The 72,089-nt window shown below is 39.9% G+C and overlaps 3 protein-coding genes across 4 annotated transcripts; 2 read left to right on the top strand and 1 right to left on the bottom strand.

Moving 5' to 3' along the window:
* The first annotated feature begins 19,117 nt into the window (after positions 1-19,117).
* On the top strand, positions 19,118-21,109 carry LOC141590936 (uncharacterized). Its single transcript, XM_074411440.1, has 2 exons — positions 19,118-19,381; positions 19,676-21,109. The coding sequence occupies exon 2, from the start codon at positions 19,681-19,683 to the stop codon at positions 20,743-20,745; it is 1,065 nt and encodes a 354-aa protein (XP_074267541.1). The 5' UTR covers positions 19,118-19,381; positions 19,676-19,680; the 3' UTR covers positions 20,746-21,109.
* A 2,790-nt stretch (positions 21,110-23,899) lies between these two features.
* LOC141590937 (protein XRI1-like) lies at positions 23,900-26,970 on the bottom strand. Of its 2 annotated transcripts, none has more exons than XM_074411443.1 (8): positions 26,656-26,970; positions 25,897-25,952; positions 25,598-25,797; positions 25,327-25,381; positions 25,141-25,237; positions 25,005-25,045; positions 24,830-24,910; positions 23,900-24,697 (listed from the first exon to the last, which is right to left on the bottom strand). In XM_074411443.1, the coding sequence occupies exons 1-8, from the start codon at positions 26,679-26,681 to the stop codon at positions 24,684-24,686; spliced, it is 570 nt and encodes a 189-aa protein (XP_074267544.1). In that variant the 5' UTR covers positions 26,682-26,970; the 3' UTR covers positions 23,900-24,683. The 2 variants fall into 2 exon arrangements, with proteins under 2 accessions (XP_074267544.1, XP_074267543.1); XM_074411442.1 differs by having other exon boundaries at positions 24,265-24,701.
* A 17,444-nt stretch (positions 26,971-44,414) lies between these two features.
* LOC141589831 (uncharacterized) lies at positions 44,415-46,266 on the top strand. The gene is made up of 4 exons (XM_074410454.1): positions 44,415-44,564; positions 44,679-45,167; positions 45,228-45,287; positions 45,784-46,266. Exons 1-4 carry the CDS (start codon positions 44,415-44,417, stop codon positions 46,264-46,266), a joined length of 1,182 nt encoding a protein of 393 aa, XP_074266555.1.
* The last annotated feature ends 25,823 nt before the right edge of the window (positions 46,267-72,089 follow it).

Below are 72,089 nucleotides of genomic sequence, written 5' to 3' on the forward strand. Positions count from 1 at the left end.
GGCCAAGTTTTTGTACCTTGTTTTATTCTTTGGGAGGGATTTTGCAATTCAAGCTAAACATATGATTGAAAAAGATATAATATAAACACTTCAAAGATAAAGGTATAAATAATTGATAGTATTGTAAATCCACTTTATACTTATTTAATAATACCAAATAAAATATAATTATCCTAATTAAATATAAATCGAATATGAGATGGTTAGCTAAAAATCCAAAATAATAATGATTGATAACAAGTGAATGACGTTGAAAAATCTGAGGAAAATTCTTTGTACGGTACTTTGATTGTTGATCTAACAAATAATCCTAGTATCTAGATTTACAAAACTGACCCGAACCAGATAACTCGAGCCAATAAAATTGACTTCAGACTGGAAACTGACTTGAAATTGTGTGACCTGAATATGAGACAAAACCAAATTAACCCGACTCGACTTATACACGACCCGAATCTTTATTGACCCAATGTTTACCCGGCCCTAAGTAACCTAACTTGTAGTTGACCCGATTCGAAATGATCTGAAGTGTTAAAGAATAACTCGAAATTACTAGTATTCAGTCATATGGATATTATATACATCAAAATAGAGATGGTTTGTTTCAATGCTTCATTATAAATAATTATTTTGTAAAATACTTTTTTTTAGAGAAATTAGTACTAATAAGAAGTGATATAACCACTAATTCAAAATGACTCGACCTAAAATTGCTCGTATTCGAAAATAGTCAGAGTCAAAATGCACATCCGAAATAACCCCACAACATTGTGACCAAATCCAAGCCATCTATCTCTTTTAGATCCAACACTTAAGAGACTTAGGGGTAACTCACCAAAATTGGCAGCCACGACTAAACTCACGTATATATGATCTGGAATTACTAAGCCTTGATTCACACAACTAATCTTTTAGGGTGTTCAGAACGCACAGTAAACCACCAACTTCGATTAACCCTTTGGAAACGTCCTCTATCTTTCGCATAACAGTCTCAGGAATGCAACTTAAACATGGGTAACTTATGACGGCACGACAAGGTCAAAACATCTGGAAAATACCACCAAAATGTTATCATACAAAAACTAAGTTGTCCTACGAAAATCTTACCTTAACTAAGCCCATACAAAGCACATAACCTTAATGAATGTCATAGAAACCGTACCAAAACACAACACACACTGCCTTCTCATAGCTGAAAAAATATACCCAAACCCGACCAAAAACAATCCAAAATTAACAGTGAGTCCACTAGGTTAGACTATGAGCGCTCAGCACATGCACATGCACATGCACACACGCGCACGCACACGTACACGCACACACACACACACACACACACACACACACACACACACACACACACACACACACACAAACACATAATGGCGGGATCCTTTATGAACTAAATTACGGTGCGAAACGTACGAGCTACTCTAATTTACATATTAGCACCCCATATACAAAAATTAGTACTTCATATACACATCGATTTGTATATTTGGAGTACTCATTAATGTACCTGGAGTCATATATTACATATCTACCACCTAACTTGAAGAGCTATCACCACCCACCACCACCACCGCCGCCACCACCAATAACACATCAATATCCCTACAACCCACAAAATCAGCAGCTCCACTGGCCGACAAACTCTATGTAATACCCCTATTTATTTAAGAGTCTTAGATAAATGAACATGTTACCATCTTAGTTTCCTTAGGTAGTGATTACAAAGATAAGTACTTTAAATAAATATACGTTAAATGGCCTTATTACATTATTGTTCCAAATTAAATATCTGTAAAGTAATCAAAATATAACTGTAGCGGAAACTAAATAAAATGAATAATAAATAATGAATGTACGTTAAAGGTGATCTAGACTACTAAGTAACCGTAAATGCCTCACGCCCTTCTGCTCCCATCTAAGTCAGCTCTATTACCTATCAATCAATCTGCTCCACAATAATTGGTTCATCACAGGTGTTTTAACGAATAAACTGTCAACCAAACGGTTGCGTCAGAATAACAATCTCAAGACAATAACAAAGATAACAACAAAGTAATGTATGTCATGCAATGCTAATGCAACCATGCTCATCACCCTCAACCTCAAGTTAATTACACCACCACGGAGGTAAATAAACAGTGTATGCCGGATTCAATCCAAATTAAATACGTCACCCGAAGGCTTTACCGTGACGTCTGCCAGTAAGCTTATTATACATCACCCGAAGACCCAGACCATGATGTCTGCCAGTAAGTTTGTAATACATCACCCGAAGGCTCTTACTATGATGTATTCCAGTAAGTTTATAATACACCACCCGAAGGCCCTTACCATGGTGTCTGCCGGTAACTCAAATGACGAATGTTTATGCCAATGAATGCAACAATGATAATAGTCAGTAACCAATCATACCAATAATAATCCATCCATCATCCAATTGATCAATTATGCTTAAGTTCATATAATCAAATAGAACAAATAAAACACTCAAGTAGAATTGTTATCCTACCTTTTTAGCAATCCAATAAAGCAAGCAATCCAAAATGATCAACAAAAAGTACTCTTCTGTAAATTCGTCACCTAATTGAATTCATTTAAATAATTCAACGTATTATAATTTAGTTAGGTTAATGACCCCAAAACAACAATTCCAATCAACAATATAATCTCAATCAATCTCAATCCAAATGATACAAGTTACACAATTAACCATAATCAATCTTAAATCAATTATACAATCAATTGAGTAAGGAAACCCTAGCTTATCGCAAATCTAAATCAAGCACAACAATCACGCTAGAAAGCCTTCTCTATTAAGTCCTCACCTATTATAATATCATAAAATCAATATACTACACATACAAGGACTAATCCCCCAAAACCCCTAAATTAGGGTTTGTGAATAATAACCAAAATATGTCAAAGACAAAGGTAGAACACTTACCGATTGAAAAGAAGCGAAGAAGGAATGAAAACCCCGACATCTATGAACCATAGCCTTGGAAATGATTAAAATGATTGGAGAACAACGTTACGTCGCTAAGAATTTAGAAAAGTGATTAAGAAACTGATTATAAAATGATTAAGCCGATAACACGACTTATATATACTTCTCCAATTATTTTAATCAAACCCGCTGAAACTAACCCGTCAGACCGGGTACTCGGCCGAGTACCTAGGGTACTCGTCCGAGTAGGACCTAGGATAAGTCCATTATATATATACTTTAACCCCCTATTTTAGCTCGGTTTATTTGACTATTGCACTTTTATTAGTATATTTGTGAGCTAATTCCGTGTTCTAGGTGTTTTTGCTCGTGTTCATTGTATTTTGTAGGAAATGAAGTCGTTGATAGCTTTTTCCCGTTAAATTAGCTATTACCCCAGTTCATGAGGCTAATGAGAGCAAGTCTTGACCATGCAAAGGTGTTTCGGGAAGCATAGGGGAATTTTGAGAAGAAGTTGAAAAACCCGAGCAAAAGGAAACCAATCTTAGTTGGTTGATATGTAAACAAATGAAATCCAAATAAAATCCCAAGCCACATGTATGCATTGGATGCCAAAGGATGCCTAAGATACCTTAGACGGACGCATTAAGAAACAAGCATCGGATTCCGTATCATTAAGTGCAAAGTTAAGACGAATTTAAGAGAAAAATGAGAAGAGCCACGACCCCCATCAGGATGGGGTGGCCCCAATTGGGCCTGCCTTTCCTTGAGTTGTTTACATTATGTCCCCTTATTCCTATATAAGGGGGTTGATCCAACATTTCTTAAACACTTTCTACACCACTTTTATACTCTCATTTCAGTTCTTAGTTTAGGTTAGATTAGATTTCCCCTAAGCATTTCTTTATTGTAATTTCCTTTAAACATTTCAAGTTCATTTGCAATTTCCATTTCAAGTATTTGTTCTTTTATATTCAAGTTGTATTTCCATTATAAAGGTAATCTCATTTCTAGTACTACTTTGTTATTCCTTCGTCATTTCCATTTACTAATTATGATCACTTTATCATTTGTCATTAGTCTAATTTACATTATGCAAGAGTAATTAAAATTGTCTATGGAATAAGGGAAACCATGCATAAATAGTTCTTGCACTTGTATAATATCGTTTCATTGTTTCTTTCACATGTTTACATTGTATTGTTAGTCTTTGATAAATTATCACTATCTTAGATTAAATCTGTTAATTCACTTTTATAAGTCGAGAGGCACGAAATTGAATTAGACAAAGTATGTTTTAGTAGACGACCTAGTCATAACGAGAGTTCGCTAGGACCTGATCTATGGTTGACAATAAGACCAAGAGGTGGTTGTCTTTAAGCCTAAACAATCAACGATATTATCAATTCCTATATTTAACTTGAGCATTTACATAATTTGCATGTGTAACCCGACCTCCCTAGACTACACCTTTATTATTGTTTTATCACAATTTTACCAACGAAACCAAGCAATCATACGATAACTGACCTTAACAGAATTCACCCCATAACAACTAATAACAACTCCCGCCTCCTTGTGTTATACCCATATTACTACATTCATTTGTGTCTAGGGTATTTATCTTTGATTAGGTTGCGATATCCTATCAACCTACTCAGCCGAGTTCCTCACAACTCGACCGAGTGCACCCAAAACAGTAGCCTATTTAAAAACACTCGACAACTTAGTCGGCCGAGTATGGACTACTCGACCAAGTAAGCTAGGACCAGAAAACCGTAGTATTACAAAATCGACATTACATGCTAAAACAATTCGAGCCATTAAAACGGCGTAGTAACAAACTCACGTGTTAGGATGAAAACAATTAGTTGCATTTCAGGACGTCAAAGCTACGCCTCTATTTGGAAAGGAATGATTTATTAGTAGTGTTCGTCATATGTGCGGGCGGGGTTAGGTGTCCGACTAAAGGACTTTATAACACGTGCCTTCACCCCGAACTCAAAATCGATGGTTTTCGGATATCTTAATCCATAGGTTGCGAGAGTTATTCAATCGAGTAATAAAAGACGAGTTGTAAGAGCTTTAATCACTCGACAATCGATTTTGCTTTGTGTTTTTTTGATCTAGATTATGAGAATCCGGTGGACTCCTATAAATTTCAATTCGATTCATTCTTAGCCTCGAGTCGGTTAGCACTCAAAATCGTGAGAATCCAAAGCGACGTGGTCGGGTCCACAATTTGGCAACTCTGCTGGGGAGAGAGGACTAAGTGGCACGCCACTTCTAGTAACCTCCTTAGAGGTGAGACTTAGGCGTTTAAGAGCATACATGTTTAATATGTGAATGACTATATGCAATGTGAAGTTTTCGATTCAGGTCTTTCAAAACATCCGCGTCTTTTTAAAAACCTGGCTATTGAACTTGTTACTTTCAAAAAACATTCATTTATAAAGCGGAACACTGCCGAAATCATTGCAAAATTTTGGCCAAAACCATCCTTTTCTAGCTGACATGCTGCCCTTTTCAAATCTCGATTTCTGTTAAAACCTCAAGTGCTAAAAACTTATAATTGATTTCCAAGGCAATAAACCTCGTCCAAGGTTAAAGTCTGTGTCGTAGTAAAATCACTCTTTCCTTTCGTCCTAAGGACGTATGTCACGGACCCCTATGGGTCCACATGCCCAAGCTCGGGTTCTTTTATGGTTTAGCAAATGTTATTTAAGTCCAAATCACGTCACACATGAAATTCAAACCCACCCCATCCACTAGATCTAGGACGAGTAAAGCGCCAACTCAATTGGGCCTAACTACCGCCCCAAAGCACGGTCATATGTTTCACCACTTAGCACATTGAGTCGATCTCAAGTCGGGTCTAAGACCTAAACCTAGCACCATTTCCGTTAATGATGACCTGCCATGTAATACTCCGTAATTTTAATATAATAATTTATAATTTATAAGATGTCAAATAAATAATAATTGTTGTCGTGAAAGAAAAAGAAATAAAAACGGTTGCTTGATAACCACTGTTGACCGACCGAATGGTAGAGGAAAGGGGGTGTATTTGGTTTGGGTGTTATCTATACTACCTATATATTTAGATTATTTAAATAATTAAAACAATTACCTAGAACCTTCCTACCATCTACCAAGTTTATATATAAATCAACTCATGTCTCACCATCACTTTTTATTCCACATTAAAAACTCAACTTATATCTTGTGAGGGAAATTAATTTTGAGAGACAACTTTCAGACGGAGTTTTCACCTCGCACTAAATTAATTGTGGTAAATTATCTAATCACCTTACATCAATTGTTTACGTTTGACCAAAGACCGACCTTGTGTAACACACCCTCATACCAAGGTACCTTACCAGGACTACCCTAGCATGAAAGGCTGTTACCATCTCCGTTGCCCGAGGTTAGTACATATCAAAAGCAACTGTCCCAAATACATTTATTAAAACACTGTAAATGTAAAAAGGTTACAATGTTCCAAAATCCAATAATAAAAATCCAAATACTGACAACTACAAAACAAATACTAAGACTCGTAAAGGTGATGCTAAATCTAGCGTGACGACTCTCCCATGATCGTCCCAAGCTCACCAAAAGCACTACCTGTCACAGCCTGCTCACCATCCCCGAATGGATCACAGCAGATATCACAAAACAACATCGGGGTCAGTACTGCTCAATCAATACAAGACAAATGCACAAGTAACCAGCTGATCATCGTCCAACCCCAGTCTCCCGATCTCACACAATAACCGACTACATACCGTAGTGTGTAGCCCTGCCAGATTACCCATCGCAACAGGTAATCCTCGCCGCCAGTGGGGGGACCTCAACCAATCCCCACCTAAATCTCGCTCATCAACGAGCGATATCCATGTCCCTTAGTGTGCACATCCCCTCCCGTGGCGGGTTCCATGGAGGGCGAACTAGGGTGTGAAGCCACTCCCACAAGTGACTCCACTACAATCATCACAACCACCACCACAACACCAACACTCCGATGATCAGCAGATAATAGTAAACACAACACAATCACATCTTAATTCAATTAACAGAAACTGAGTAGGGAAACCCTATCTTAGTAACAATCAGCAGTGATGGAAATCAAGCACTAGAATGGCTCCTCTACGAAGTCCTCGTCTAAACAATAATCATATAACACAATTGCAATTTGCAAAACCCCATTCCCCCAATTCATAAATAAACACAACCCTATAATTAACCATCAACAGCATAGGGATAAAGACTTACCGGCGAATGGATGAAGGATTGAATACAATTGTTAAGGTGTCCACACACACAGAGGAGAGATTTGGGAGTGATTAGAGCGTCGTAGATTTGATTAGGTTTTGTAAATGATGTTTTAGAAACTGATTATTGAATTATATAACTTCTAATTACTCCCGAATTATACCGCTGAAATAATACACGGCAGACCGGATACTCGGTCGAGTATAGAGTATACTCGGCCGAGTATCCTCTACTCGGTCGAGTATTCATCATACTCGGCCGAGTGTTCCTCGGCAGTAGCCAAACAGACTACACAATCCACACTACTCGACCGAGTAGGCCATACTCGGTCGAGTACTAGCCTATAAAATCCGTAGTATTACAGTCTTCCTCCCCTTAAAAAGAACTTCGTCCCCGAAGTTCACACTCTACCAAAAAAAACCCAACAAAACGACTTCCCGACACACATATCAACACTACACAAACACAAAACATCACAAAACTCGACTAACCCGACTCAAACTAAGACAAAAACACACGTGCGACCATCTCCTACCCCCCTAATAGACAACGGTTACATCCCCGTAACCAACCATACCTGATCAAAAAGGTTAGGAAAACGCTCTCGCATAGCCTCCTCTGGTTCCCATGTGGCCTCTTCCACATTGTGATTGGACCAAAGTACCTTGAGTAAGACGGTCTCACCATTCCTTGTCTTGCGTACTTTGCGGTCTAGGATCTCCTTAGAACCTCAGCATAGGACAAGGACTCATCAAGCTCGATATTCTCAACCTCAAGTACATGTGACGGGTCACTCACATACTTCCGGAGCTGTGAAACATGAAAGACATTGTGGACTCTATCCAAAGCTGGTGGCAAATTAACCTGTAGGCTACCTCGCTTATGCGATCCAAAATCTCATAAGGACCTATAAACTTCTGGTTTAGCTTGTCTTTCTTTCCGAATCTCATCACTTCTCGCATAGGTGACACTTTCAAAAGGACCTTGTCACCTACTGCGAACTCTATGTCTCTGCGGTGCAAGTCGGCATAACTCTTCTGGCGATCTTGAGCTGCTCTCATCTTTTGACGAATTACCCGAACTTGCTCAACCATATCATGTACCATCTGTGGTCCTAATACTACTGCCTCTGAACTGTCATCCCAACAAACTGGACTTCGGCACTTCCGACCATACAAAGCCTCAAAAGGTGCCATCCCGATACTGGTATGGTAACTGTTGTTATACGAAAACTCGATCAGATCAAGCCTGTCCTCCAAGCTCCCCCCAAACTCCATGGCACATGCTCTCAACATGTCCTCCAAGGTCTTGATAGTCCTCTCAGTCTGGCCATCAGTTGCAGGATAAAAAGCTGTGCTCATTTTCAAGGTAGTACCCATCAAATCCTGAAGTTCTTGCCAAAACTTGGATATAAACCTCGCATCACGATCAGACACTATATCGTTAGGTATACCATGTAACCGAACCACATGTCTCCTATAACCCAAGGCTAGTTGCATCTTGGACCAGGTATCCTTCATAGGAACAAAGTGGGCTGACTTTGTCAACCGATCAACAATTACCCAGATCATGTTATTACCCTGCTGTGACCTAGGTAACCTAACCATGAAGTCCATAGAGATTTACTCCCACTTCCACTCAGTTACCTCCAAAGATTGAATCTTACCTTGTGGTCTCCGCTGCTCACCCTTGACCCTCTGACAAGTCAAACACCTAGCCACGAACTCAGCTACGTCCCTCTTCATGTTTGGCCACCATAAAGTTTTCTTAAGGTCTTTATAAAGCTTATCACCACCTGGGTGAACCGAGTAAGAAGTGCAATGACCTCTGTCAGGATCACTCTCCTCAAATATGCATCCTCAGGGACACACCATCTCCCATCTGTGTGGATAGAAAACCTTGAAATTATGCCACTCTCCACTCTAGACTTAAACTCTTGGATCTTAGGATCAAGATCTTGCTTACTCTTGATGTTCTCATACAAATCCGGCTCGATCATCAAATCCCCGATGGCATCCCTTTTCCTTATCATAAAGATTCCCATCTTGGACATCTCATTCCTCATCTTCAGCAAAGACATGGTTGTACATAGTGAATGAACGATCTTCCTACTCAGAGCATCTGCAACAACATTAGCCTTACCCTCATGATAGATGATCTCCATATCATAATACCCGATCAGCTCCATCTATCGTCTCTGTCGCATATTGCGCTCCTTCTGAGTGTAGATATATTTCAGACTCTTATGATATGAAAACACCTTAAAGGTTGCCCCATAAAGGTAGTGCCTCCAAATCTTAAGAGCAAAAACAACTGCACCCAGTTCTAGATCGTGAGTAGGGTAGTTCTCCTCATATGGCTTCAGCTGTCTCAAAGCATAACCTATAACCTTCCCTTCCTGCATCAACACACAACCCAGACCATTCTTTGAAGCATCGGTATATACCTCAAAGTTCTCACATCCCTCTGGCAAAGCTAGAATAGGAATTGTGGTCAAACGTTCCTTTAAGATCTGAAACGCCGTCTCACAACTCTCATCCCAAAAAAATCTGCTCTCTTTCCTCATCAAAGCAGTCATAGGCCGTGCTATGGTGGAAAAGTCTTTCACGAACCTCATGTAATAGCCAGCAAGGCCCAAGAAACACCGAACCTCGGCAACACTCTTAGGTGACTCCCACTTGGTCACAACCTCAATCTTTCTAGGATCCACGGACACTCCTTTCTTAGATATGACATGCCCCAAAAAAGCCACTTCTTCTAACTAGAACTCACACTTTGATAACTTGGCATAAAGTTGGTTCTCTCTCAGAGTCTGCAAAATTATTCTTAGGTGCTCCTCATGTTCTTCCTTAGTCTTAGAGTAGACTAAGATGTCATCTATGAAGAAAACCACAAACTTATCCAAAAACGGATTGAAAATACGGTTCATCAAATCCATGAAAGTTGCTGGTGCATTGGTCAAACCAAAAGGCATTACCACATACTCATAATGACCATAACGGGACCGGAAGGCTGTCTTTGGAATATCCTCATCAGTTATCCTCAATTGGTGGTAACCTGACCTCAAATCAATCTTGGAGAACACGCCAGCTCCACTCAGCTGATCAAACAAGTCATCAAGCCTAGGCAAAGGATACTTGTTCTTCACTGTGACACGGTTAAACTCTCTGTAGTCGATACATAGCCTCATGCTTCCATCTTTCTTTTTCACAAACAACACTGGAGCTCCCCAAGGTGACACTCTTGGCCGGATATAACCCTTGTCTAACAGCTCATGCAACTGTTTCTTCAACTCAGGTAACTCTTTAGGTGCCATACGATATGGTGCTTTAGATATAGGGCTTGTTCCTGGTTTAAGCTCCACATTGAAGTCAACATCTCTCTTTGGTGGCAACTCCGGTATCTCTTCAGGAAAAACCTCATCAAACTCTCCCACCACAGGTATATCTGCAGCTGTCTGCGGCTTTACTCGACGGTCTCTTACTTGACAAAGAATCAAAGGAGACTTCTTCCTCAAGCATGACTTTAAGGTCATCACGGCTATGAACTTATACTTAGGTCTCACAACAAACCCTTTATAAGACACCCTTATACCCTTTGGGCCCCTTAAAGACACTTTCTGTTGCCGACAATCTATCTTGGCATCATACTTACCCAACCAATCCATCCCGACAATCACCTCAAATCCATCCATAGGAAACTCTAGCAGGTCTACCGGTAAATCTACCCCTCCAACTAGCATAGACACTCCCTTGTACAACTTAACACATGACACTGACTCCCCAGAAGGTATAAACACATCATCCTTTACCAACTCAAACTCCCCCAAGCCCATGGACAAAGCATGACTCCTAGACACAAAAGAATGTGTTGCCCCCGAGTCAAACAAAACAAAAGACGGTACATTATGAACAAGAAAGATATCGGTAACTACATGTGCATCATTCTGCGCTTCCTGCTTATCCATCATGAAGAGCTTCCCGCTGCTTTTCTGACCTCCCCCTTGAACCAAAGCATTAGAAGTACTCGGCTTGGCTGCCGAATCCTGGGTGACACTGTTGTTCGGGTGCTGATAAGATCCTCCACTGTTGCGGTTAAAACCGCCATTGTTGCTATGACCACCCTGATTGCCCCATGATCCACCCTGTCGGTTGCTAGCAAATCTCTGAATCGGAACCTGTGAAAAGTTCCCCTGAAAATCTCCCGAGCCTACTCCAGTCCTGGCACACTCGTGCAGTCGCGTCTCTTGTGGCGTATGCCACCACAGTTGAAGCAAGAAAGGTTGGAGTTGTCACTTACACTCCGACCACCACCTCTACCCCAACCTCGAGATCCCCTAGAGAATCCAGCCCCGCCAGAAAAAGCCTTGGCATGATTGAAGTTACCCTTCTTGTTACCCGACTGATTGTTGTTTCCACTATCAGCCTTTCTCTTCTCAGCAGCAGTCCTCTCTGTAGCTTCCTTTGAGAGATCTACCAACCTCTCAGCTTGACCCTCGGGTACACGTCCTTAAGATTAGTGATGACTCCATCTGGCAAAAGGTTCATGATCTTAGATGACAAACCTCTCTCAAAGCGAAGAGCCAAACCCCTCTATCCTAGCTGCATGTCCTCAGCATAACGAGACAAATCAAGGAACCGGTGATAGTACTCGGTGACTGTCATATCATCGGTCATTGTGAAGGAATCGAACTTAGATCTCAACTTGTGACGGATATGCTCCAACACAAACTGCTCTCTCATAGCACTCTTCAAACCCGACCACGGTATAGCCCCTAAACCCTCAGCTTGGTAAAAGGCCATGGCGTCCTCTTTGACGTTTTGCCACCACACAGCGGCCTCACCTCTCAGGTAGTATACTACCTGTTCAACGATCATATCTTGCGGACACTTGACCACCTCCATGAGATTTTCCATCTCATGATGCCAATTCTCGAGCAACTTGGGTTCCCCGACGCCCTCATAGGTAGGTGGATTGAAGCGGGCAATGATGATGCTAAGTTGGGTAGCATCCACATGTTTCTCTTCCCCCTTTCCCACATTCTTGAGAGCCTCAAGAAGAGAATCTTGTTGCTCGATCATACGAGCAATCTCATCTATGGTCATCTCAGAAGCTTGAATTTGCGTGGCAGTTCTTTTAGGCGGCATTTTGAGCTGTTAAGAAGCAAGGAAACGTAAGCACAAAAGCCTACGGCTCAAAATGTAATGACCCTCCGCTAAAGAAGCACTCGGCCGAGTATGCAGCAATACTCGGTCGAGTAAGGACTACTCGGTCGAGTATCACTAATACTCGGTCGAGTAATCCACTCCAGTAGCCAACGTCAAATTCCCCAGAAACATACTCGGTCGAGTATAAACCGTACTCGGCCGAGTATGCTCTACTCAGTCGAGTATGCCTCTGTATACTCGGTCGAGTAGACACTCGAGTAGCGATTGCTACGAACCAACAAACAACACTCGATCGAGTGCTTGGTTACTACTCGGTCGAGTACCCGCCCTACTCGGCCGAGTCATGCCAAAAACGAGCTATAACCATTAAAGAATACATCCTATCATGCTTTCTACCCAAGAATCAAACATATTATGTTAAGAATATGAATGCCACATAATAAACACGTATCATGCCAATCATTTTAATGCTAAAACCGTTTCCAAAGATATCACATAACAATTTCTTTCGTCTTTCTACCAATTCTCAATATTCTTCTCGAATTTCACACAATACACCTCCTACCACATGTTCCAACCATTCAACTTTCACACATAACATACATGTATTAAACAAACTCTCAACACATTCCCCAGTGACCGACTTGAGTTAGTGAGGGCCATATTGCGACTCCGGGACGTCTCCCGAGTCCTTGCGGTAGCTCCAAACAACTCTCACCGGGTTCATTTTATTTAGACTCCCTAAGTTCATTGGGTTCATTTGTTTTAGGTGCCGTAATCGTCGGCTATGATACCACTTTGTAACACCCCCTTGATGCGTGTAATTTATACAAGGTTTTACCTCATTTTTGCACGCATTTCTGTACTATTTTACGTGGCATTTAGCTACACACACCCCTGAATAGTCTACTTTGGTTTGTCTTGTGTAAATTGCAGGTACGGACCGGAAAGAAGATAAATCGAGCCTAAACTTGTCCCATTTGCACGAATTTACGGAGAACAAGGAATTGGAGCTCGGAATCCATCACTTTGAAGACGCGTGAGCTGATTTCGGAAGGTGTCAAAGTGCCTTATGTGCTAATATAGCTCGATCAACCACTTTTCAGTCGATCGAATGCTTTATCCCTTGAAGTTTCACTCGATCGAGTAGTTTTCATACTCAATCGGGAAGGCCAAATGAAGAAGTCCTCGATCGAATGGTTTTTCCATTCGATCGAGAGGAATTGCTGCTTAGTTCCTCGATCGAGTGGTTTAATTCCACTCGATCGAGAGGTTTAATCCTGTAGCCGTGTTTTTGCCTTATTTCTTATGGGCTTTGTAATTAGGCTTATTTATTAGGTTTAGTAGTAATATTTTCGTGTGCAACTTTACTCTGAAGACTGCGCTACTTTCTTCTTCTCTTCTCTTCCCTTTTCTCTCGGCTCCTCTTTACTCTTACCCTTATTCTAGATTGCTATTCGGATTTGAATCTTGTAATCGGTATACTACTCTCTTTATTTTCTTAATCATAATCCTTTTATTTCTTTTTATTCCTTTTCTTCAATTTCTCTTATTGCATTATTATGATGTTTAATTTCTATTGTCTATGCATGATTGTTGTTTACTCAATGATAATGCGTAGCTAATTTCCTTTGCTAAGACTTAGGGAATCCGTGATTATGAAGGAATTGTAGTCGATATATTAGGTTTAATGCGTGTATAGTTTATGTTGTTAATCGCTACATTTAATTGTTTTCGTCTAATTGAATCGACGCAATTAGTCACTTAATCGTAGTAAACCTTGACCTGGACCGGAAGGTTGGAAAGCGTGAGACTCGTAGCGAACATTAGGGCACTGTAGTGAGGGCGGAAGCGAAGCTATTTGTGCTTTAGGGCGAATTGAGACCGGAAGGAGATATTCACTGCCCCATAGACCATACTTGCATTGACCTGAGACCTAGATTGCTTGACTGAATGATCATGGTGAACCGACTGTCTTAGCTATTTTCTCTCTACTTGCTTGATCCATATTATCTTGCCTTTTCTCTCTTCCTTAATCTCTTTAGTTTAGAACAAACAAACTCAAACCCCCAGAAATTGATTACCGTGACGGACTTAGTTAAATCTGACATTTCCCCATCTCCCTGTGGAGATCGACCCTACTTACTGCTAGCTTCTGTTAGTATATCTAGGTTTATTTTTGGTACTGAAACGACGGTATTACCCCTCATACCAAGGTACCTTACCAGGACTACCCTAGCATTAAAAGCTGTTACCATCTCGGTTGCCCGAGGTTAGTACATATAAAAAGCAACTGTCCCAAACACATTTATTAAAATACTGTAAATGTAAAAAGGTTACAATGTTCCAAAATCCAATAATAAAAATCCAAATACTGACAACTATAAAACAAATACTAAGACTCGTAAAGGTGATGCTAAATCTGGCGTGACGACTCTCACATGACGGTCTCAAGCTCACCAAAAGCACTACCTGTCACAGCCTGCTCACCATCCCCGAATGGATCACCGCAGATATCACAAAACAACATCGGGGTCAGTACTGCTCAATCAAAACAAGACAAATGCACAAGTAACCAGCTGATCATCCTCCAACCCCAGTCTCCCGATCTCACACAGTAACCGACTACACACCGAAGTGTGTAGCCCTACCAGATTACCCATCGCAACAGGTAATCCTCGCCGCCTGTGGGGGACCGCAGCCAATCCCCACCTAAATCTCGCTCATCAACGAGCGATATCCCTATCCCTTAATCTGCACATCCCCTCCCGTGGAGGGTTCCACGAAGGGCGAACTAGGGTGTGAAGCCACTCCCGCAAGTGACTCCACCACAATCATCACATCACGACCACATCACAACCACCACCACAACACCAACACTCTGATGATCAGCAGATAGCAGTAAACACAACACAATCACATATTAATTCAATTAACAGAAACCGAGTAGGGAAACCCTACCTTAGTAACAATCAGCAGTGATGAAAATCAAGCACTAGAATGGCTCCTCTACGAAATCATCGCCTAAACAATAATCAAATAACACAATTTCAATTTGCAAAACCCCATTCCCCCAATTCATAAATAAAGACAACCCTAGAATTAACCATCAACATCATAGGGATAAAGACTTACCGGCGAATGGACGAAGGATTGAATATAATTGCTAAGGTGTCCACACACATAGAGGAGAGATTTGGGAGTGATTAGAGCGTCGTAGGTTTGATTAGGTTTTGTAAATGATGTTTTAGAAACTGATTATCGAATTATATAACTTCTAATTACTCCCGAATCAAACCGTTGAAATAATACACGCTAGACCGGATACTCGGCCGAGTATCCTCTACTCGGCCGAGTGTTCCTCGGCAGTAGCCAAACAGACTACACAATCCACACTACTCGACCAAGAAGACCATACTCGGTCGAGTACTAGCCTATAAAATCCGTAGTATTACACCTTGACCGCTGCTTTGACCGGACCGTAGATCTGTCGTGGGGCTGTTGACCGACGGGTTGACCACCTTCGGGTTGGCCGTGCATGGGGGATGTGTTTGGGGAGTTTTTTGGGAGATTGTTTTTGGTAGTTTACATCTAATTTAATCAAAATAGTTTATAATTGTATACAGTATAATTGTTGTTTAGGTGGTGGATTTGTGGAAGAATCTTTCTAGTTTAATTGTTGATTTAATTGTGAAGATTTGCTAAAGGTAGGATATCTACTCAACCCTACTGGTTGTTAATTAATTGATTGATGAATTTATTATAAGATGGATTATTATTGCATTGCTGTATTAAGATGGTTTATTAAAGCATTGTTGGCATGGGACAAGATTTTATGGCATTGTTAGTATGATTATTATTCCACCTACCATTAAATTATGGTTACAATTGTTGTCTTATGAGCGTTTCATAATTATTCTATTATCACTGCTTGGTTGTTTCTCTATTGTTTAATGGCACCTTGGAAGAGGATTGGTATTGGTATTGTGATTATGATTATTGGTCGTCCAGGCACGGGGATGTTGAAGTGTTATGAACCTGCGCTATTGTGGTCGTCCAGGCACGGTGGTATTGGAGTGACCGTGGACATGAGCGGTGTTTGTGATGTGACAATGTTTGTGGCGTTGGGCGTGACGTGTATCACGGCTTGAGGCGCGTGATTTTGGTTCTTGTCTTTTGTTGCAGGTTTATTATATTTATTTAATTGTTGTTTAGTTATCCTACTCAACCTCGTGGTAGGCCGTGTATTCGTTAAACACCTGTGATGAACCAATTATTGGGGAGCAGATTGATTGACAGGTTAGCTTTTGAGATGTGTTTGATGCTTGGAGGGAGCTTGAGACGTATGACCTTCGTCAGAGTCTAGAGATTACCTAGTTTATTCAGACACTATTTATATTCTTTTCCGCTACAGTTGTAATAGACTGAATTATACTCCCTCCGTCTCAGTCAATTGTTATCTATTGCTTTTGAAACAAAGATTAAGAAAAGAAGTATGAATGAATTTGGACCACACAAATTACATAGCCCTACATGCAATGAAATGTGATCCACAAAAGGTTGCCAAAAAGAGAAATAGATAACAATTCAATGATACACCCAAAAATGGAAATAGATAACTATTGACCGGGACGGAGGGAGTATCATTTAATTATATCGTAGGAACTTTTGTAGTAAAACCGTTTGAGACAGCTTAATTATATCGTCTTAAAGTACTTTGGTAATTGTTTATCTTTTATACTTACTACCTCAGGCAACTGAGATGGTATCACCTTTATTTATCTGGGAATGTCTTGCTAAAGGCTCTTAAATAAATGAGGGTGTTACAAAGTGGTATCAGAGAGAACGTTTTTAAGGCCTAAACAAATGAATCTAATGAATTTAGGATGCGTCTAATAAAATGAACCCGGGGTAGAAATTGTTTAGGAATCCTTTTCTTAGGTTAGGGAGACGTCCTTGATCTTGCCCTTTTCAGTTTTGATCTGGCCCTTTCAGTTTTGATCTGGCCCTTTTCAGGTAACCTTAGTAATCGTTAATCATTTACTCATCAATATGATCTCAATTCCTTTCATATCATTTCTTTCGTCGTATAAGAGTAGTATTTCTTTCCTCACGGTTAATAACTATCCGATATAAATTTGTCCATCGAAAAATACAACGAATAACTATTAATTAACTAAGACGGTGAAATACAAACAACCCCTTAAACAAGACTTGGACACAAGTGCGAGCAGACTCGTCGCAACCTAATAAACGAGCCACTCTTAGCTCGGCACGTGTGTCAGCCCGCACTAGCCTGCCAAAAAAAGGCGGGCGTTGGTCTCGGTTCCACGACCCATCAACCCGGCCCATGAATCAGTCTGGGTGCGCTCTCGGCCGGCCTGGCTTAAACAACCCCAAACAAGTAAACAACCATTGTAGTACATTGTTTGGTCTCAAACACTTCACCAAAATATTCAATCGGTCACATATAAAATAAGAGTCGAGTCAAAGCGAGTATATAAATATAAAAATGAAAAAGGGTTTTTTTGTCAAAAATTACCTAAAATTTGTCTCACTTGCAAATACACTACCTATCATTTTCTTTTTTGTAAGACACTGCCTTTAATTTTTTAAGTTTTGTTGAAAACTACCAAAACCTATTTTCTGGCCAAATTTTGGTCAAACTCTGACATTGACCTTGTTTACTCCAATTCACACGTGGGAACTCTCTTATTTTCTCAGTTCTTTCCCCTCATTCCTCTTTTACTATAGTTCCCATGCCTATTTCCCTTTCTCCTCTTTTACTTTACTTGATTTACTTTCCCAACCATTATCATCCTTTACTCATTCATCCTTCACATAACAAACAATTTTGAAAACACCAATCCTATGAATATCTTAGCTTTCTTCTTCTATGACCTCAACATCTCCAACACAAATCTTTATTTCATCACATTTCACTTCAAGCTCTTTCAAATGCATCTTCTCCTTAACTCCTTGCTTAAGTTGATTAACTTTTCTCATCACACGAAACTTCAAGATGTTGTAAATGCAAAATGGATGCCACAGTTGCATACCTTTCTTCTAGTTCAGGTTTTCGTGGATCTTATTGAGATACTTGTCATTGGGCAAAACAAAAAATGGAGATGAAGGAGATAAGAAGAAAGATAAGGGGGTAGGAGAAGAAGATGGTTGTGAATGAGAAAAGAGAGAAAGAATGGGTTAAATGAGGACAAGAAAGAGGAGGGAGGAAGAACAAAATAAAAGGGTAAAAAAAGACAGTTCCCACGTGATAAAAGGAGTAAACAAAGTCAATGCCGGAGTTTGACCAAAATTTGGCCGTAAAATGGGTTTTGGTAGTTTTCAACAAAATTTTAAAAATTAACCAAATGTGTTTGGTGTGGTGGTTGCTCACCTCATCCCTTAACCATGAGGTCAGGGGTTCGATCCCTGCCAATGGGAATGGAGCAAGCTCTTTGGCCAGTCGTTTACTTCTTCGTGAGAGCACGCGCGGCGAGGGGATTATACACTATTGTCGACGGTGGACACCCCGGTTTAGACTAAAAAAAAAAATTAAAAATTAAAGGTAGTGTCTTACAAAAAATAAAATAATAGATGTATATTTGCAAGTAAGACAAATTTGAAGTAGTTTTTGAAAAAAAACCAAAATAAAAAATTTAAAAAGATGGTAGGCAGTCACTAAGCGGGAGACTCGTTCAACAAAGACATGGCTATCTCATTACAATCATCCCAACCTCGTCTTTATCTCTCCTCCCCAAATATTATTACACTCTCTCCTCAATGTCTCCCTATCATCAGTTCTCTTCCTTTTATTCTCATTTTTTCTTTCTTTCGTTACAAACCCAATTTCAACCTCAAATTTCCCTTTTTTGATTCAAGGAATTTTTAATTACTCTGTTTTTGTTGTGAATTTGGGATTTTCACATAGAAATTGATCTGGGTTCTGAATTCAATTCGTCATCACGGAAACCTTCAGGTATCCTGTAATTTATTATGTCACCGCCTTTTATTTTTTTATTTAGTAGCTACAAATTTGGAAAGGAATGTAATTTAATTGAATTGAATTGAACAATGAATTCAAATGGGTGTGATAGAATTACATTTTTGTTCGATTTATAGGAAATGTCAGTTAGCTTAATTGATATTAATTGATAATGAATGGTGGTTGCAGCTCGATTACAATTATGTGTTATTGATTGAATATTCATGACAATGTCGAAAACTTATGGTTTTGTTTGTTGCACTTTGTTTTTTGTTTTTGGAAAATTAGATTGAATGGAAAGTGAGGGTGGTGGCATTGTCGCTGCTGCTCCTACAAATCCGAGATTGTCCTCCCAACAATCAACACTTCGAGATTCTTTTAATGTGCGTGACCTTGCGAATGGCTTAAACACGATCACCATTGTTGACCATAGTAATAATACCGCAAGCCAACGACCTATTTCCAATCTTACCCTTGGTGCTGTCCTCAACGGGACCAAGAAACCGTCGTCTCCTAAAAACGTTGTTGTCCGAAACCTCCTTGAGATCATACGCAACGACGACACCATAAACAGTGGAGGGTCGCCTAATAGTAAAACCTCCTGGAAGTCTTTTAAAGAGAAGCTTACGCGTAAAAAGAGTCAGAATTCGAGTTCTGGTAGGTGGACTTCTTCAATGCCGGTCCCACAATCTGACGTGTTACCAAGTTCGAGATCAGGGAGAGACCTGATGTTGAACAGGAACTCCCTAAGGAATTCCCTTAGGAACAATTCAATAAGACGAATTGATGGTGTTCCAGCCGATGACATGACTTTGTTAGAGGTTGATAGTGGTGGGTCCCCTAGGAGTGGGGGTAGTTTCCGGCTGTCAGCTACTTTGGCAGCGGAGAGGGAGGAGACGCGTAAGAGACTATCTAGGGAGTTAGATGAGGACGGGAATAATGATGAGGCGAGCAAGGATAGTGAACATCAGGACGAGGATGAGGATGAGGAGGAAGACGATGAGGATGGGCCAAATTTTGGTGCTCCCTCAAATCAACCTATGAAGATGTCTTTGATGGATTTACTGGAAGAGACGGATAGGCAAGCCGGAATAGATGGGCCCACATATAGGTTGGATGACGAGGAAGAGGAGGATGACGAGGAAGAAGAGGAAGAGGCAGAAGAAGAAGAGGCGTTGGAGGAGGAGCTCGGGAAAGGGGAGTTTTCTTGTTGTGTTTGTCAAGTGAGGCATAAAGGAGCTGGTTTCATACCTTGTGGTCATACCTTTTGCAGGTTGTGTTCTAGGGAACTCTTTGTTCAAAAAGGGAATTGCCCGCTTTGTAATAATTTCATTTTGGAGATTCTTGATATCTTCTAAAGACGATGTACGGTCTTTCATCAACGTATTGGCTGCAACGACCTGACTTGTTCATGTTCGATACCACAGAGAAGTGAAGGGCATAATGACATCGGATTTTTCCCAGAAGAAGTATCGTGTTCATGTCAAGAGATTTCCAAATTAGATTTTTGTTGAGCCACTTATATTTGTCAACTTTTGGTTTAAATTTTGTAATGTATATTTTCCATATATTGTTTTCTAGTTGGTGAGTAATATGGACGAAGTTGTACGAGCACTTCCATTTTAACAGAACTGGAGATGTGCCATCACTTACATTAGATTTTGAAAAACTTCTTTTTGATCAAAAATGTGTCTGACTCTTGTATTGTTGCACTCTTTTGTATGATCAGTAATTTGGTATAAATCAGAAGATGATGTTAATATGCAAATTTACTTTTCGAATTTTCATCCTTTTTGGGGTTTCAGATGAACAGTCGAAATGTGGCTCATCAAGGGCAACACCGAGTTATGATAGTGCTTGGCTAATACAATGCTGCTGCCGTTGGAGGCATTTTAACTGTCCTGGTAGCCATTGATTTTAGACTACTTGTATGCTATTCACTGCTATGGTTTGCGCACAGCTATATAACTATGTTGTAAAACCCACCCACACTCTGACGCCATCAGCAGCACCGTATCAACCACAAGGCCTACAACTACCTTTCCTCTCATCAATGTCATTCAGTTACTTTTGCCAAAATGGGGTTGTGGGAAGACTACATAACATAACCGTGTCGCGCGACAACTGATCCAAAACATTTATCAGGTTACTTGGCTTCTTTTCTACGCTGCTTGGTATATACATTCCAACAGGCCAAGCATACCCCATTATCTCCTGGTCCACTGGGCCCCTATACGGTTGTACCCTGATTGGGGGCCGAGGCTAACACTCGACATATGCGCTTAGAAAATTCATAGCTCACCATTAATCATATGTCGAAAATGGCACACTCGGAATAATATATGGGAGCGTCTACTCCATATCTCTACACTCCCGTCCCAAACCCACAATATAGCATTCTTGAGTTCACACTTTTTGAACCAAACCTCTACATCAAAAAAAAAAAAAAAAAAACAATGATTTTATTTAAAAAGGTCTCAGGTTCAAATCACAGTACGAGCAATCTTGTGGGGTTATATTATATATGGCCTTAGGGTATGCTTTCTAGATTTCGAGTCGGTCACCTTATAAAAAGGGTGATTAACCAAGTCACGTATACTCAGGAGTTTTTCCAGTATACACGAGAAATAGTGTATCGGATTCCATCCTTATCCAAGGAGGGAAAAAAAAATCCAAGTGCAAACATGGCTTAGATCTTTAACAAGTAAACTAAAAGAAAAGCCATAAAAGGGTTGTAGACAATCAAAGATGGAGGCACAAGAGGAAAAGAGTAGGTAGTACTAGCCAGATTAAGAATCATTCTTATTTAAGAAATGTTGATTCCACAACTTTAGGCAAGCATGCCCACTAACTTTTTCACTAATTCCAATATGATTTGTTCTTTAACTTGAGTTAGTGGACCATAACCCGTGTCGGAGCACACATTTTGGGTAATGGGCAATTGATTGTGTACTTGTGTTACCATGGGCTAGACAAGCTTAACTATTGGTCATTTTTTTAATTAAAAAATAAAAAACAACTTTTCTATATGACTGTTCTATAATAGATTGATCTCAAAGAAGAAAAGTTCAATTATAAAATTTAATTTAATTTATATTTTAATTTTATAAAATTTAATTTAATTTATATTTTAATTTTATTTTAAGAACTCGTCATTTTAGGATGAAAAGTAACATATATATACAAGTTATCAATCTAAAATTTTAGGTTATCAAAATAAAATATTTTTTTTTACAAATTTATTGAGAAATTTATTTGGGCTTTTGATTAATGGACTCTTATGAGTAAAATGGTAAAACCAAATATTCAAAGCAAACGCAAAATGAACCATATATAACCACTCAATGCAATATAAAAAATTTAGTTTATCGTTAAAATCTCGGGTTCTTGACAATTAATTTAGATAAAAATTCAAATAAGAGAACTTTGTATTGTGACTAGAGGTGGCAATCGGATTAATTAGGTCGGGTTTGGGTCAGATCATATCGGGTTCGGGTCATATAGGGTCAGCATACCCTTTCGGGTCGAGTCGGGTTCGGGTCAACTGATATATCGAGTCTGGTCGGGTTTGGGTCGGGTCATTATCGGGTTCGGTAACTTAATCGCATTACTATAATTTTTTACCATTAAATTTAGTTTTTAACCTATTATTTGGTTTAATTTCTTCATTACTAAGTCAAACATATCAATCTAAACACAAAATCACTTTCATTTTGATCAAGATTAAGCTTAATAATTGTCGGGTCATCAATTTAATCAGGCCAGCATCAAGTCGGGTCAATATCGGATTGGGTCGGGTTCGGGTTACTGATAATCGGGTCGTATCGATTTCGGGTCACAAAATTTTCGAGTCCTATCATATCGGATTTATTCGGATTGGGTCAGACTTGTCAGCTCTAATTATGACATCAGTACCAACATAAAATGTTAGAACTTATAACCCATACTAGCATAATTTTATTCATTAAAAATATTCTTTTGTTCTGTAGAATTTGATAACTTATTATATACCTCGGGTAATGATAAATATAATACTCGTAACTACATTGTATCCTACAATTATTTAACGCAACAAAAATACTCAAAACATGGGCCTTGTCATTAATTTTTGTGGGGGAAAAGATGTACGGAGTATATAATAAACAGTGCGTTTTTCTTCAAACGACTGTTTCTCGTCTGAAATAAGACGGCCAACATGTCATCATTTTACAATAAAATATTGTTATTTTCTGATACCATTATTTTTCACATCATTTTCAAGGTAAAAAGTGACACCCCTAATCATAACAGTTTGTGGATTAAATGGTTACATTTTCTTAAAAAAATGACAACATTTTATCCGACTTATTTCAAACGGGAAAACAGCCCGCTTGAAATAAGAATTTGCGTATAACAAAATCATCAACCCTATTATCAATTTATCAATACTATATAGTCTGGGACAAGTTCATCAATTTGGGTGTCCACAATACTAAAATAGTCTGTCGGGTGAAGACCACCAACATTTGTAGTTCAACTCCAACCAATATTGTCAAATTCCAACTTATAACATTTTCAACCAAGTAGATATATAATTAAATAAAAATCGAATTAATGAGAATTTTATTGTGCTAACAAAGGGTGACTTTTTAGCATAATAAAATTCTCAACCTCCGAAACCGTACATCCCAAGTAGGGGCACTTCAAGTAAATATATATTTGAGTCCGAAATAAAGAGCTACATAAATACATTTACATTTCCATCCAACTGCCTAAATATTAATTAAGTAAAAGAACTAAAGCTAAGACAATGCTTTCGAAACACTACCCCCCAAAAAACAAGGTGTTTTGCGCAAAATATCATATATGAGTATCAGAATCCCAGTCTGGTTCAATTCTAATTAACCTTCGATGTGGAATTGCAAAAAGTGTTGCATATCTTGAGCATATGTGTCGGCATTAACGAGTCAGAGCTTGCAAAATAATGTGAAAGTAACAAGCACCTTGAAAACGAGAGAAAATTGGAAGGTGCTACAAAAAATAAGGGGGAGGAGAAGGCATGTTTCATTGCCTCATCCTTTGGTTCTCATGATTGTGATGGAACCTTTTCCACCTTTAGTCGGGATTTTGGTTTTTCCGACAACTGGTTTACCTGAAAATGCTGAAGTCGGGTAAATACTGTCTTCCTTAGGCTTCGATGGGGGTGGGGAGTGAATGCGCTGGTTAATGTCTTCAAGAGTTACATCTCCATGAATCCCACAAGGTTTAATAATATCAAATGGATAAACTATAGATGACGGCGTTTCTGATGGCGCCTTCATGTATGATTTCCTGCCTAAGTATATGAGAATAAGTATGAATCCTATGCAAATTTTACAATACAGTGGCAATTAAATGAATTCTTCTAAAAGAGAACAAGGTAATAATAGTGAATACTTGCTTTGCGGAAAGGGTAGCGTTTACCTTTGAATGTAATATTTCGGAAGCTCCTAACTGGTCGTTGAACCATACTTGATCCAGAATCAGGATTCTCATCACAAACCTCTAGAGAAACCAAAAAAAAAAATTCCAGAAATTCAAGCCTTGTGCACATAAGTCACGAGAAAGCTAGACTAAAACAAATTCGTGGACAGTTTACCATTTACACTGATCTGAGTACCAGATGTCGAAGACACGTTCCTGCATCACAAATGGAAATTCATAGTAAGCACAATGGCAATTGCTTCAAACGGAATATAAGTGCCGCTCATATAAACCATAACTAGAATTGATACCCGTCATCAGAGCTAATATTCAAGTCACTATCATTGAGGCATTCAGCAAGCCAAGCTTCAGATTGTCTAAAGTCTTCGATAGTAGGAGGTAAAAATTCTGCAGTCGACAACATTGTTACTGTAAGAATATGTAATAGATACTCAATGCCGCATTTAAACTTGAAATTGCATGAACAAGAAGGAAACCTTGAAAGCATGCGTCCAATTCACGCAGGACAGCACCATGAGAATTGACTCGCTCCTAAACAGATAAAAAAATGTGAGCCATGTATGAGATAGTTTCACGAGTGGGACCAACCTACATCGTCAAGAACTACGGGAAAAATATCTAAATATCTAAAGATCAAAAAATAGATTTTCTACCAATGGAGCATATAGTAATGAAGCTTAATCAGAATATCTATAGCACAAATACGGAATTCAAAGGCAATATACAATATTGCACAAGATGATCAACCTTAGATTTGAAACAGGAGGATGCAATTCCTTCATCAGCACAATCAAACTCCAGTATCCTTCGTCGCTTGATTTGAGAAGCATACTCTTTGCCCTCTCGAGGAGACTTACTATTGGGCTCACCGCGATCATCAAAATAGTAAGCAAGGTCTCCACAAGACTTAATCGGAGTAGTTTCCTCAAACATGCAAGATATATCTTCTGCAATTCAGGTAAACACACAGTTAGTACAAAACAACATAAACTACTCAATATCACTAACTTCACATCATAAACGCATACTCCGTACAATATACTCACCTATTTGAGCATCTGCCAGAAGATATACATCGTCGCCTTGCCACGCCCATGACTGACTGATATTGTCAAGAAATATAGTACATTTCAGGAACACTAATTCCATATAATAAAGGAGTTCATCACAAGATCATTATTCATTATGACATTTAAAAGCAAAACACAATCTTGAATCAAGTAAACCAACATAATAAATTACTTTAATGATAAACTATTAAATTGTGGTAATCATCATAAGCTACTGAAGAACTATGACCCCATTTAAGCACAAATTAACCATAATTATAACATAAATTCTAGAATAAGACGGTCTCACACTGATTAAAGCATCATATGTTGACAGAAAAGCAGCAAAATGTATCTAATTAATGAAGACATAATCCAAAAATTTAGTAACATAAATCTAACCCAAGATACACAACTTTTATCACTCAATAGAATCTACATTATAATTTAGTAACAAATGCGCATTTTATACATATTCTTATTTAAGATGGTTGTAACTTGCAAGCGTAAAGCGGACCTAAAACAACCCATATACCCGGCTAGTAATGAAAATTAATTAGCGAGAGAGATATGTTTTTGGATCCGTTTCTCACTTACGACAGTCGTCCTAAGAGAGACTTACTTGCACAATAATTAATCAAACAAAAGCAAACCCACATCATGAAACTGAATTACACATAAAATTAAAACAACCCAGTAAAAAAAACAATCATACTTAAAACTAAATTAAGCAAAAACCCAATTAAAAGAACATACTTGTCGTCATCGTGATGATAATCCATGAGATTAAACAGAAAATCTGGTTAATTAAGTTAAAGAAATAGCCGTTGAAGAATTAGCAAAAAGAAGGTTCCATGAGAATTTATTTAGGACAAAATGAAGAACTAAAATGGGAAAAGAAACAAACAGAAGGGAGGAAGTGATGGAGTATGTGCTTGGAGAAGTGTGATGAAAATTGAGGGTTGGAAGTATAAAAAGACTGCAAAGAAATGGAACGTCGTGTCTCATAAACTGCTTCCCCTTTTTTCTGCGCTCCCTCTCCCTATCTATCCCAGTCGCACTCATTCACTATCTTTTCTTGCCTTTTTCTCATTTTTTAAAGTATAGTCTATATATTTTGCGGGACCCAAGTGATTTTATATAGTCCAGACTCTAGACCCATTAAAATTGACCCAACGAGAAGTAAACCATAACTCAATCTACAACCACAATTTTTCATTGAAGACAGACACCATTAAGGTAAAGACGGATCGAATAATACCATTTTAAAATTGAAATGGGTTGGGTAGTAGTGTAAGTTGGGTGGTTTGTTTATTGTGAGTAGGAGTACCTTTTGCATTATTACAACAAAATCAGAGCCTTAATCCCAAAATGATTTGGGTTGGGTTGACATGAATCATCCTTTAAAACCGTCCATAGGTGAACGCACTCCTCAAAAAGCGAAAAAATAGAAAAGAAAATTTTAAAAACAAAATGGCAGTGAAACATAATACAAAAGTCGGGTAAACTTGTAGGTTTTAAAATCGAAGTCCGGATTTCTTTATAAAAACTAAGAATGTAAATCGAGAATAAATATTAAAACGATGTTGAAAACCGAAGTAAAACTTAAGGGTCCCGAATACCTTAAAAGTGAACAAAGTATTAATATATAAGAAAGTTGTTGATAAAAGGTGTAAAAAATTCGAAAAGAACAAATAAATTTTAAATTTTTTTCTAAAAAATAAATAAATAAATATTTCAAATAACGGCAAATACTAAAAATCCACATGTATCATTGCCCTCCATTGTGGCCTCTCTGTCACCATTCCTTCATCAAGCCCGAAAAATCTCATATCGTGCTATATCACTCTCAACCATTCTGTTTTGATCTCCCTCTAGCCCTAGCAACCTTTTCTGTTCCACAGGTTTCCAGCCTTCTAACTGGTGCGTCCATATGTCTCCTTCTCACATGGTCAAACCATCTTAGTCGGATTTCCATCATCTTGTCCTCTATTGGCGCCACTTTCACTTTTTCCCTTATCACCTCATTCCTTAATCGATCTTTCTTTGTATGGTCGCACATCCACCTCAACATACGCATCTCCGCCACACTCATCTTTTGAACGTGACAATGTTTCACGGCCCAACACTCGGAGCCGTAAAGTAAGGCAGGCCTAATCGTCGTGCGATAAAATTTTTCCTTTAATCCTAGGGGCATCCCTTTATCGCATAAAAACCCTGTAGCACTTTTCCATTTAAACAATCCCGCTTTAATTTTGTGAGCCACATCTATGTCCAACTCCCCATCTTTTTGAATAATAGATCCTAGATATCTAAAGAAATCTGACCCCTTAACAACATTTACACCGAAAATAATACTCCCCACCTCCATCGATCTCGACCCTGCCACGTTACTGAACTGACATCTCAAATACTCGGTCTTACTCCTACTTAGCCTAAATCCACGAGTCTCCAGAGTATGATGATAGGGTTGCGTCGTTAACAACCAAATCAAAACAAATTTATAGACTCAACAAACTACTTAGTCAAAGAGTAAGTAGAGGTCGGATCTCAAGGGACGATTTATCAAATAGTTATCTAATGCAAAGTTGCTATGTCTTAGTGTCACAATTGCGGTTTGAGTTGTAAGCTAAACTACTATGATGAAAATGTAAACAAATGAAATGCAAGGCAAGTAATAGACGTAAACAATTGATTAAAAACACTAGGGTGTCACGGGTTCATATGGGAAACATGGTATAATCACATAAATGAGTCATACAAACAATTATAGTTGTGTTGGAATCGAGTTAATTTATGTCTTACAATTCCTAAAGAGACTTAGTCTCGAACTCGAGTTGATTTATAGCTTACGACATATACAACAACTTCTTTCTCCCTATTCAATAATATGCATGGTCTAACAAGCCTTGAGTTGATTTATTTCTTACAAGTCTTGTTGAAAAGATAAGAGAATCATGTTAGGTTGTCAATCAAGCATTTCATCAAGCATAACATGTGCATAAGTTGAATACACAACATACAATCATTCATATGAACTCATTAAGCATAGATTTTGTAACACCCCCGTTTAGGAAGGAGCCTTAACAAGGCATGCCCGACTAAATGGGCGTGTTAGCATCTCGGTAAACCGAGGCAGTGAATGACAAAGTAAAACAATCAAAAAGATACTTTAAGTAAAGTTTACATCAAAAAGAACGACTAGCCAAACTTGCCTTACAAACTTCAACCAAAGTGACAGAAATGTAAATGTTTACAAAAGAATTATTAAACTCAAAGGTCAAATAACGTTTAGTGACTCGTGAGACTAGACACTAGCTCCAAGATTGCGTCGCGTCCATCCGTCCCCCAAGCACAGCATCAAACACAGCTACTACTCTGTACGTGCTTTAATAACTGCTCCCCATTCAATCGGAAATCATTGAATGGATCAACACAGGCCGCCCTGGAAATAGATGACAATTTTGACACAAGACACAAAAACGTCAACCACTGGTTGAGTAGGGATAAAATAAAGAGAAAGCAAATGACCAACATAAATGGAAATGTAAAGATTAACTGTAACTATTTAATAGGACAACACAATAGAAATGAGTGCCTACTCCCCCGTCTTATACAGGCCAACCGCTGCTCCTATCAGCAATTATGGCACAATCCCCTTAACACCGTGCTCATCACAATAAGGTACAACTCCCTTAACACCGTACCATCTCACCACTAGCATAACTCCCTTAACACCGTGCCTAATATTCACAACAATACAGGGATACATTCATATGAAATCAATAATAGTAATAATAACCATCCACAACGTACTGTTTATATAAGTAACAACATTAATAACACACGTTGTACTGTTGAGATAGTCAATCGACCAATATTCCAGTCAATCGACCAATATTCCAGTCGATCGACCACTTGGCGCATCCCAAAAATGTCAATCGACCAAAATGGCATGTCGATCGACTAAGATCAACTTTGCAAATAATTGTCAGTTTCCCATACACCTGCATACAATCGTTATTACTATGTACAATCATATCATAAAGTGTTGAGTAGGGGCTACCTTAACAACAATAATTCTGCAGCAACGAGGTAATGAACCAACTAAAAGCGCTCTTCTACGAATCCACCACCTAGTTTATGCAATTAACAATTATACACAATTAACAACGACACCAAACAATGATAGAAACAAACCCAATACAACAACCTCGTACCCGTGTGGTCATGGTCTCAAACACGGTTTGGCCACGATTTGGTCAATGCTACAACACTCCCAATTTACAACAAATAAATTGCTAATGTAATTATTTCGATTAAACTCCCAGTTTTTATAGTCTTACGGTTAAGGCACGAGTGTACCACTTACAAGTCATCCTTTGATATGCAATTAATATAAGATTGATAGTTAGAACACTTACGATAATTAGGAATGAATAGTGAGACGGATCACGAGTCCTTCTCTATCTTCTTTTCTCACGTTGGGTTGTGTATGGTGAGTGTGTGTTTTGTTTTAAACTGACAAAAGTGTATAATAGTGATGGGATGGGGTTTATATAGGTCTAGGGTTAAAATAAGAATTTGCGTAAAACATGCCTGACTGAACTCAGTCGATCGACTAAGAAATTTAGTCGATCGACTAAACTTTTCCTCGCGTCAAAGCCAACTCTTACTTAGTCGATCGATCCATAGTATCAGTCGATCGACTAAAACCCTTACATGCACTAAAAGCCACGCATACAAGCACTATAGACGACCACTCCGCTCTACCTAACTTATCAAAATGACGGGTATTACAGATCTAACTCATGTTTACTCCCCTACCCTAACTAAGAGACTACTCACACATCATCATGGAAATCATGTTATTAATGGTGTCAAACATCTTAACACAAGTAAATAACATGATGAATGAGTGTAAAGTAATTAACAAAATATTAAATGAAAGACTAAGTAAAGAGTAGAGAAATTGTACCAACTTGAGATGAACAAAGGAAATAGAAGAATAAGAGAAGAAAGTCTTGATTAGTTATGAAGAGTTGTTAATTCTCGAATACAAACCCAATAATTCTTCAATTACCAAGCTAGATCTAAGATTACTTGAACAATAATTAAGGAAAGATTAAAATGTAATTAAGCTAATTAGAGTAGTCTAACTAAGCTAAGCTAATGTTTTCTAATGTGATGTCTCATCTAAGTACATGAGGTATTTATATTAAGTACAAGTATTAGGTTAACTAAGGGTTTAAATGACGATTAAGCCCCTTAAGGAAGTCCTTCGCCTTGTTAGAGCTGAGTTAGCTCCCACGAGTCTCTCTTATTTTTTGCACGTCCTGCCAGCTTGCTCGAGGGAGCCGGGCCTTTGCCGCCCGAGCTCCTCCCATTTGGCACTCATTCTGCCAGGCAGATCGTGGGATCTGGCTGATGCTCGCCCGAGTCCCTCTTCTTGAGGTCCACCGTGCCAGTCAGCTCGTGGCAGCTAGTTGGTGCTTGCCCTTTTTCAGACTTGGCTCGTGGGGGCTTCAGTGAGCTCGTGAGACCTCACTATTTCTTCCCTTTGACTTGGGCGTGGCTGCCTCCCAGCTCGTGGTAGCTGGCCTTGACTGGTGAGGTTCCTCCTCATTGCTCAATTGCTTGTTTTATTGACTAAGGCCTTTAGTCTTGGTCTCCTACTTGATGCTTGGTCATTAGATGCGGTCAATTTAGCTCCATTATGCACCATTTACGCAAGGCTAATGCTCTCCTCCTACACAGGCACCAAACCTCATAAAATTTGCATAATAGGAAGCTAAAGATAAGAAACGGCCATAATAATCACATAAAAGCATATGGAATGAGACTAGTTAAGGGATTAAATGTGCGTAAATGCGAGTCACATCATATGCCTTAATAATTCCAACTTTCTCTCAACCTCCTCTTTCGTCTCATCAATCAATACAATATCATCCGCAAATATCATACACTAAGGGATGTCTTCCTAAATAAATATCCCTTTTCAACTCATCCATAACAATAGCAAAGAGAAAAGGATTAAGTGTGGAACCTTGATGCACCCCAATGGTAATGGGAAATTCTTCCGTTCTCCCAACATTAGTGCGAACACTTGCACTAGCCCTCTCATACATGTCCTTTATGAGGTAAATATGTTTTCGAGACACACTCTTTCTTGCCAAAGCCCACCAAAGTACTTCTCTCGGTACCCTATCATATGCCTTTTCCAAGTCAATAAAAACCATATGGAGATCGTTTTTCTTGTCCTGGTGGTGTTCCATCAACTGTCTCCTAATAAAAATCGCATCCATAGTCGATATGTCAAGCATAAATCCAAATTAGTTATCCGAGATGTCTACACATTTGATAAGCCTTTGCTCGATTATCCGCTTCTATAACTTCATCGTATGACTCATACGTTTAATTCTCCGATAATTAGAACACTCTTGAACATCACCTTTATTCTTATACAAAGGGACAAGGGTGCTTATCCTCCAAGCCGATGGCATCTTGTTGCTCCTCCAAATCTTGTTGAAGAGCATGGTTACCCATTCGATTCCTTTCCCCCCCAAGCACCTCCAAAATTCTATGGGTATACCATCCGGTCCCTCTGCTTTCTTCGATCCCATCTTCCTTAACGCCTTTCTAACTTCACTCTTTTATATTCTACGCACAAATTCCCGATTAACCATGCTTGGTGTTACTTGTACATCCCCGAAACCTTGCTCCTTATGTCCATTGAATAAAGTATCAAAGTAAGAACTCCATCTAGCCTTTATTTCGTTATCCTGAACCAGAACCTTGTCGTCCATATCTTCACACACCTAACTCTCATAATATCCCTCGTCTTTCGTTCTCTTATGCGGGCTAATAAATTGATATCCTTTTCTCCTACTCTCATGTCCAACCTGGCATACACTTCTTGGTTAACGTTTGCCCTCGCATCACGCACTACATTTTTAGCGGCTCGTCTAGCCTCCTTGTACTTTTCAAAGTTCTCATCACTCATGCATTTCCCCAAAACCTTATAACATTCACGCTTTGTCTTTATCGCTTGTCTCACCTCATCTTTCCACCAAGATGTGTCCTTACTTGATGGTGTATTTCCTTTGGATTCCCCTAACACCTCCCTCACCAAATGCTTCACAACATGCTCCAATTTATCCCATGTTGCATCTATATCTTTCTCCTTTCAATCCGACCAAATATCGCTTCCGACCTTATCCAAAAACACTTATTTATTTTCCCCTTGTAGCTTCCACCACTTGATTCGTGCCTCACTGATTACCTATATCTTCCTCAAGTCTCTCATACCCCACAAATCAAGTACCACTAACCTGTGCTGTGTTGCGGTACTTTCACCGTGTATGACCTTGCAATCGGTATACTCTTTCTTCCACACATTCTTTACCAAAAGGAAGTCAATTTGACTAGCATTTCGTCCACTTCTATAAGTCACCAAATGAGAATGCCTTTTCTCAAACCAAGTGTTCATTATACCCAAGTCATATGCTAAAGCAAAATCTAAAATGTCACTTCCTGCTTCATTTCTCTCCACGAAACCAAAACCCCATGAATGCTCTCGAAGCCAACTCGACTAGTACCCATATGCCCATTGAGGTCACCACCAATGATCAATTTCTCTCCAATAGGGACTCATTCTACAACCTCTTCCAGGTCTTCCCAAAAGGCTCGTCGAATAGAAGGATCCAATCCTACTTAAGGTGCGTAAGCACTTATGACAGTCAGGACCTCATCCCCGACTACAAGCTTAATGCTCATAATCCTATCACTCTTTCTCGATACTTTTACCACATCATCAAGTACCTTTTTCATTATTTTAATAAAAATAGTGACATATTACTTGTTCTTAAAAATGTTAGCAACTTCGTTAGCAATGTGACCACTCTACAATATGTTTCATAGGATTTTCAAGAGTCTTAAAATAGGAACATATATTAACTCAGATAGTCACAACTCAAAATTGGTGATTTGCGTAAAAATGATATTATCTTAGTTTGAAATGTATCCATAATAACAATCCTTTCTTTTAGAAATGAATGAATCTTATAATGGTAACATTGTAATACCTAGATATTTTGGGACCCGTAAAGAACATTGGGATAAGTGAGAAGACCCTTTGACTTGACAAGAAGTTACTCAAGAGTAGGGGATGACTGCACACTAGACCAAGTAGAACCTAAACTAGACCTAGTGAGCATACAGTGGACCGAGGAGGTGCCACTCGGCCGAGTACAAGCGGTACTCAACCGAGTGGATGGCACTCGGCCGAGTAGACTCATCACTCGACCGAGTGCAGCTCCTCAGTGGACGTTAAACGTATGACGGGATGTATTCCACCAAAAACCTAATTCATTTCCTTCTTTCTTCCTATCACTCCAAATCCTCTCCCCTCTCTCTAAAACCCTTCTAAATACTCTTCCATGGGATTCAAGCTTGGATTAGAAGATTATGCACCTTATTCTTCTTCCTTTCACCTTGTAAGTAAAGATCTACCTTTTTTCCTTTTCTTATAAACCCCCCGTTTGGGGTTTTTGTTATGGGTAATTAATTAGTGAATAATATGAATAATATGGGTAATTAGTGTGAGAAATAATCTGTATACTTCCCTTATAATTGAAGGATTATAACGAATTTAATTAAGACGATCACTAGTCATAAATAAAATACATAAACAAAATAAAGGATTCAGAAATAACCTTCGGTCCTAGCAAATTTGGCCTATGAACAATATCGCAATGATATTCTCCTATCAGTTGCACCCAAGATGCTCCGAGAAATGCCCTTGTTTTGCTAGAATCGATCCAAAAATTAAAATAATTTTTAGGTTTTTCTTTTGTGTTTTTCCGATGAGAGAGGAGGCAAAAATGAAAAATGAATTAGGTCAGAAAATCCTCTCCCTCACTCACCTATAAACCGTGTATTAGGGATGGATTAGGGTAGGATTTTTTTTTTTTCATTTTTCTCGGCCCATTTCCGAAATAAGGAGTATTATTTCCTTATTTTTGGTTATTCCAAAAATGTACAAAATGTGTTAAATTGTCATCTAGTGAGGATCGAACCCATGACCTCTTGGTTTGTGTACCCTCACTATTACCACTATGACACATTCAACTTGTTGATATTAAATATAACCGATTACATTTAATTACGAATTAACAGATTAATTCTTCCAAGCTAACATTACATACATTTAATTAAATATAACTTATTATATTCAATTTACGAATGTGATTAATTCGTCTCAACTAATATTATTTAATCTTCATTAAATAATTGTCTCATCAACACATTGACTAACTGTTTAGTCATATTAGGCATCAATGTGATCATATTTCTATAATCACATCTCTCAAACACATCCTATAGGTGTGACCTTTAGGGACCAGTTGATCACCGCCATCTGTATGATAATAACGTCAAACTTTCTAGCAAGCCAACCGTTATTAGGTAAACGTTAATCAACTGATTAAATATACGAAGTATACCCTTGTGAACCTGTAAGAGATTTACAAATGTTATCACACTAATTTGTGGAGGACACAAGCTCCAACAAACTCCCACTTGTCCTCACAAGTGTATGTGCGATAACCGATTCTCATATCCTAAAATTTCTCCCACTCAATGTAAAACAATTTGCAAATCCGCATTCACAAAGGTCGTATTTTACAAGCGATCATTATCAAGAGTGGTTTCCCTGACAGAGAGTAAGTTAACTGATAAACGAATCAACATTCGAGCATGGCCATGCATTTCAGTTACAACTCCTCGAGTGGCCCTGAGAAATAACTATACCTGATAAGGGTTGGATATTTTCCTCAACTCGAATCCTGCAGATGTAAGCACAGTATGAAATGACCCAGAAAAAATCTACTTAGCCTCCAGTTACGGCAGACCGTGAGAAAGAAACCAAAGTCACCCAAAAACTGCCTTAATCTCAAGAGACAGTCGATAGTCAAAAGAATCGAATCTAGGAACACAATGGATGTCCTATCCACGACTTGGTACCGAATGTTTTTAAACATTTATGACTCCATTACGTTGTCACAAAAAGTTGTCCTACGAGGTATCGTTATAATCTCGCATCTGTGATCGATCAGTCAACCGTTTGACTTATGGCTCGTTGAACCCACCATCAATCGACTGCACAATATAATAGCCGGAGTTATCAGCTCACATTGGCGATTACGGAACAAAACAAATATAATGTAATTCAGTTCACTTTGTGGCGTTCAATGTTGTCAGTACAATCCACATGAAAAACAAAATATTATAAAAACGATGAAGTTATAAATGGTTTATGAAAAAGATAACGTATCGAATTCATAATCAACTACTATAACTCAGGTACACGTTTAATTCTCATGGAAATAACGTGCCCTCCATGCTTATCATATTTCAATGGCTCAGTAGTAGAATCTGCTACAACTTCTTGTTTGGAACTATTCCGGTGACATGACACCATTAAGAGTAACAACGAATCTAGACTGATATTTCTAATCATCACGATCCGTTTGGAAGCTAGCATCTGCGTAACCGATTGCGCATAGCTTAGTATCTCCTCCATAAGTCAATACCCTATCCTTACTCCTCCGTAGGTACTTGAGGATATTTTTAATGACTATCCAATGTGTTTCACTGGATTCTTTTGGTACCGACTCGTCATACTCAATGCATATGCCACGTCTGGACGTGTGCATATCATGGCATACATGATTGATCCTATTGAAGATGCATAAGGAACACGACTCATGCGCTCAATCCCTTCAGGCGTCGTGGGTGACTGAGACTTGCTCAACTGCATCCCATACGTCATTGGAAGGTTCCCCTTCTTGGAGTTGGTCATGCTGAACCTCTCAAGAATATTATCCAAATAAGACTCCTGACTAAGTGATAACGTCCGTCGTGATCTATCTCGGTAGATACGGATTCCCAAAATGCGTTGTGCCTCACCCAGATCTTTCATCTGGAAATGGTTCTTCAACCATCCTTTAACCGAAGATAGGAGAGGAATGTCATTCCCAATCAAGAGTATGTCATCGACATACAATATCAAGAATACAATCTTACTCCCACTCGACTTGGTATATAAGCATGGTTCCTCGACCGATCAAGTAAAACCATACTCTTTTATCACCTGGTCGAAACGATGATTCCAACTCCGAGAAGCTTGCTTAAGTCCATAAATGGAACGCTTAAGCTTGCATACTTTCTTAGGATGTTCAGGATCTATGAAACCTTCGGGTTGCACCATGTACAACTCTTCCTCCAAATAACCGTTTAAGAAGGCGGTTTTTACATCCATTTGCCAAATTTCATAGTCATGAAAGGCGGCAATCGCTAAGATTGTCCGAATGGAACGTAGCATGACTACAGGTGCAAAAATCTCATCATAATGCAATTCGTGCACTTGAGTGAAACCTTTTGCCACTAGTCGTGCCTTATAGGTATCTAGTTGCGCGTCTACAGAACGCTTTATTTGTAAAGCTATTTGCACTGTAGAGGTTTTACCTTATTAGGTAAATCAACTAGATTCCATACGTTATTCTCATACATGGATTCCATCTCGGATTGCATGGCTTCGAGCCATAGCTTTGAGTCGGAACAGGTCATGACACCTTTATAGGTAGCGGGTTTATTACTCTCCAGGAGTAAAACGTCATTCTCCTCGACCATACCAATGTATCTGTCCGGAGGATTATTAGAGACTCTACCCGACCTCCTAGGTTCCTCAGGAATATTAACCGTATCATCAGTTGGGGGAACAACTTCCTCTATCTGTTCCTCGGTTGTTGGTTCTGTAACCTCCGACAGCTCGAAGGTTCTATTACTTGTCTTATTCTCGAGAAATTCTTTCTCTAAGAACGTCGCACTAGCCGCAACAAAAAATCGATGTTCGGTAGGTGAATAGAAGTAATGACCAAATGTTCCTTTTGGATAACCTATAAAGTATGTCTTGACCGATCACGGGCCGAGCTTATCCTCGTGTCTCCACTTGACATAAGCCTCGCAGCCCCAACCCCGAATAAAGGACTAGTTAGGGACCGTTCCCCTCCACATTTCATATGCAGTCTTGTCGACAGCTTTAGTCGGACTTCGGTTAAGTATAAGAGCAGCTGACAAAAGAGCATAACCCCATAATGAATCAGGCACTACCGTGTGACTCATCATGGATCGAACCATATCCAGTAAGGTTCGATTTCTCCGTTCGGACACACCATTTAATTGAGGTGTTCCAGGTGGAGTTAAGCGTAGTACGATTCCACGATCTTTAAGGTGTTGATCAAACTCATTTGAAAGATATTCGCCACCCCGATCCGAACGGAGTGCTTTAACCTTTCTACCCAGTTGGTTACGAACCACATTGCGGTATTCCTTGAATTTCTCAAAGGACTCACTTTTATGCTTCATTAAGTAGACATATCCGTATCTAATCAAATCGTCCGTGAAAGTGATAAAATATCTATAGCCATCTCTAGCGGTAATTGACATAGGTCCACAAACATCAGTATGTATGAGTCCTAATAGGTCACTAGCGCGCATTCCAACACTTTTGAAGGAAATTCGAGTCATATTGCCAATGAAACATGATTCACACGTGCCATATGTAGAAAATTCGAATGCGGGAATAGTCCCATTATCGACGAGTTTCTTTACGCGTTTCTCATTTATGTGTCCCATTCGACAATGCCATAGATAGGTTTGATCTTTCTCACCAACCTTTAATTTCTTATTATTCATGTGTACTTCTTCCGTGGTTTGATCTAAGATGTAAATTCCATTCATGAAAACTGCTTTGCCATAAATCATTTCATAAAAAGAAAATACAGCTATTATCCTTTATGGAAAATGCAAAACCGTCTTTAGCAAGTACGGAAACTGAAATAATGTTCTTAGATAAACTGGGTACATAGTAACAGTTATAAAAATAACTCAAAACCACTAGGGATTTGGATTACGTATGTTCCCTTCGAGACTGCAGCAACTCGTGCTCCATTCCCGACTCGCAGGTCCACATCACCCTTTTCGAGAGGCATGATGTTCTTTAGGTCCTGCAAATAATTACACAGATGAGAACCACAACCAGTATCAAGTACCCAAGTTCTGAAACTTGCATGGTTTATCTCAATCATATGAATATAAGATGACATACCAACGAGAACGACGCGCGGCTGCTTTTATATCCTCACGGTACACGGGACAGTTCCTCCTCCATGTCCAGTCTTGTGACAATGGTGGCACTCAATGTCACCGCCCTTGCTCTTTGTCTTGCCCCGTGAGCCACTAGTCTCACCAGGCCCACTCTTACCGTTTCTGGCTTCTTGAACTTTGGCTTACCTACGGCTAGGTCGCCATGAGCCTTGCCCTTACCTTTACTTTTATTGGAAATCATGAGAACATCCTGCTTCATGCTCCCACTCAATTTCATATCCTTCTCGGTCCGTACGAGAAGGAGTGTAACTCTTGAGGACTTTTTTCAAGTCATTCATGTAATAGTTCGCCAAAAGGGCAAAACCATCGTGAAGAGAATGAAGCATTCGGTCAATGACAATGCTCTCACTGATTTTACAATTCAGTGCCTCCAGCTTCTCGACATTCTCAATCATGTGAAGAATGTATGGGCTAACCGGTTGGCCCTTCTGGAGTTTCGCATCAAAGAAGCGACAGGTATGCTCATATGTAACGATTCTCGGTGCTTTTGAGAACTCGTTAGTGAGCGTAGTGAAAATCTTGTTTGCACTTTGGGCAATGAAGCGTCTCTGCAAATTGGTTTCCATTGCAAAGATGAGTACGTTCTTTATCGCACCCGCTTCCATAACGAAATCACTATAAGCGAGTGTCTCGTTGACTCTCGCATTGGGGCCAGGTTGGCCGGTATTGGCTCGATTAAGTACTTGAGCTTACCGTCGGCAATGGCGAGCATTCCGTATCTTGCCTCCCGATCCGCAAAGTTGGACCCGTCATTTTTCGGACGTGTGAACTGATTCATGTTGTCCATAAAAACTTTCAGCCGGGACGCGCGATCAAGTGTGGCACTTGGCATTGGGATTTCGTTATTTCCAGCCATTTGTTGTAATGATAAAATTAACGTGTTCTCTTTGCGAAAAGAAAATTGAATAATAAGCCTATGCATCGATTTGATTTTTAAGTCTAATGCAATACTGTTATAACGCGAAGACTCATGCATTTATACAATTAACCTTCCTCAAGAATTATATAAATGATCCCAATACTCAATTTCTGTAAATTGATAAGCCCACCTCTTGGCTAATTCTACCTTTAGAATTCTTGGTCGATAAATTTCTGTAAATTCTATCTTTAGTCCATTATAATCACGAGAAACTCTTCGGACTATAATGTTGAGATAAACTAAGTCAACACAAACTACTTACCCAACGTAGAAGGGGTCATATTATGCCTACCGACGAAGAAGGGATTCATAGTTGTTTGCCCTTATAAAGACTAATCTCAATTTCCGTTTTAGAGGAAGATCTCATCAACTTTATTTTAATTCGTTTTAAGTGAACTAATATCTAGCACGCGAGAATGAATAAACTAAGGTGATGGCTTAATAAGACTGTGACATCTGTATGTCCATGAAAACTAACATACAACCTATATGAGTCAATTTTCATGCATTTTATTAGTAGGTGGTTTGGTTTTAGGCGGAATATGATGCATAAACTAACATGTGAATGAAAAGCAATAAGAATGAAAAACGTAAAAACAGTAAAAGTCCTAGTGTGGCCTATCCTATCAAAATGAACAATAAATACAAGTTTGGAATCCTCCTTGGACCCAAGAAGCTTGTCTTGATGTTCCATCTTGATCCATGTAGCGGGAGTGAGCTCAACCTCCATCTTTAGTCTTCTTTGAAATTACAATAAATAAAATTTACATAATAAACCTATTTATTACATTCTAATTTCAAAACCCAAAAACTAAAGAAAAATAAAGGAGATTCGAGATCTCATAATTACATTAAAAATTATGTTTCCTTCATTACGAAAACATAATTTGACTAAGGCCACACTAAGTATTACAAATTACAACCGATTGCAAAAATAAATACGTAAATAAATTCATTCAACAAAACTAAAGTAAAATGCATCAACTAAAAATAAATTAAACATACATGACACAATTCCTTAATTATGTTGATTAATTTATCCAAACCACCTATTTAAATCAAATTAAGTGATAATTCCTCAATTAATCACATTAATTTCAATCTTAATCCATATTAAACTTGTAATATGAATTCAATCCGTCAAAATTTTAAACTGCTTTAAAATAATTCTGTATCTTTTAATTGTGAACCGTTTCACAATAACTAATTGGCCAAAATCAAAACAAAAACAAAATCCTTTTTTTATTTCGTTTCGGCATAAACAAAGAAAAACAAAACAAGCATGTTTATTATTTTATACACGGTTTTATCTGTAAAAATCGAAACAATTTTTTTTTTTTTTAAATTTTGTCCCCTGTGAACAGTAGCACGTGAACAATAACAACAAATTTTTTTTTTCGGATGCTTTTCCAAAACGGCATAAACAAAACAACCGCGAAAGCAAAAAAAACAGCAATTTTTTTTTTTAATACTGTTCATCCGTGAACAGTACAGAAACAGCAAAAAAAATTTCACGGTTTTTAAATTAGGACCCTAATGCCTTTTTAATTTGAACTTAATCTGCATTAAATCAAACATGACGATTCCATTTATGTTTTAACTTAATCTGCATCAAATCAAACATCTACCAATTCTTCATATGGTAATTTTAACTGATTAAAACAACATTATAAAAAATAAAAATGGAAATCTCGCATAAAAAAGAACAAACACCGGCTGCAAACACACTTTTTTTCAATTGGCATTAACAAAAAAAACAGCCGTGCCCTAAATTTTTTTCCGTAAACCCTAAAAGTTTACATACAATTTTTATGAAAATCATCAAAATTAAAATTCGTGGCCTTTGTTCTGATACCACTTGTGAGAAATAATCTGTATACTTCCCTTATAATTGAAGGATTATAACGAATTTAATTAAGACGATCACTAGTCATAAATAAAATACATAAACAAAATAAAGGATTCAGAAATAACCTTCGGTCCTAGCAAATTTGGCCTATGAACAATATCGCAATGATATTCTCCTATCAGTTGCACCCAAGATGCTCCGAGAAATGCCCTTGTTTTGCTAGAATCGATCCAAAAATTAAAATAATTTTTAGGTTTTTCTTTTGTGTTTTTCCGATGAGAGAGGAGGCAAAAATGAAAAATGAATTATGTCAGAAAATCCTCTCCCTCACTCACCTATAAACCGTGTATTAGGGATGGATTAGGGTAAGATTTTTTTTTTTTTCATTTTTCTCGGCCCATTTCCGAAATAAGGAGTATTATTTCCTTATTTTTGGTTATTCCAAAAATGTACAAAATGTGTTAAATTGTCATCTACTGAGGATCGAACCCATGACCTCTTGGTTTGTGTACCCTCACTATTACCACTATGACACATTCAACTTGTTGATATTAAATATAACCGATTACATTTAATTACGAATTAACAGATTAATTCGTCCAAGCTAACATTACATACATTTAATTAAATATAACTTATTATATTCAATTTACGAATTGTGATTAATTGTCTCAACTAATATTATTTAATCTTCATTAAATAATTGTCTCATCAACACATTGACTAACTGTTTAGTCATATTAGGCATCAATGTGATCATATTTCTATAATCGCATCTCTCAAACACATCCTATAGGTGTGACCTTTAGGGACCAGTTGATCACCGCCATCTGTATGATAATAACGTCAAACTTTCTAGCAAGCCAACCGTTATTAGGTAAACGTTAATCAACTGATTAAATATACGAAGTATACCATTGTGAACCTGTAAGAGATTTACAAATGTTATCACACTAATTTGTGGAGGACACAAGCTCCAACAATTAGAGGGTAATAATAAAGGGTTATGTATTATACAAGTATATAGAATGTATTGTGATAGTTATTATATGGCGGTTTATGTAGGATGAGATAGTTTTATGAGACGGAATCTTACTTGTCTTGGATTGCTTATGGAGTATGCTAAAAGGTAGGGTTTTCCCTACTCGGTTTTCATTATACATGTAATTTTTGCGTTGTTGTGTCATGGAAATTGTAGTATCACATGGATTTTGGTATATGTTGTTGTGGTAGTCGATTGGTGGTGTGAGTATGTTGGTTGCATCACGATTACTCTTAAGATATGGTGTTTTGTGAATTAGTGAAGAGGTGTGGGAGCCGACCTCACGCCTGAGATTGCTCCTTGAAGGGACCCTCATCTTCAAAGAGGATGTGCACATTAATGGTTCAGGTTACTGGGTTCGTTGCGATGCGGACTCAGGTACTTCGTGTTGCAATGCGAGTACCTCGAACTACGGCCCGACAGAGGTTGGTAGCGGTGTTGCGATGCCGTCATCATGGTCATGATGCAATAGAGTTGGTTATAGTAACTGAGAGATGTGACATTGTGATATTGATAAGATTCATGAGGTCGGAGTGTCTTATTAGTGCTCAAGGTATATTGAGAGTCGCATTTATATGTATTGTGAGACTGACGTGTATGTTGTTTGTGTGATTGTCACCTATTTTCGGAGTGGCATGTGTCGATCCATATGATATTTCCGATCATATGGGGAGGAGTTGAGTCTGAGTTTGGTTACGGTACCTTGCGGGAAACGAGACGAGCTACAGACACTTGGAGCCGAGTTACAGAGTTAGATGTCAGACGACATAGATGGTAGTAGAGTCGTATAAAGTATAGTTCACTTTTATTATTATTTGGTTAGTTATGTAGTCCACAAAACCGTCAATTGTATCAATGTTTCTTAATTGTAATTCCGATTCCAATGCCTCGGGAAACCGAGATGGTAACATCTCCCGATTACCTTGGCCGGAAAAGAAGGGGATGTTACAAACATATTTGTATAAACATGGTCTATATGAGTTTGTTTTAAAAATTTTACCACCTTAATATGAATATAAAGGAGTCCAACATGCATTAAGATGGTTACATTTTGATTATGATGACTCACAAACTTTTACCGCCTTTTTGCATGGGAAAATTCCCATTTTTTATGTTAGTTTATTGTGTGTTGTCTAACTAATTGTCATTGTGTGCCCTCTCACCTATTACTTTAATAACTAGTAAATTGGGACATAAAATTTACTAGGAGACCTAAAAAAATGAAGAGAGAGAGACCCCCAAAAAAAAAAAAAAAAAAGAGCGATTGAACGAATTTGAAAACGAGGAACCCTAAGGATCTGAGACTGCTCAAACTGGCTGTAACAAAGAATAGATCTTCGGTTTCTTTACAAAAAAATCACAAAAATCAATCAAATACTAATAAATTTGATCTCCTTTCTTCAACAAGTTCAAATGTCTTTCCGGTTTTGACACAAAAGAGTGGCCCGACTAATGTGGTTGTAATCAAAGAAAAAAGTATGAGTGAGGTGGTTGGTATAATCCCTCTGAATCTGGAGACATTGGTGGATGAACCAGTAGTGGAAGAGGTGGCTAATACTTCCATCCCCGTTGTCTTGGATACAATTGAGGAGGAACCTGAAGAATTGCTGCAATTTACTGAAGCTGAGGTAAAAATTGAACTTGATTATTGGAAAAATTCAGTCTTTTGTTTCATTCTTGGTGCTAACCCTCCATGGGAAATTGTGGAAGGTTTTATACGGTGATTATGGTCTAATCAGCAGGTAGATAAAATTTCTTTTCTACCAAATGGTGTTTTTCTAGTTCGCTTTAAGTCTTTAGCGGCGCGTACTACTCTTTTGAAACAAGGCCATTTCATGTTTGATAATAAGCCGCTGATAGTTAAACCATGGACTCCTGAAATTGAATTGGTTAAGCATGTTGTTCAATCAGTCCCTGTGTGGGTCAAGTTACATAAATTACCTTTAAAGTTTTGGGGAAAAGGGATTGCTAAAATTTCTGGACTTTTAGGTAAGTTTGTGAAGTGTGACCCTGCAACTGAGGATAAGGTGAGGATTGGGTATGCTAGGTTAATGATTGATATAGAATTTGGAAAACCCCTAAATGATAAAGTTAATTTTCTGGATGAACATGGCAATATTGTTGAGATTGAGGTAGAGTATGAGTGGAAACCTGTGGTGTGCAGTGTGTGTAATGGTGTTGGTCATGATGCAAGTGACTGTAGAACGGCCAAGAAGCAACTTACTCCCACTGTACCTCCTAAGAAAATTGTCACCAAAGTTTAAAAACCTAAGAATGTGGTTTCTAAACAGGATAAAGGGAAGGGACCTATGGAAACTACTCCTGATGAGGTAATCCAGTCTACTGCTCAGGTTGAAATCCAATTCAAAACTCCTGTAGTTTGACTTAAGAATGGCAGTTACACTTCTGGCCCTTCTCATGCTAGACCTATTATGAGGATGAGTAGATAAGAGGTTAAAGATGGTGCCTATAGTGCTCATAAATTTGGTCAACATTCTTTTCTAGAAGCGTTTAACCAATCAAATACTCCCAAGGTAGGAATTGGGACGAGTGGTAGTGTTCCACATCAAGTGGTGGGGAATGTATAACATTGGCTTCTGGAATGTAAGGGGATTAAACAAACCCACTAAGCAAAGACATGTGAAGTGGTTCATGCATATGCATAAAGTGGGATTATTTGGTCTCCTAGAGACTAAGGTTAAAACTTTGGCTCTAAATAGTTTGAAAAATATACTTATGGATGGGTGGAGTTTGTCTACTAATAATAGTGCTCATATAGGTGGTAGGGTTTGGATTCTCTGGAATCCTGCTATCTTTCATGTGAATTTTATTAATTACCCTGCTCAGTGTATAAATATGAAGGTTAAAGAGTTGGCTTCTACTACCTTTTATTTATCTATGGTGTATGCCTTTAATGAACTTCAGGTAAGGGAAGCTTTATGGGATCAGTTGGTGGATTTCTCTGCACACATAACTGAACCATGGTTAGTGTGTGGGGATTTCAATTGTGTGTTATACCATGCTAAAAGGTTAGGAGGCAGTAGTAGTGACACTGAAATAGATGATTTTCAAAGATGTTTGACCAGACGTGGGTTGGTGGATAGTCCTGCAAGAGGTTCCTTCTTTACTTGGAACAACAAGCAGGATATTAATACTAGAGTGTATAGCAGACTGGACAGAGCTTTAGTTAATCAAGAACAGAGTGATATGATGTCTAATATCTATGCTCATTTCCTTCCTGAAGGTATTTTTGATCACACTCCTTGTCTGTTGAAGAGTAATGCTCAACAGAGTAATTTTAAAATACCATTCAAGTATTTTAATATGTGAGGGAAGGCACCCTATTATCTTACTCTTACAAGGATGGTGGAAGAGTACAGGGTATGGTACTAAAATGTATTGTCTAGTTAAGAAAATGCAGCAACTAAAACCTCAGTTTAGACAATATAATAGGGATTTCTTCTCAGATATTGAAAACAGTGTTGTACTTGCTTTGAAAAACATGGGGTATATCCAAGCACAACTTGCTATTGATCCTAGAGACACTATGTGTTTGCAAAAGGAAAAAAATGCTATTGGAGAGTATAAAGAGTTGCAGTCTGCTAATGATCTTTTCTTGAGTCAGAAAGCTAAGGCTGCTTGGATTAAGGATGAATATTTTAATACAAAGTATTTCCATGGAGTGATTAGAAGCAATTTTATGAGAAACCAAGTTTTATCAATCATTGATATGAATGGGCAGGAACATGAGCATCCTCAAAAGGATTCAGAATTCCTTTTTATAGTATTACATTCAGTTGTTAGGGACAGAGAAACAAACTGTACCTGTGAATCCTCAGATTGTTAGGAAAGGGCCTGTGTGTAATGATAATCATTGGAGTATTTTACTCAGGCCTGTCACTAGTTAAGAAATCAAAGCTGCTATCTTTTCAATTCCAGATAACAAAGCTCCTGGACCAGATGGTTTCTCTAGTGCTTTTTCAAAGACTCTTGGAAAATTATTGGAGATGAGGTATGTGATGTTGTTCAGGATTTTTTTCATTCTGGTAAGTTTCTCAAGCAGCTTAATTCTACAATTCTCACACTTATCCCTAAATGCAAGATGCCCACCCAGGTTACACAATTTAGACCCATAGCCTGTTACAATATCTTGTATAAATGCATATCAAAACTCATTTGCACTAGACTAGCTGATATTTTACCTGAGTTGGTGAGTAAAAATCAGGGAGGCTTCATCAAAGGGAGGAGTATAATTGAAAATATTTTAGTGTGCCAAGATCTAGTTGGACTATATAATAAGAAGAATAGTTCTCCCAGATGTATGTTTAAGATGGACTTGATGAAGGCTTATGACTCTATGAGTTGGCAATTTGTGGATGAGATATTGCGGGCCTTCAATTTTCCTCCTCATTTTTGCCAGTTAATAATGGAATGTGTCAAAAGTACTTCTTTCTCTATTACCTTAAATGGTGAAAATTTTGGATATTTTCAAGGTAAGAGAGGATTAAGACAAGGTGACCCCATGTCACCTCTTCTGTTCACACTCTGTATGGAGTATCTGAGCAGGATACTGTTGTGTGCTACTAGGAAACTAGAATTCTCTTATCATCCCCTTTGTCACAAAATGCAGTTAACACATCTAATGTTTGCTGATGATTTGTTACTATTTTGTAAGGGAGATATCAGTTCTATCATGGTAATTTTGAGAGCCTATTCTGATTTTTCTGTAGCATCTGGTCTGAATATGGATGCACAGAAGTCTTATGCTTATTTTAATGGGGTGTCTGAAGATCTTAAGAGAGATATTCTCTTTGTTTCTGGTTTCATGGAAGGCAGGCTTCCTTTTAAGTATTTAGGTGTTCCTATTACTGCAGGAAAATTGAAAAAGAAAGATTGTGCAGTGTTAATTGATAAGATAGTGGACAGAATTAAGAATTTAGGAGCCAAGATATTATCTTATGCAAGTAGTCTTGTATTGGTAAATTCTGTACTTGCTACTTTGTATAATTATTGGGCTTCCATATTTGTACTACCTAAAGGAGTTTTGCATAGAGTAGATTCAATCTGTAGAAATTTCTTGTGGGAAGGTAGTACAGAATATAATAGGGCCTCTTTTATTGCTTGGTCAAAAGTGTGTGTCCCTAAGAAATAAGGAGGTTTCGGGTTAAAACAAAGTCATATTTGGAATCAAGCTATTATTGGTAAGCTTGTTTGGTGGTTGGCAGAGGAACCTGACAAGCTTTCGGTGCTGATACGTGCAATTTATATAGTCTTTTTAGCCTCTTATTGCAAGCATTTCTATGTCATTTTTATAGTTTTGTATTGCAAAATGCCCCGAATAGGCTACTTTGGTTTGTTTCGTCTCATTTGCAGGAACAAACCTCAAAGTGGTGAAATCGCGCCTTATTCGTTCCTCTTAGCATGCATTTAAGGAGATGGAAGATTTGGAGCGGAAATGCTGTGCCTCGGGAAGCGTGAGGGAGTTCTTAGAAGCTGACCAAACGAAGTGCAAGCTATTTTCAGTGGCTAATTGCTCGATCAAGTGCTTTCTTGGTCGATCAAGTGGTTTTGACGGTTCAAGGTGTTCGATCGAGACCCTACTGAGCTCGATCGAAGTAGGCTAAATTAGAAGCTCTAGATCGAAGGCCATATCTATTCGATCGAGAGGATATGCTGAAGAATTACTTGATCGAGAGGTTTCAAATGCCTCCATCGAGTGTTATGCTTAATTACACGGGATTTTATTCCGTGATTAGTTTATGTTTTAGTTAATAAACGCTTCCCTATATAAGGTGAAGACGTCATTAGGTTAGATTATCTTGGATCATACTCTATTACTCTTAATCATTCTCTTAAGCACACTGCTCCTTTCTCTTTGCTACGTTACTTTTCCCTTTAATTCTGGATCTTACCTTTGTAATCTTTCTTCACTCTTCACTCTTAATTTAATTCTACTTTGTTTGTTCTTAATTCTTGTTCCTTAATCTCTGTTTATTTATTGTCTTTATTAATTTATGCTTCATCTTTAATACTCATCTATTATGTCTTTTTTAGTTTATTCGTTGTTATTATTGTTAGTGTCATTAATAGCATGAGTAGCTAATTCCCACTATGTTAGGATTAGGGGAGCCATGGTAGTGAGTTGACGATGTTGTAAATAAGTTAGATGATTAATTTGTGAGAATTGTTTCATTAACAATATAACTGTAATCGTTTAGTTGAGTGCACACTTCTAGACCCATTAAATTGGTTAAATTCAATCCTGGATCGAAAGATTGGAATGAACAGACCTGTTATGAGCAGTAGACTACCCTAATGAGGATGGAAGTTAATTTAGTTGTAATCTAGGGTGGATAGCGGACCGGAAGGACCTTTCCCTTGCCCTTCTCACATTAGATCGTCTGAACTATTTATGACTGAGTTGATTAATTGCCATGGTGAACCAAATTCCTAGCATACTTCTCTTTATCTGATCACATATTTTTGCTAATGTTTGTTTTACTGCTCTTTTCTCTTATTCTCTTGCGTTAGTCACTTTTAGTTTAGAAATCAACTTTAAAACCCCCATTTATTACCAGACAGACTTAGATTAGCAGATAGATGTAATAACCTCCCTGTGGAGATCGACCCTACTTCCGCTAACTTCTGTTCGTAGTCTTAGGTATTTAGTTTTGGTACTAAAACGATGGTATCAAATTTTGGCGCCGTTGCCGGGAAAGCAATTAGCCTATTTATTTGTTTATTTTCGTTTGTCTTCGTCTCAGGGAATTTCAATTCCTTGAGACAGTTCTTATTTATTTTTTCTAGTGTTGTTTATGCCCGGGTCTAACAGGTCGGAATTAGTGCCGGTGATCTCGAACAGGAGAAGACTTTTCGCTATAGACAAAGACTACTGAGAAAGAATCAAAAGGAAGTCTTGAGTACTTTTGAGCCCGATCTTGAACACTTTTTATTTGTAGAAGACCAGTCTTTTGAAGAAGACAATTCTATTTCTACTATTAGTTCTGTGAAGATGCCTAATATCGCGAGTCACTCTGAGCCTACAACTGCTTCTATTCCTAAAGGGTTCAATCTGTTGGGAAATGTGTCCTCAACAATAGTGCGATCACATGATTTAAATATCATTATTAAATCTCATTTTAAGAATACATGTGGGACATTGTTGTCAGAATCGCGATTCGATCCAACGATTCTACGATTTTACGATCCAAAAATGTTTGACCGATCCTGGATCCTACGATTCTATCATAGTTGTAAAATCTTACGATCCTATTAATTTGAAAATTTCTAGAGATGAGATCATAATACGATCCTACGATTTTACGATCCTACGATCCGATTTCATAATAAAAAAATTAATATATATTTTTATATAATGATACCGTAAAACCCAAATTTCGTGTAAGTTGTTCATACAATGATACTAAAATCATTACTTACCAATATTTTATGAATAAATATTAATAAATAAGTGTTTTGATTTTCAATTATATGTTTTACCAAATAAAAAATTATATTTAGTGAGTTTGTAGAATCTTGCGATTCTACGATCCGATTCTACCGATTCGATCCTACCCTCCCCATCGATCCAAAGTAGAATCCCGATCCTGACAACATTGATGTGGGATGTAATATTTACAGTCAACTGGTCCACATATATCGGTAATGATTGGCTGACTAGAGTTTGACATTACTGTCGTGCGACGGTGGTGATCAGTTGATCCCCTTAGGTCATACCTAAAGGGTAACACTCTTAATTGATTATTTAATTGATCGTATGACGATACGAGTTAATTAAATTACTTAAAATTGACGGACGATTTTTGGAAGTAATATTTACGTGTCTTATTATATTTGATTATAATAAGATACGGTCTAAGTAATCGAATTGTTTTATTACTTAGATGAAATTATTGTTTACGGAAATAATTGATACAGAATGAATAATTTATTATAAATACAAGATATTGTGATTTATAATTGGAAAACCATTTTGGTACAAGTAATTGTGAATTACCATGTTATTTTTATAAATGACATATTTTATTAATATGTTGATTTTTAATTGTTAAAAATACATTTTATATATAAGATGTCTTGTAATGTGTCACATGTGACATATTGACAAAATCACAAATAAAATGGACTCATCCATTTTATGTGAGTGTACCGAAATGGAGGGAGCATGAGGATAAAATTGTGTTGATTATTTATAAGTGGAAAACACAATTATGAATACTACTCATAGCCTTGCATACATAGCCTTCTCTTGGGAAGAAAAGGAGAGCATGCATTGGGCTCTCTCTCCTTCCCTTTTCGGTTTTCCCATATAAAGATGAGCAAATGTTTTTGCTTATTTGACACACTAACACACTACATGCAAAAGCTAGTGTGTAATAATTCATTCACAACTTCACCAAAAATTTCTAGTGTAAGAAATTAAATTTCCTCTCTACATTTTAATGAGAAATTAGAGAGATAAAATACTCCAAAATTCATCTACTCTTGACCGAAATATTCAAGAGGACAAACAATAGTTTTGGGTCAAATTTTAGTAAGATTAATATTCTTCTAGTTCAAATAATATTAGTGTGGACAGCGGGCCGCCCACGGGGGCGCTTGGGAGTGAAGGGGCTCGAAAACAAGCGTTTGCATTTTGTATGGAGTCGCCACCAATTTTTATGGGAAATTGGAACCGTTCGAATACCTCGTGTCATGTCAAGACACAAAGTAAAGACATGAACACTAAGCAATCGTTACCCTTAGCATTCTATGTCTAGAATGACTCTCGTGGATGCCAATGAACACGGGTGCTCACGGAGATCTGGAGTAAGGGGTGAGGGTACGTATTAGGAAGCTCTTTTGATCGAACACCTAATCCCGCCCGCCTCGATAGCGGCCTCTACTAATGATTAGGGAGTTTATTCGTACTTGATATATCGTCGGCTATATGCATGCAATGCAACATCCAATAGATTAATCCTAACATGTGAGATTTAACTAAGTCGGTGAACAATTAATTAGGCAAACAATTGGGGTCGAAGTTGGATTTAATGTTCAATTACATGTGGAAGCATACAAAACAATGAAATAAATGAAATAAATTACAATAATGGAAATTACATTAATTACAACGGATTTAATTGATTTATGTCGAAAATACCAATAAAACGGATGATTTGATAAAACGAATAAAAGAATAAAAATAACAAATCAACGAACAGGAATTAGCGATATTACGAATATTAGTTAATTGATACGTAAACTAATTAATCTAGGTCAAGGCAGAAAAGGAGTTCAGGGACAGAAGTCGTCCTGGAACAGTAGAAGCGAGACATGCGCCCTTTGGAAGAGCGCGCAGCGATTCTTTGCGTCTGTTCCAAGGACGAACTCTGGCTGTGAAGCCAAAACTGCAATTGTTAATCGTTATTTGGTGAATTTAATGGACTGATTGATATTATTTAGTCGGATGAAAGTGATTTACAGATTATTTAACATGTGATTTGAGTCATAAAACAATAAACATGGATGAGACGGAGACGAAGACAGATTAAACATGTGAAGGGTCGATGTTAATGAACGATTAATTAAACTAACAAAACGCATTAGATTAAACACGATGAACGATGACGAATTAGTGATGAACAATAAATAAACAGATGCAAATTTATCAATAACGAATTCCAGAAACTCAATATGAACAGATTGAACTTCTAAAACCCGAAACTTGAATTAATGACGAAAACCCGCAAATATTGATTATTTGGGATTTAAGCCGGACTTGACGACTAATTAAGCATGAATGATGAATTATATACAATATACATATGATTTATAAATTACCGTGATGAAGAATTAAAGAACAAAACAAAAGGAACAATTTTTGGTATGAATTACGAGGAGGACGGAGGAAGAAGAAAAGAAGCGAGGCTGGCGGCCTCACGAAGAGGCGCAGCGGTGATGCGCTCCTTCAAGAGGCGCAGCGGTTGCTGCGTCTTTTCTCGACGTCGTCTCTCACTCGGAAATCCGCAAAAACAGGTTTTAAAGACGGTTTTTAGAAATCGGTTTCAAATGGTGTTTCCGACATAAACCTTACAATTGACGATTAAATAAAATACAATAAATAAAAGGAGAGATTACACCCTCAGACTTACATGTTGACGGAACGAGAAGAACTAAGAAAATCGATTAATGAATGCTCGACGCGAATGCAAGGAAAGAATGCCCTCGAAAGAGGAAAACGATTTAACAAGTTGATTAATTAGATTGATTGAGTGTAGTGGTCAAATTGGTCGGTCATGCAACGGAGAGGCTGGTACCCGGAAAGATCCGAGCTTACGTGGTCGAAGGTTCAAGCACGTAGGCGCCAATTAGTAAGAACGAAGTCTAGAATGCAAAGGGAGAAGAGAAGGGCGGACACTCGCGTGAGAAATATGAGGAACGAAAGCTCCTATTTATACTAATCACGTGAAGGAATAGGGTTTCGGAGACTCTTTGGAAGTGAATCTCGGAAAGATATAAAAAAGATACGTAAATCATGCAAAGAAGGGCACGAGAAGAGGCGCAGCGAGCCCATGCGTCTCTTGGAAGAGAGCGCGGCAGTGCGCGCCTGTTCCCGGAGGTTTCCTCCGCTAAGAAAGATTTCGCGTTTAAGTTATGGTAGGACGGATTTAATTTGATTATCTTTTGAATATTACGGGATATTATTTGCCAAAAGATAAAATTTGATGAATATGGAATAGAAATATCCAGGAACATTCGAACATTCCGACTCGGGATTTAACAACTATCGAGAAAATGGAGACGGTTTTTGACCCGGACTCGAATGTACTCTAATTATCGCCAAAACGACCGTATCGGCACGTAGATGACAACTAAGAGGTTGACATTTATATTTGAGCAATCACTTGACGATAATCTTACGAACTGTCACTAATCGTTCCGCGAATCAAACATGCGGCCCAATCATCACCGGGTGGTTTGCGAGGGGTGCGGAAACGAGGTGTCTCTGAGCCCCCACTTTGACCGAGGCTTGGACAAGGCGAAAGTCAAAGTATAGCCATCAGGTCAATCGAAGATTACAACTGACGACTATGGCGACGCGAGGCGGCTCAGGGGGTCGAGCCAAGGACCTATCGTCGGGAACATTTTAGAGTCGTCGACTATCGGGAGGGTCGTTTAAAGTCCATTAGACTACGTAAGGAGGCTCGCCAGCCATAAGAAAGGACCATACCTGAGACTTCTTCCTCGAGATGCTTTCGGAGGTGCATAGGAGCTAAGGTTAAGACCTAAAGGTAATATATGAACGTGCTAGGGTGTGGGACCCTAAAGGAAAGCATTGACAGGGAGGCGGCCAAATATGAGTTCTGACCTAAAGGTAACTAAGGTTTGGGTATAGGAACTTCTGGAGAACGACACCTGCCGAACTCCGGGGAAACAAGAAATATTGAAAAAGCAGGACGTTGGTAGAAAGCTGCTGTGGGAATCCGCTTGCGTCGGTCTCGGCGAATTGCGGCGAAATTTGGAAGTTGAATCGCTTGCGTCGGTCTCAAGCGGACTCTTGTTGGGGAATATGTCGACGACTAGGAACATCTTGATCGTCGGGGAAAGTCTTGAGCGAGCGATCTTGCAAAATACTACTGCTATTTGGATAAAATGATTTGACGACTAGGAACATCCGAATCGTCACGAAAGAAAGTCTCGAGTGAGCGATCGCAAAATACTCTGCGCCAAAATGGTTGAGCAATCTTTTGCGAAATCTTTCTGCGCGGGATAAAATGAATTTGGACAAAACTGCGAAATACTGTCGCACTGGATAAAATGCGGACCAAAACGAAGGGAAATCATCGAAACGGACCAAAGTGATAAAATGTCATCGAGGAAGAGGCGCACCAAAGATGGGCCCACGAGTAACGAACTCATAACGGATTTTTGAAAATCCATCAGGAGGGAAACAAAGGAAAAGGCGCAGCAAGAGCTGCGTCTCTTGGAAGAGCGCGGCGCTCTGCGTCTGTTCCCCAATTCAGAATTCGCGTAAAAACGCGAAATCGAAAGGTTTTCATTTCATTATTTCGAAACATAAATCCTTCAATTTCTCTCTCAAATCTTCACCATTTCTATCAAGGTTGGATTCAAAAGCTTGCTTAGAATATGACTAATCGAGGTATGTGCTTTAATCTTGCATTAATCTTCCATATTTGTCGAATTTTGAGCTGCGAACATTAGGGTTTTCGACCCAATTGATCGAAAATTTGGGGCTTTTCCCCCAAATGAATTTGTCATGCCAAATTGATACTAGAAATGAGTAGTAGGCAATGTTAGGAACATAACCATGTATTTACTTCGAATTTTCATCAAGTTTTGAGCCCTTGAGCGAATTTTGAGACGGTTTCACAGCTAGGTCGAAAATTGCTTCGAAAATGGCCTTAGGATTGCCCATTTGTGATGAAATTTGATAGTAGGGACCCTTGGATGATGGGTAAACTTCCTGTCATCTCGGAAATTTGGTTTGTGACAACTTTTTCAGGACACTTTTTAGGGCATAATCGCCATTATAGCGAAATGCTGCCGAATTTTCGACTCGATCTCGGAACTAGGCTTTGACTTTGGCTTGACTTGACCCTATCCATCACACGAGTGATTGAGTTTGGCGGGAACATGGCCAAGGATGGCCAGAAAGGGGCGATTTCTGGGCCTTGAAGGCTTGAAAACTACTTAACAAGGGCTTGTCATCATGTGATGCGGCCTGGATTTGCTTTAATCGTTGCAGGTGACGATGCTTCTACTTCCGGGAGAGATCCCATGGATATAGACGCCGCTGCTGTTGAGGAGGCGCTAGAGCAGGCCTTCACCGCCGCGGTGATGGCTGCTGCAGAGGAGATCCCCGAGGAGGAGGCTGCTGCCGAGGAGGAGATTCCGAGACGGGCCCACCTCGGACGAGGGGGTCGCCAGCTGAGAGGTGCTCCTGCGTGGGCCGAGACCTGGGAGAGTAGGCACCTTGTGTGGGCTGCAGAGGGTCACTTGTCCTACAGGACGGTGAAGAGCTTGGTAAATAGGAATTCCCTAACTCTTTACCTGTCCTTTTCCGTTTTTGTTCAAATTCCTTTTAAATTTATTCCAAAACTAAAGATAGCTTTGTTTCAAATCATGATAGGAGGCCGGGAACATCCGGTCGTTCTCTGGGTATACGACGGCGATGGAGCATTACGAGCGGCTGTCGGAGGAGGAGAGGGCCATGATCGAGCGCGGAGCATTTGGTCCTCTGGTTCAGGTTTGGAGGGATATTGTGAAGAGGAAGTTGCGGGCCAACCTTAGCCTGGTTCGCGCTTTCTTGGATCGATTCTGGGATACGACTTCCACATTTCACCTGCCTTTCGGTGAGGTGGGAGTCACCTTGGAGGACTACGGCATGATTTCAGTCCTGCCGTGCGGGGATCGAGGAGATGGTGTGGCCGGAGGTGGCATGAGGCGGTCGGCCGAGGCGAGGAGGTTGATCGGTGGAACGTCGCCGAAGGCTGTTGCGGTGCGGGTTTGGTACCCAGTACCTATGTTCGAGATTACTTTGCGGGGAAGACCCTGGCATCGGTGGTGATTGATGGGAGGGAGACGGACCCTCCTCCTTGTACAAGCGAGCGGAGCAGGGCTCGTCGTGGCTCAGTGGTTCTTGTCTTCGATTTACCTCGGAGACAAGGGTGAGAGAGGTGTCGACGAAGCTTCTCCCTTTCTTTCGACCGAGTTCCTTAGGGCGTTGGGACCGGGTCTTGCTGGTTTTGCGGTCCTCATCCGCTTCATGAGGGCCATGGTTCGCCTGCAGCGATGGAGAAGGGGACTTCTCCCATTTTGTCGGACCCGGGCTCTTGTTGGAGGTATGAACCTTCCTTTAGATCGGCGTAAATTCCTTTCTTTTATCAAAGATCGAAAGATCGTCATTGACTATTCTGTTTCACAGGCGTGGGTGTACTCTTACTTTCCGGACCTCGCGCCCAAGAGGACGGAGCCGTTGGAGAGGGCCTATCCCGTGGTGAGGGATTGGGTCATGTGCCGGACGAAGAGCAAGCGTTCTTCTCACAATGTCTACCGGCGGGATGTGAACGCCCCGAGCAACAGCGTGAGTATCCCATTTGTATTCATTCACATCTTCTCATATTTTGTTTTCAATCGATCATAGGAATGACCTTTGCCTTCATATTGTCACAGTGGGTGCCCAGACCTTGGGCGGAGTACGCTGGAGCGCCTCCCTTTGTTGCTGAGACCCTTCGTCCTAGGAGCTCGAGTCGGCTCTTTGTTGTGGACGTCGATGGGTCTGTATGGTATCCGGGCGAGCGGTTAGCTCGTCGGTGCTTCCGGGCGCGCCGACGGTTCCCGTCGATCCTCCTAGGACGATGTTTAGGAGCCTTCGAGGCCGAGAGGGAGGCGGACCTGGCCGGTGCCAGTGGCGACGACCTTCTTCTCCCTGAGGAGGATTACTCGGCGTTCCTTTACGGGAGGTTGGCCTATTGGCCGGTAGTGGTGAGCATCGTTTGTTTTCTTGTTGATTTGATTTCGAGAGTTACGACGAAGGATCATCGATTAACGAGAGTTGTTTTGTCCTTGTAGGAGGTTGAGGCGGCGGGCATCGAGCCCCCAGAGTACCCCGAGACCCTCGAGTACACCGACGCACCGGGAGGACGACGATCTCTCGAGTTACGTGACTTTGACGTAGCTGTGACGGATCTTGGCTGGATGATCGGCAAAGATCCGATTCGGAGGGTGAGCTCCCATTTTGCATGGTTTTCGTGTAAGAACACGTTTGATCGAATTTGTTTAATTTGCCGAGAATTTCCTTTTGAAATGCGGTCGCGCCATCTCGGTTCGTGGCACTATGGAGGGTGGCCAACCGGCAGCTACGGCCATTGAGGCACTCGTCGGCGGTCGAGGTCGTCAGGTATGAACCTTTGTGCCCATTTTTCGATCTTCTTTTTTTTTGATTTTTGGTTTTCCAATTGAGTTGATTGACGTGAGCCAATTCGTTCTTGTTTGCGGGGTGACAAGTCGGGACGAGAGTTGGCCCGAGGCTCGGGAGGAGACGGCTCGCTTGTCGAGGAGCTCGAGTTTCGGGATGCCGAGATCGCCGCTCCGATGGCGAGAGTTGCTTTGAGTTGGAGGGTGCCCAGAAGAGCTTGTGTAGTTTTGTAGATTTGTACATTTTGATTTTGAAACATTTTTGGACTTGGTTTGGGCGCAAGCCCCGATTTTCTTGGATTTGATTTGGTGGGCGCAAGCCCCGATTTGCTTGTACATCCTGGACTTGTTGGGCGCGAGCCCCCGATTTGCTTGTATATTTGCTTTTTCTTTGTATATATGATGGCACGAGTGCCTTTTTTCTTTGGGTTGTTTGTTTGTACCTGCAGGGTTAGTTCTTGAACAGGTTTGGTAGATAACGGTTTATGCCGTTATATGTCGAAATTTACATGGAAAATCACGCGATTCACACATTTTATATACATATAAGGCCTTTAATTAGCGCACAATGAGACTCAAAAGAAACGCAAAAATGCAAAAATTTTGCCGGAAATGAAATGACAAATGACCGGACGGTAGGGAGGGTTACCCCCGAAAAAAAAAAAAAATAGAAATTCATAAGTTAGAAAATGTAGCAAAAGAAATTAAGAAAATAAAATAAATATATGAAAGTTTGAATAATAAAAAGAATTAAATGGATAATTAAATACACAAATGTGATAAAATGGCGAAAATGTCAATGTCGCCTCGAAATGCGTGCCCGCGAAATTAGGAAATCCCAAAACATGGTAAACTTCCGTAGTTTACCAAAATAAAATCCCCTAGGAATAGGAAATCACGCGTGTTATAGGATTAGGAAAGATCCAAACGCGGAAATCACAGGAGTGAGCTTGGGGAAGAGGCGCAGCAGCCACTGCGTCTCTTGGAAGAGGCGCAGCAGGTGCCGCGCCTGTTCCCAGAGGGGTTTGTTCTGACGGATTTTGGAAACAGCAAATTAGTATAAATAGAAGCGCTGCAGAAGCTTTGAATCATATAATTCTTCCGTCTTTTCTTCGTCGCTTCTCCTAAAACTCCTATAATAAATTTTCAAGAGAAAATTATCATCATGAATACTTTAGAGGTTCGCTTGAAGGAATGGACTAATGAGTTTTCGAACACGGAAAAGCACGACATGGGTGCTTATAATCTTGGGTCTTTATTGAGTTTGAAACTCATCAAGGTAGTGAAACCGTTCTTAGATGCTTGCCTTGATTATTGGGATCCAAATTATCATGTATTCGCCTTTCCAGGAGGTGATATTTGTCCTTTTCCGCAGGAAATTGTCGCTATTGGCGGTTGGGACCCCGAACACTTACCGCCATCCCTTCTACTCGCTCAAGGGTATAAGAGTAAGTTCAGAGATTTGCTTGGACTGACTAGACTCGAGGTAGATCGTCTTGTTACCCCAAAAGGCGTGCGGATGTTGGATTTTATAGACCGATTTATCAACAGGGCCGACCCTACTGTCTCTTATGTCGCTAGAAGGAGAGCATTTGGCTTCTGTTTGTTGCATGTGTATGTTTTTCAGGGACATGTTGATGAGGATTTGAGAGGTGATCCTCGCCTTTTGAGCCTTATTGAGCAAATGGAGGCGCAGAGCCCGGCTTATGCGTGCTTAGGGAGATCATTTTGGGTTTGGATAATAGGAAATCCAACCGCGATCTTCCGTTCTTGGGAAGTCCCGTTATCCTACAGGTAAAAGACACCTTCCTTTTTTTCTTTTCGTTTTTTTTTTTTTTTTTTTTTTTTGTTCTTTTTTTTTTTTGGTGTTTTTTTTTTTTTTTTTTTTTTTGGTGTCTGATACCTGTCTTGGTAGGTTTGGCTCATGGAACGGCTCCGATTGCTTGAGCCCCCAGTTCATGCACTTTCTTATCATGCTCGTATGATTTCGATGAGGACGAGGTTGTACATGGTGGATTTCACTCAAGATGTCCGTGACTATTGGAAGAACAAGCTAAAGGCGATGATGGCCCTTTGATCGGTGGGTTGTACCGTGGTGGCACCTCAAGTCGTCTTTGGGGTGTCTTCTTTGGATCCTACTAGGTCCGTGCGCATCCCTGGATTGGAGTTTATGGTGTGCATCTTTCCTGAGAGGTTGATGAGGCAAGTCGGGTTGAAGCAGATGATCCCTAGGCTTGACACCGTCCCGCAGACTGCCATGGCGTTGACTACCGAGAGCCGAAGAGAGTGGGCTATGAAGTGGGCCCAAAGAAATATGTGGTTCCTGAGCTTCTCCTCCAATGCCTTGTGGGTGTCGGACTCTTATCTGAGGTGGAGGAAGGCTGCAACTTCGGAAGAGCGCGAAAGACTGAGGAAGCGCGAGCCCGTTGATTACAAGGTGCGCGATGGAGAGAAAGAGAAAGAGAAGCATCGACGAAGGAGAAGGAGAAGAAGAAGCCGGCTTTCAAGTCATTCATCCTTCGAAGAAATCAAAGACTACTCCTGCCGCGGAGATGGTGGCTGACAAGAACGGGAGAGTCAGGCCTCGAGAAAGACCGTTGGTGATTAGGTCTGAAGTGGTGCAAGAGCGCCCGGCTCGAGGTCGTGACAAGAAATATGACAAGAACGACAAGGGCAAGGGAAAGATGGAGGAATAGCCCAAGTCTTATTATTATTATCAGATTATTATTATTATTTGTTGTAATAAAAAGGGGGATTTTTAGAATCCTAGCCTATCTATTTTTATTATTTGTCGTACTATTTAGAAAATGAAATAAAAGAGGTTAAATGGTTATGAAACCGTTGGCATTTTCTTTAATTATTCTTGTCGAATTTCAAGTGCAATGCAAATGTCCTTCTATTTACATTTATTTTTATATATAATGGCGGGTTGAATCCCGTGAAGGATTGCCTACGTATTCACTTAAAGAAAGTGAAATCAAACCCTGGCGCGTAGTTCGAGTAAATGTAAAAGAATAATTGTTCGAAGCAAGAGCTTGTATTGAACATAGAAAATAAGCATGAGCTTTGCTTACTCGGGAGGTGCGAATTTAGTTTGTTTGATGATATGAGGATGACAAGTTTGCCAAGATGCAAGAGCATAGTGACATTCAAATGGGCCAGGGGCCGTTTATTTAGTGCCACAAGAGCGACACGTAGGTTTACGCGAGGCGCGTTTCTGTCTTATCCTAGGCATAGTATCGTTTCAGTTGGTCGAGATTTGTGGGGTTTGAAAACTCATTCCCATCTAGGTCTGTGATTCTAACCGCACCCCCTGGGAGTATGGACTTGACTAGATATGGTCCGGCCCAATTAGGTTTGAATTTTCCCCTCGGGTCGACAGGTAAAAGAGCTCTAACCGATTTGAGAACTAAATCTCCTTCTTTGATGTTTCTTGGCCTAACTCTTTTGTTGAAAGCTCGTTTGATGCGTGCTTGATATGTTTGGACATTATGCAAGGCACGTAGCCTACGTTCATCCAGGAGGATGAGCTCTTCATATCTATCCCTCTTCCAATCGGCTTCCGGGATTTGACTTTCTAGCAGAATACGCAAGGATGGTATTTCTAGCTCAACTGGTTGTACGGCTTCCATGCCGTAGGTCAAATAGAAAGGAGTAGCCCCAGTGGGCGTCCTGACTGATGTACGATACCCCCACAAAGCGAAGGGTATTTTGCTTGGCCAATCTCTATAATTGTCAGTCATTTTCTTGAGGATCGTGACGACATTTTTGTTAGCAGCCTCTACCGCGCCGTTAGTCTGTGGTCGATAGGGCGAGGAGTGATGATGCTTGATCTTGTATTTGGCTAGCAATTGTTCGGTTTCGGCTTGGAAGTGGGATCCATTATCGCTAATGATTTCATGTGGGCAACCATATCGACAGATGATGTTGTTTTGTATGAATTTTGCCACATTTTTAGCTGTAAGAGCGGTGTAGGAAGCCGCTTCTACCCACTTGGTGAAGTAGTCAATCGCTACTAGGATGAAACAGTGACCTCCTACGGTGGGGTTATTTTCCCAATTATATCAATTCCCCATGCGGAGAATGGCCAAGGAGATGTCATTGTATAGAGTAACGAAGGAGGGACGTGTTGTACGTTCGAAGATTTGTGATTGTGGCAATGCCTCACATATTTGATGCAATCGGATTCCATTGTGGTCCAATAGTACCCTAGACGTGTGATTTTCTTTGCCATCATAGGTCCGCTCATGTGAGGGCCGCATTCTCCATCGTGGACTTCTTCCATCACCTTTCGTGCCTGTGAATGATCAAGGCAACGTAGGACTACACCAAGAGGTGTTCTTTTGTACAATTCTCCTTGCATTAGGATGTATTGGGAAGCTAGTAGGCGTATAGCTCGTTGTCCCCTTTTGTCCATTTCTGGCGGATAGGTACCGTTAAGCTTGAAGTTTAGGATTGCTTGGAACCAGGGTTCTTGTGCGATTTCTTCTTCATCGGTAATTTGATGGACATACGCCGGCTCCGACCGTCGTTCAATACACAAAGGCATTTCCATCATGTAATCTGGCATGTTTATCAAAGATGCAAGTTTCGCAAGAGCGTCTGCAAATTGATTTTCTTCTCGAGGTAGGTGTAAGTAGGTTACATGATCAAAGAATTGAGCCACTTGGTCTATCCTAGCCTGATAGGGTGCAAGGCTTTCACTTCGGATTTTCCAGGATCCCGTAACTTGGTTGATGATCAGTGACGAATCCCCGTGCACTCGTAGGTTTTTGATACCTAAGCTTACTGCCGCTTGTAGTCCAATGAGACAAGCTTCATACTCTGCAGCGTTGTTTGTCACCTCGAAGTCGAGTTTGACAAAGATTGGTGTATGCTCACCTTCAGGAGAAATGAGCAACACTCCTATCCCAAATCCTCTTAGGTTTGATGCTCCATCGAAGTATAGATCCCAAGAGTCTACATCAGTTTGAAGTATATCCTCGTCGGGAAATGACCAAGTATCTATGGTTTGTGCGTCGTTGATGGGATTTTCTGCGAAGAATTCGGCGACGGCGCGACCCTTTATTACTTTCAGTGGCACGTATTTGAGGTCAAATTCTGAGAGCATCATGGTCCATCTTGCCAGACGTCCGTTGAGAACGGGTTTCTCGAAGAGGTGTTTGACTGGATCCATTTTGGAGAATATCTTGACAGAGTAGCTAAGCATATAATGACGTAGCTTCTTTGTTGCCCACACAAGAGCGAGGCATGTCCTTTCGAGTTGTGAATATTTGCACTCGTATTCCAAGAACTTCTTACTTAGATAGTAAATAGCTCTTTCTTCACTTCCTACAGTTTGAGCTAGCATAGCACCCATGGCGATTTCGATTCGTGAGATACAAACCAAGAGGTTGATCTTGTTGTGGTGGCATGAGCACTGGTGGTTTAGCCAATATCTCCTTGATTCTGTCGAACGCCTTTTGACAATCATCGTCCCACATGGTGTGGTCTGTTTTCTTGAGCTTCTTGAAGATAGGCTCGCAAATCATAGTAAGTTTCGATATGAATCGACTTATGTATTGCACTTTTCCCAGAATCCTCCGACTTTCTTTTTGTTTGAGGTTGTGGCATTTCGATCAGAGCTTTGATTTTGGACGGATCTATTTCTATACCTCGTTGGCTAACGACGTATCCTAGGAGTTTGCCAGATGTCACCCCGAATGTGCATTTTTGAGGGTTGAGTCTCATATTGTACTTCCGTAGCCTTGCGAAGAACTTGCGAAGGTTCGCAATATGTCCTTCTCTTTCCTTGGATTTGACGATCATGTCATCCACATATACCTCGACTTCTTTATGCATCATGTCATGTAGGAGTGTAGTCGCAGTGCGTTGGTATGTAGCTCCGGCGTTGATCAATCCGAACGGCATTACTGTATAGCAATAGGTTCCCCATTGGGTGACGAACGCGGTCTTATGCATGTCTTCCATGGCCATTTTGATTTGGTTGTAACCCGCATATCCATCCATGAAGGATAGTAATGCATGGTCTGCAGTATTGTCTACCAATATGTCGATGTGAGGTAGAGGAAAGTCGTCTTTTGGGCTTGCTTTGTTCAAATCCCTAAAGTCAACACAAACTCGGATTCTCCCATCCTTTTTGGGCACGGGTACTATGTTAGCTACCCAGTCAGAATACTCGGAAACTTTGATGAACCCGGCTTTGAATTGTTTTTCAACTTCTTCCTTAATCTTGAGCCCACTGTTCTCATTCGTCAAGCTTACATTTCACAGTTTGAAACCTGGCTTAATCGGAATTCTATGTTCGGCGATATCCTTGTCGATCCCCGGCATGTCTTTGTAGGACCAAGCGAAAACGTCTTTGAATTCATTTAGGAGGTCTATGAAATCGGTTCTTTCGGTTGAGCTCAAGGTAGTCCCTATCCTAAGTTCTTTGGGTTCTAGTTTGGTTCCAACATTGATGGGTTCGGTGTCCTCAATTACAGGTCCCCCTTCCCCTTCCTGTAGTATTTCTTTGGCTACGTAGGGAGGTATTTCGGTCAAGTCTGGGTCTTGGTCATCCTCGTATCATCATAAAAGTAATTGTACTCAAGACAACGCAAAGAGTAAGCGAGAACTCGATTTATTCATATTAAGATTTGAGTAAAGTTGAAACAAAGAAGCCAACTGATCCAAGGATAGTGGCGGCAAAGGACGATGGTGGGGCATTTCCCGAACTACTGTGACTACTCGAAAATAAGCTAGGAGAAACGAGGGGAGTGGGGATGATGACAGGAGTAGACTCTCTAATGACTCCTCTAGACTCTGACTCTGACTCCGACCCCGACTCTGATTCGAATTCGTCGTCTTCTGGTTCTTCTTTGAACATCTCTCCTTCTCCAGTGGTGAGCTTGAAGAGTCTTCCTTGATTGTTGGTCCATTTGATTGATTTCCTCCACCCTTTCTGCTGCTTTGTGTCGATTTCTGTGATCAATGCGGTGGGGTTGAAGCGATCGTCTTGAAGTATCGTAGTAATGATCTCATCCTGCGCGGCCCTAACAAATCGGTCCTCTCCAAACAGGAGGCTAACAGCTTGTTCGTCTAAGCAAGGTGCTTGACGGTTTTTTGACGGTAGGAACCGTTTCTGGAGGGATGAAGTAGCAATCGTGAAAGATCTCGATTCCGGCTAACTTCTTCTCGAGGTAATGCCAAGGTTCGGGAAATCCATGAAAGAGTTCCGGACTTCCTTCTTGAACGAAGTATCCATTGAGGGTAGGAAGATATGGCCTCATTTGGACTCCTACATACTTGCGGTTTTGGACTTGGGCGAGCATTTCGAGAACTTCTTCTGTTGTGGGTTTGTACCCTAGTCCAAGTGGTATTCTTGATGAGTTGCCCTTCTTATATGGCGCGAATGTGTTCTCCCGAATTGGGTTCAAAGGCATTCCAGGGAAGTATCCCTGGTTCTTGAGTATGTGGTTGACCACCAAGTTGGAGTAGGGATTATAGTATAAGGGTGCCAACTCACTTTCTATGACATTTACACTTTGGAAGCCCCCAAGTTCGTATATGGGATCCGCAAGGACTTGATTATTCGATTGCTTCTCGATTATGGCCTTAATGGGTGACGAAGTGATTGTCACAACTTTGCCATTTAGTGGGATCTTGATCTTTTGATGAAGGGTGGATGTTACTGCTTTAGAAGCATGAATCCAAGGCCTTCCCAGAAGTATGTTGAATGAAGCTTCGATGTCTACTATTTGGAAGTTGACCTTTCGTTCGATTGGTCCCGTTGCTATGGTTAGATTGGCAAGTCCTACCACTTTTCGTCGTGTACCGTCATATGCCCGTACACCTTGATTTGTAGGAGTCCAGTCCGACTCTTTCATGCCTAGTTTGTATGCCGTTTTGAGGGGTATGACGTTGACCGCGGAGCCATCATCTACCAAGGTCATTGGCACATTTTTCTTTAGACAGATGATGAGTGATATATAGAGCAAGGTTGTGACTAGCGCCGAAAGGTGGCAAGTCTTCGTCTGAGAAAGTAATAGGATTACTTAGCTTGGGTGATTCTTGGAAGATCAAGTTGACTACATCTTCAGGAGTAGAGTTATGTGCCACATTCAATTTGGCCAAAGCTTGCAGTAAAGCTTGGCGGTGTGGAAATGAGCTTGCCACTAGTTGCCAGACCGAAAGATCAGCCTTGGTTCTTTGTAATTGCTTGAGCAAATGATCAGTGGGGTCGTCTTCGTTGTCATTTGGTGTGATGACATTGGTTGGACCGTTTTGAGTAGTGTTTTGGTATGGACGACCCGAGCGAGTTAGGTGATCCACATCTTGGTCTTCGCCATTTTGGACTATTTCCCTGACTAAGGAGTTTTCAATGAGATATTCATCTTCATCGTCATCGGCCCAAACCCCATTGATCGCGGCTAGTTCCCTCATCCTCATGATGTCACTTTCTAGTTGTATGATTTGATCGACTAGTTTATCGACCACGGTGACTACTTCTTGCATAGTAGCATTTTGAGAGAAGATCAACGGTACGCGTTCTTTAGGTGTTGCATTGGGATCGCGCAAGACCATTACCATGCTTTCTAATTCCCACACTTGTCTATCTACACTCCTTGCCCAGGCGATGAAGTCGGAAATGGTAGGGGAGATGGTAGAGTAGAGTCTTTCTTTCTCAATTGCCTGAATTTCATCCTCGGCGGGAGAAATGAGATGTGAGCAATCTAAGGTAGATTCATCACTTGTAATCACTAGAACTCCAAGAGGATTCTGAGTGTTATTAGGCTTACCTCCTGGTGGAATTGGAAGTCGACCATCTTCGATCATATCTTGAAGCACGTGTTTTAACTTGTAGCATTTTTCGGTGTCGTGCCCCTTACCCCTATGGTATTCGCAGTAGGAATTTTCGTCCCAGAATTTGGACTTCCTTTCGGGCTCGGGAGTAGGTCCAATGGGTTGGAGTTTGCCTTGCTTCACTAGCCTTTTTAGAGCATTGGAGTACGTATCTCCAAGGTTTGTGAACTTCCTTGGTGGGCTAGTTTTCTTGGATGGTTCGAGAAGGTTAACCTCGTCGGTCTTGCTAGTAGAGCCGTATGAACGACTTGTGGACCCTTGATATCCTCGACCTACCGTTTTGGACAAGAGTCCTTTGCGGATGTCATCTTCAATTCGTGTCCCTAACACGGTTAAGTCTTTGAAAGTCTTGATGTTTTGATATCTCAAATGGTTGGCATATATGGGCTTGAGATTGTCCACGAATTTCTCCACAAGAGTGGCCTCATCCGGGCGTTCTACTAGTTGAGTACTAGTCTTCCTCCACCTACTTAGAAAGTCGGTGAATCCTTCTTTGTCATTCTGGGTAAGAACCTCTAGAGTGCGCATATTGACTTGGATTTCGGCGTTATCCGCATATTGTTTTGAAAATTCGATCGCGGCGTCCTCCCAAGTAGCGACCTTCTTGTGATCTAGGGTATAGAACCATTGCTTCGGGATGGTGTCGAGAGATGAAGGAAAGATCCTTAAGAACATCTCGGGTTTGATGCCTTTGATAGACATGTAATCCTTGAAGGCACGGATATGGTTCAAAGGATTCTCATGTCCTTTGAACTTAGGGATATCTGTCATGCTAAAGTTAGTGGGCAATTTGGAATTGACGGCTTCATACTTACGATTGTTCTCCCTGTAAATGTCATCTCCTTTAAGGTACATCAATTGCTCCTCTAGGTATTGGAGTCTTTTCTCAGCTGCGGTCATCCCCATGGGAGGACTTTCATCCTTAGACTCGTCATCGGAAAACTGTAGTACTTCACCTTTAATGGGAGGCAACCTTCCCTCTACGTCAAAGATACGGCCTTCGATGAGCTCGAGGCGGTCATAGGTTTGGTTTTGGGTAACTTGCATTTTGGGCAGCGCGCTAGGATTCGATCACTATTCTCTTGAAGTTGCTTTGGAGGTTCGTATCATCACTTGACCCAGGCATCTTGGAAACCGGATAAGAGATCGGCGGCGAATCAAAACATGATCGACCATTCTATCACACTTGCTAAAAGAGGAAAAGACTTGACTCATGAAGTGGGTGTGTGCCACTTGTGTTGAGTGAGTTTTGAAGAAAGACAAGGTCTTTGAAAATGTGTGTCCTAGCCAACTCTAGTGTAGTTGTAGGAGTGGACTCGAAGTGAGGTTTTGAAATGGGCTTGTGGCCCGAATTTTGACACGAAAAAACGGACAGAGTTTTGACCGGATTTTGTACTAATTAAAGGCCCTATTTTCGAAATTCTTGATTGAAAACGGGTTTTGATTTTTGAAAGTTCGTCATGGTTTTGTTTAGAATGGTGATCACATAAGGTTTGCACATTTATACAAGCATTATAACGGGATCTTTGAGTGCGTTTAGAAGGGTTTTGGTTTAAAGGGTTGGTTGCCATACCGAACCATCAAACCCGAAGTCTGTGGAGAGGCTCGTGCCAAACAAGAGTAAGGCCGATTCCTAGTCCATTTCCTCAAGTAGTGAAGGCCCTTGATACAAACAAGAGTAAGCACCATGGTATGGATGACGTCAATCGCTATCCATCTTTAGGCCCAAATAAGAATTAGGACCGTTTAGACGGGACAATTGGTCGAATGGGTTGGGTTGGGCCTAGGAAGGCCGAATAAACGGTCTAGGAAGACCGAGTTATGAAAACCGACAATTGTCTTGTACAAACTATTCCCTAACCTTGTTCAAGTTTCACCCTAGCTACACGTAAGTGTATAATCCCAGGGAGTCGCCAAACGTGGACGGCGGGCGCCCACGGGGCGCTTGGGAGTGAAGGGGCTCGAAAACAAGCGTTTGCATTTTGTATGGAGTCGCCACCAATTTTTATGGGAAATTGGAACCGTTCGAATACCTCGTGTCATGTCAAGACACAAAGTAAAGACATGAACACTAAGCAATCGTTACCCTTAGCATTCTATGTCTAGAATGACTCTCGTGGATGCCAATGAACACGGGTGCTCACGGAGATCTGGAGTAAGGGGTGAGGGTACGTATTAGGAAGCTCTTTTGATCGAACACCTAATCCCGCCCGCCTCGATAGCGGCCTCTACTAATGATTAGGGAGTTTATTCGTACTTGATATATCGTCGGCTATATGCATGCAATGCAACATCCAATAGATTAATCCTAACATGTGAGATTTAACTAAGTCGGTGAACAATTAATTAGGCAAACAATTGGGGTCGAAGTTGGATTTAATGTTCAATTACATGTGGAAGCATACAAAACAATGAAATAAATGAAATAAATTACAATAATGGAAATTACATTAATTACAACGGATTTAATTGATTTATGTCGAAAATACCAATAAAACGGATGATTTGATAAAACGAATAAAAGAATAAAAATAACAAATCAACGAACGGGGAATTAGCGATATTACGAATATTAGTTAATTGATACGTAAACTAATTAATCTAGGTCAAGGCAGAAAAGGAGTTCGGGATTAAGTCGTCCCGGAACAAAGAAGAGACATCGCGCCCTTTGGAAGAGGCGCAGCCGTCGCGTCATTCCAAGGACGAACTCGTCGTGAAGCCAAAACTGCAATTGTTAATCGTTATTTGGTGAATTTAATGGACTGATTGATATTATTTAGTCGGATGAAAGTGATTTACAGATTATTTAACATGTGATTTGAGTCATAAAACAATAAACATGGATGAGACGGAGACGAAGACAGATTAAACATGTGAAGGGTCGATGTTAATGAACGATTAATTAAACTAACAAAACGCATTAGATTAAACACGATGAACGATGACGAATTAGTGATGAACAATAAATAAACAGATGCAAATTTATCAATAACGAATTCCAGAAACTCAATATGAACAGATTGAACTTCTAAAACCCGAAACTTGAATTAATGACGAAAACCCGCAAATATTGATTATTTGGGATTTAAGCCGGACTTGACGACTAATTAAGCATGAATGATGAATTATATACAATATACATATGATTTATAAATTACCGTGATGAAGAATTAAAGAACAAAACAAAAGGAACAATTTTTGGTACGAATTACAGAGGACGGAGGAAGAAGAAAAAGAAGCGAGAATCTGGCGGCCTCACGAAGAGGCGCAGCAGGTGCTGCGCTCCTTCGAAGAGGCGCAGCGGTTGCTGCGTCTTTTCTCGACGTCTGTCTACTGGAAATCCGCAAAAACAGGTTTTAAAGACGGTTTTTAGAAATCGGTTTCAAATGGTGTTTCCGACATAAACCTTACAATTGACGATTAAATAAAATACAATAAATAAAAGGAGAGATTACACCCTCAGACTTACATGTTGACGGAACGAGAAGAACTAAGAAAATCGATTAATGAATGCTCGACGCGAATGCAAGGAAAGAATGCCCTCGAAAGAGGAAAACGATTTAACAAGTTGATTAATTAGATTGATTGAGTGTAGTGGTCAAATTGGTCGGTCATGCAACGGAGAGGCTGGTACCCGGAAAGATCCGAGCTTACGTGGTCGAAGGTTCAAGCACGTAGGCGCCAATTAGTAAGAACGAAGTCTAGAATGCAAAGGGAGAAGAGAAGGGCGGACACTCGCGTGAGAAATATGAGGAACGAAAGCTCCTATTTATACTAATCACGTGAAGGAATAGGGTTTCGGAGACTCTTTGGAAGTGAATCTCGGAAAGATATAAAAAAGATACGTAAATCATGCAAAGAAGGGCTCGAGAAGAGGCGCAGCGACCATGCGTCTCTTGGAAGAGGCGCAAAGCAGTGCCATACTGTTCCCGTGGAGGTTTCCTCCGCTTAAGAAAGATTTCGCGTTTAAGTTATGGTAGGACGGATTTAATTTGATTATCTTTTGAATATTACGGGATATTATTTGCCAAAAGATAAAATTTGATGAATATGGAATAGAAATATCCGGAACATTCCGGAACATTCTGACTCGGGATTTAACACTATCGAGAAAATGGAGACGGTTTTTGACCCGGACTCGAATGTACTCTAATTATCGCCAAAACGACCGTATCGGCACGTAGATGACAACTAAGAGGTTGACATTTATATTTGAGCAATCACTTGACGATAATCTTACGAACTGTCACTAATCGTTCCGCGAATCAAACATGCGGCCCAATCATCACCGGGTGGTTTGCGAGGGGTGCAGAAACGAGGTGTCTACAATTAGTCTTTAAGAGGTTACCTTGGGTATTCATCTTTGGGAGAGATTCTACCTTTGAATCTTGTTCATCCATAAGGAAAGCTCAAGAACTAAGTATGGTAGGTGACCTTACTAGTGCCCAAATATCCGAAACATGCAATGTAAAGAACCGATTTCCTCTCTTAACTATTGATGTTTGCATGCATAAGATTAGTAATTTATTTTATGACTAAATAAATTTGAAACATATAAGAATATGTTAGATAATGAGATATAGATTTCTAACACAATCTTGCGGCAGAGGATGGCAGTACATTTGACATTCAGCCGTCTTACATCAACTTGTCCGAGGGAAATATATACCACAGAGTACCTGGAGAGGATCCGCGAAAACATATGGAGGTTTTCACAGACTACTGTTCTACCATTCTCACTACTAAGGGAGTGACGCAGGACAAGATTAAGGAAGTTTTATTTCCTTTCTCTGTTACTGATGGAGCCCGAGATTGGCTGCATGACCTTGATAGAGCCGCAGCGGGAATAACAAATTAGGAGACCTTGGCTCTCGCTTTCTACAAAAGGTACTTTCCTCCACAAAGAACTAATCAGCTGAGAGAAAATATCACGAGTTTCAAGCAAACTTCGGACGAAAACCTGTATGAAGCGTGGAACCGGTTTAAGAAAATGGTGCAGTCTGCCCCTCATCACGGTTTCGAGCCGTGGTATTTGTGCAACCAATTCTATAACGGGTTGTACGATGACCACCGTGCTATTTTGGATGCTGCATCAAATGGTCGGTTTCAAAAGAATATTGATGATGACAAAAGATGGGGAATAATAGAGGAGATGGCTACCCATTGTGCTGAATATCGGAACCCAAGAGGAGGAATTAGAATGGTTTCTTCAGTCGATAGTGCAGTTGTGGCTCAGCTGGAAGTCATGAATGCCAGGTTTGACAAATTTGAATTGCAGGCTGCTGGAGATCAACAAACAGTGCACTTGTTGACCAGACAAGAAACCGTTTCATGTGAGAGATGTGGAAGAAATGATGGTTACACTATTG

The sequence above is a fragment of the Silene latifolia genome, chromosome 7 (genome assembly GCF_048544455.1).
Source record: "Silene latifolia isolate original U9 population chromosome 7, ASM4854445v1, whole genome shotgun sequence".
Taxonomy (NCBI): domain Eukaryota; kingdom Viridiplantae; phylum Streptophyta; class Magnoliopsida; order Caryophyllales; family Caryophyllaceae; genus Silene; species Silene latifolia.

Bases quoted from the DNA above. Each gene is read 5' to 3' on its own strand.
- LOC141590936 (XM_074411440.1), top strand. From the start codon at position 19,681: ATGGAAAGTGAGGGTGGTGGCATTGTCGCTGCTGCTCCTACAAATCCG.
- LOC141590937 (XM_074411442.1), bottom strand. From the start codon at position 26,681: ATGGATTATCATCACGATGACGACAA. The intron at 25,798-25,896 runs GTGAGTATATTG...CCTGAATTGCAG, and splicing joins TCTGGCAGATGCTCAAATAG to AAGATATATCTTGCATGTTT. The intron at 25,238-25,326 runs GTTTCCTTCTTG...TGTCGACTGCAG, and splicing joins ATTGGACGCATGCTTTCAAG to AATTTTTACCTCCTACTATC.
- LOC141589831 (XM_074410454.1), top strand. From the start codon at position 44,415: ATGAGTGAGGTGGTTGGTATAATCCCTCTGAATCTGGAGACATTGGTG. The intron at 44,565-44,678 runs GTAAAAATTGAA...TCTAATCAGCAG, and splicing joins TGCAATTTACTGAAGCTGAG to GTAGATAAAATTTCTTTTCT. The intron at 45,168-45,227 runs GTACCTCCTAAG...GTTTCTAAACAG, and splicing joins AGAAGCAACTTACTCCCACT to GATAAAGGGAAGGGACCTAT.